The 71,567-nt window shown below is 38.1% G+C and overlaps 6 protein-coding genes and 1 long non-coding RNA gene across 8 annotated transcripts; 5 read left to right on the plus strand and 2 right to left on the minus strand.

The window, feature by feature from the left end:
* Positions 1-1,647: 1,647 nt before the first annotated feature.
* LOC137031319 (low choriolytic enzyme-like) lies at positions 1,648-3,941 on the plus strand. Its single transcript, XM_067402237.1, has 9 exons — positions 1,648-1,761; positions 1,881-1,911; positions 1,989-2,051; positions 2,195-2,347; positions 2,428-2,545; positions 2,647-2,825; positions 3,223-3,304; positions 3,443-3,564; positions 3,726-3,941. Exons 1-9 carry the CDS (start codon positions 1,693-1,695, stop codon positions 3,728-3,730), a joined length of 822 nt encoding a protein of 273 aa, XP_067258338.1. The 5' UTR covers positions 1,648-1,692; the 3' UTR covers positions 3,731-3,941.
* Positions 3,942-27,743: 23,802 nt separating this feature from the next.
* On the plus strand, positions 27,744-30,235 carry LOC137031321 (low choriolytic enzyme-like). The gene is made up of 9 exons (XM_067402240.1): positions 27,744-27,892; positions 28,012-28,042; positions 28,120-28,182; positions 28,326-28,478; positions 28,559-28,676; positions 28,778-28,956; positions 29,340-29,421; positions 29,596-29,717; positions 29,851-30,235. Exons 1-9 carry the CDS (start codon positions 27,824-27,826, stop codon positions 29,853-29,855), a joined length of 822 nt encoding a protein of 273 aa, XP_067258341.1. The 5' UTR covers positions 27,744-27,823; the 3' UTR covers positions 29,856-30,235.
* Positions 28,842-32,690, minus strand: LOC137031323 (uncharacterized). Its single transcript, XR_010896520.1, has 3 exons — positions 32,638-32,690; positions 30,840-30,927; positions 28,842-28,974 (listed from the first exon to the last, which is right to left on the minus strand). It is a non-coding gene; the product is annotated as an uncharacterized lncRNA (long non-coding RNA).
* A 1,437-nt stretch (positions 32,691-34,127) lies between these two features.
* On the plus strand, positions 34,128-36,106 carry LOC137031322 (high choriolytic enzyme 1-like). The gene is made up of 7 exons (XM_067402241.1): positions 34,128-34,229; positions 34,531-34,599; positions 34,690-34,833; positions 35,225-35,342; positions 35,525-35,703; positions 35,812-35,893; positions 35,974-36,106. The coding sequence occupies exons 1-7, from the start codon at positions 34,163-34,165 to the stop codon at positions 36,104-36,106; spliced, it is 792 nt and encodes a 263-aa protein (XP_067258342.1). The 5' UTR covers positions 34,128-34,162.
* An 8,970-nt stretch (positions 36,107-45,076) lies between these two features.
* Positions 45,077-46,954, plus strand: LOC137030392 (low choriolytic enzyme-like). Of its 2 annotated transcripts, XM_067400685.1 has the most exons (7): positions 45,077-45,231; positions 45,322-45,465; positions 45,626-45,743; positions 45,942-46,120; positions 46,248-46,329; positions 46,410-46,534; positions 46,787-46,954. In XM_067400685.1, coding segments are annotated over exons 2-7 (624 nt in total). In that variant the 5' UTR covers positions 45,077-45,231; positions 45,322-45,347; the 3' UTR covers positions 46,789-46,954. The 2 variants fall into 2 exon arrangements, with proteins under 2 accessions (XP_067256786.1, XP_067256785.1); XM_067400684.1 differs by lacking the exon at positions 46,787-46,954 and having other exon boundaries at positions 46,410-46,542.
* Positions 46,955-56,675: 9,721 nt separating this feature from the next.
* On the plus strand, positions 56,676-63,397 carry c1qtnf4 (C1q and TNF related 4). Its single transcript, XM_067401421.1, has 2 exons — positions 56,676-56,727; positions 62,247-63,397. The coding sequence occupies exon 2, from the start codon at positions 62,252-62,254 to the stop codon at positions 63,395-63,397; it is 1,146 nt and encodes a 381-aa protein (XP_067257522.1). The 5' UTR covers positions 56,676-56,727; positions 62,247-62,251.
* A 3,476-nt stretch (positions 63,398-66,873) lies between these two features.
* Positions 66,874-69,825, minus strand: ndufs3 (NADH:ubiquinone oxidoreductase core subunit S3). The gene is made up of 7 exons (XM_067400686.1): positions 69,737-69,825; positions 69,281-69,337; positions 68,824-68,921; positions 68,560-68,709; positions 68,195-68,320; positions 67,781-67,900; positions 66,874-67,127 (listed from the first exon to the last, which is right to left on the minus strand). The coding sequence occupies exons 1-7, from the start codon at positions 69,789-69,791 to the stop codon at positions 66,966-66,968; spliced, it is 768 nt and encodes a 255-aa protein (XP_067256787.1). The 5' UTR covers positions 69,792-69,825; the 3' UTR covers positions 66,874-66,965.
* Between the last annotated feature and the right edge of the window lie 1,742 nt (positions 69,826-71,567).

Below are 71,567 nucleotides of genomic sequence, written 5' to 3' on the forward strand. Positions count from 1 at the left end.
TTCACATTATTTCCCTTATCTTACCAGAAAACATCTATTATTACATGAATAAATAAAATAACTAAATTAACCACAAGATGTCATGTTTAGTCACGTCAAAGCCAAAATGTGTGCTTCTGCAAATGTTGCAATGTCCTGGAGTAACTTTGGGCCCGTTATTACCAATTTAAATACCACAGCTACCTGAATATTGTTGCTGACCATGTCCATCCCTTTATGACCACAGTGTCTTCAGATGGCTACTTCCAGCAGGATAACACACTGTCACAAAGCTCAAATCATCTCAAACTGGTTTCTTGAACATGACAGTGAGTTTACCACTGTAAAAAAAAAAAAAAAAAATCCTAATTTTACAGAAAATAACAGATTTTTTTTTTTTTTATGGTGAAATGTGAAATTAACAACTAACATTAAACAATTTAATCAAAGACCACATCCGGTATAAGTGAATCAGACCACTTCATGATGACTATATCATCATCCTCACATCCTCACTGGCTCACAAGAAAGCCCGCAAACAGACTGCTGTAGACAACCTGTCCAAGAGCATGAATTACTGGAACCATGTCCTGTGGTATGATGAGACTAAGATAAACTTGTTTGGCTCAGATGGTGTCCAGCATGTGTGGCGATGCCCTGGTTAGGAGTACCAAGAAAATTTTGTCTTGCCTACAGTCAAGCATGGTGGTGGCAGCATCATGGCCTGGGGCTGCATGAGTGCTGTTGGTACTGGGGAACTCTGCTTCATTGAGGGAAACATGGATTCCAACATGTACTGTGACATTCTGAAGAAGAACATGATGCCCTCCCTTCAGAAACTGGGCCAAACGACAACACACTGGCAAGATGACAACTGCCTTGTTGAGGAAGCTGAAGGTGAAGGTGATGGAGTGGCCAAGTATGTCTCCAGACCTGAACCCTATTGAGCACCTGTGGGGCATCCTCAAGCGGAAGGTGGAGAAGCACCATGTTTCTAACATCCAGCAGCTCCGTGGTGTCATTATGGAGAAGTGGAAGAGGATTCCAGCAACAACCTGTGCAGCTCTGGTGAATTCCATGCCCAGGAGGATTAAGGCAGTGCTAGATAACAATGGTGCTCACACAAAATATTAACACTTTGGACACAGTTTTGACATGTTCACTTAGGGTGTACTCACTTTTGGTGCCAGTTATTTTGACAATAATGGCTGTATGTTGAGTTATTTTTAGAGGACAGTAAATCTGTACTGCTATACAAGCTGCACATTGCCTATACTCTAAAGTATATCCAATTCTCATTTCTATTGTCCCTTGAGAACATAATGAAATACTTGGTGAAATGTGAGGGGTGTACTCACTTTTGTGAGATACTGTATATATACATATAGTCTTCTAAATTGTCAAGAAGGCTATTCAGCATTTTAGGAGCCATGTAGGAAAAAGCTCTATCTCTTCTTGTGGACTGGCAGACATTGACCTTAAAAGAATGATTTACAAAATTACAGCACAAATAAAAATCATTAATTCAAAACTGAATTACTAATTTAAGCACTTGCACAAACACAAGCACATTTCTGCTTTTAAACCATGTGGTATTTTAGCGCTGAATTCATGAAGGCCGGGCTACTGCACAGAAAAGGAAGTTAAGGCTTTCAGAAGAGTATATAACTGTCAGCTCTGTTTGATCCAGAGGTTTCTCAGAAAGCTCTCATCATGTACTTGTTGGTGGTGGTCATCTCTCTACTGCTGAGCTCTGTTCCTGCGCAGAGTCGCACTATTCAGGTGAGAACAGTCAACAATATCCAACATGGAAAACAATAGCATCAGCATCTTCCTAATTGAAGCGGCTTTTGATTTTTAATCTTTGGTTTCTAATATACGTGTTTAAAATTCTTGAACAGGATATAATTGAAAATATCTCCGGGGAGACAGGTAACATGCACAGAAAGAAAAAACTAAAATGTAAATTTTGCAGTGTTTTATTAATAATTTACTGATTCATATATCAGGTGACATCACTGAGAAAGATGATATACCAGTGTCAACTATAATTGAAAACACCAAAAATGCAGGTACGAGTTTGAAGACTATAAGTTGATGGTGTAGGCACATCTTTTGTGTAGCAGCTCATGGCAAATTCCTCAACTCTCTTTATCATTTAAAACAATTATATCACCAGAATCAACATACTGAATTATTGTGCATTATACTGCAGAACTGGAACAGGACAGGCCTTTGATCAAGTTTGGAGACATCGCCGTAGCAAGCGGGCTTGAGAATGCAGATCCATGTACTGCTCGTGGGTGCAAATGGGATAGAAGCAGAGATGGAAATGTCTATGTGCCCTACGTCATCTCCAACCAGTACTGTAAGTGCCGATGTTCACCAAATTTGATATCATCTCATCAGTGTCACAATGTTCTGTTCAACAGTCTATTTCTTCCACAGCTCCTGCTGAAATAGCAGTGATTAAAAGAGGTATGCAGTCTTTTGCGGAAGTTTCCTGCATTCGATTCGTACCTCATCAAGGGCAGAGGAATTATCTCCGCATACAGTCTCATTCTGGGTAAACCTATCAAGGATCCTTTCTATCCCATTTCTGTGTATATGGTAAATGTGCTTTCTCTTTACACAAATGTATAACCTGATGTGTTATGTGGTCGACAGATGCTATTCATATTTGGGCCGCCAAAGTGAAGGACAGGTTGTTTCTCTCCAGCATCCTGGTTGTGTCTATCACTATATTGTTCAGCACGAACTCCTTCATGCTCTCGGCTTTCATCATGAACAGAACCGCAGTGACCGTGACAAACACATCCGAATCCTTTATGAGAACATTGATCCTGGTATTTTTGTTAAGAATTCTTAAGAGAAACTGGAAAAAATATATATTTTTTGTTTGAAATTAGGCTTACATTTTTACCTTTTTAAAATGGTTTACAAACATGTAAATATGTATTTAAAATATATAATATACATATGAATATAAATAGTATATTGTATAAATATATAGAGTGAAAAGTAAAAAGTTTGAATATAAAGAAGCGATTAAGAAGATAAAGTTGAAAAGATAAAGTTGAAAAAAATGATAAAATAGAGCAAACAATAATAAAACAATATGCATGAAACAGGGCATATAATATTTAATCACAATTGCATTTCCTGTAGTCTAGATTAAACTTCACTGTGTTTTTACCAGATTTACAGTTACAGTCCTTAATACTTTCTTGTGCACTGTAACAGCAATGCAGTACAATTTCAACAAAGCAGACACCAACAATCTGGGTACCCCCTATGACTACAACTCTGTGATGCACTATTCAAGGTAAACATGCTTGTAGTGGTCTGTAGTTCAATGGGGATATATATATATATAATATATATATATATTGGATTTTTCATTCAATTTCAAGTCTCCACAATGACAATGTTTACTCTTGTTTTTTTATGTGTGTGGTTTTAGGAACGCTTTCTCCCGGAATAATCAGCCAACCATGATTCCCATTCCTGACAGTAACGTTGTGATTGGTGAAGCTAAACAAATGAGCCGCAATGACATCCTACGCATTAACAGACTCTACTGCAGTACGTTCAGCCTTTCCTGTCATTTGAATAAAAAACAGCATTTGTGATTCTGAAAACTCCACCTTAAACCACTAGGCTAAGCATGTCAAGCAGGCTTGTGGTCTTTATAATTATTGTCTTTCATTTCATGTTCTTTCCTTCTTTTTCTTTTCTTTTCTCAGGTTAAGAAAAGTGCTGATGGGCCGTATGAAGAACGTATTTGTTCATCCTTTTTTTCCATAGCATTCTTTTTATAGCTTTCCTTTTTGCACATCACAGTGTCAAGTGATTTTACTTATTCTATTATTATGCATCCATAAAAAAAAAATTATAACAGCTTGTCTTTTTTCCTTTGTTGGCAATATTTTTCAGTAGTAAAGCTGGTGAATACAATAAACTGTGTTGTTGTCTTAATATTAACATCAAAAAATGATTTCTGAAGGATCATGTGACTGAAGAGTAATGGCTGCTGAAAATTCAGCTTTGCATCACAGGAATAAATTACATTTCACAATATGTTAGAGAAGAAAACAGTTATTTTAAATTGTAATAATAGATCACAATATTACTGTTTTTACTGTATTTTTGATCAATAATAAATAAATGAAATGCTGCCTTGGTGAACATAAGAGACTTTCCAAAAAATATTCCAGACTTGTACAGTGTACATCAGTTAAATTACTGATACAGTACAATAACCATAATAACTGTAATGTTCTCAATACACAGAGCAATATCACACTTTACAGAAAATAGCAGCAGCATCTTTATATGACATAAATCTAAAATCTACATCAAAGAAAACTTTCAACAAAACAGCTACATGATTCTGTAATTATCTGAGAAATGCACACACACTTCTACATAAGCATTCACATTATTTCCCTTATCTGACCAGAAAACATCTATTATTACATGAATAAATAAAATAACTCAATTAACCACAAGATGTCATGTTTAGTCACGTCAAAGCCAAAATGTGTGCTTCTGCAAATGTTGCAATGTCCTGGAGTAACTTTGGGCCCGTTATTACCAATTTAAATACCACAGCTACCTGAATATTGTTGCTGACCATGTCCATCCCTTTATGACCACAGTGTCTTCAGATGGCTACTTCCAGCAGGATAACACACTGTCACAAAGCTCAAATCATCTCAAACTGGTTTCTTGAACATGACAGTGAGTTTACCACTGTAAAAAAAAAAAAAAAAAAAAAAAAAAAAATCCTAATTTTACAGAAAATAACAGATTTTTTTTTTTTATGGTGAAATGTGAAATTAACAACTAACATTAAACAATTTAATCAAAGACCACATCCGGTATAAGTGAATCAGACCACTTCATGATGACTATATCATCATCCTAACATCCTCACTGGCTCACAAGAAAGTCCGCAAACAGACTGCTGTAGACAACCTGTCCAAGAGCATGAAGAGCATCTCCAACCAGTACTGTAAGTGCCGATATTCACCAAATTTGATATCATCTCATCAGTGTCACAATGTTCTGTTCAACAGTCTATTTCTTCCACAGCTCCTGCTGAAATAGGAGTGAATAAAAGAGGTATGCAGTCTTTTGCGGAAGTTTCCTGCATTCGATTTGTACCTCATCAAGGGCAGAGGAACTTTCTCCGAATACAGTCTAAGGCTACGTCCACACGAAGCCGGAGCTTACCCTAAACCGATATTTTTTTTCCTCATCTCAAAAAATATCTGCGTCCACACGAAACCACTGAAACGACTCAAAATGATATAGTATACATGCCAGGCCATTATGTGGCACTGTAATTCTGCCGCAGAAATGCACTTAAAGCAGTGAAGAAGACTTGGAGCATGCGCATAAACCTTGCGTGCTGAATACAAACTTTAGCAAAGCTTAGAAATAACACTTTATTTTGGTTCAGTAGCTTCTGCAGCACGAACACAAGCATGTAGAGTCGGCTATTGCTGTTGTTGGTGGTGTTTTGTGGTGTTAGCGCGTCTGACGAGGGTCGACACGTGGGGTGATGACATCATCATTTCAGAAATTATTCGGATTGCCCAGTCCACACGACAACGCCAAGCCCGCGTTTTCAAATTTTTCCACTTTGGAACCCGGTTTCAAAAAATACCGGTTTCACCTTTCGAAAGCGCCGGATCCGTGTGGATGAAACGCCTATCCGATAAAAAAATTGTGCGGTTTCACTGAAACGCGTCTCCGTGTGGACGGGGCCTAAATCTGGGTAAACCCAGGCCCGGTTCTAGGATTGGGTGACTGGGGGGGCATTTCGAAAACTTGGTGGGGCAGCATAATATGATTTATGATTCATAGGTTTATGATCCCCAACCACTTTTAACTACTAAACAGTTTCCTCCATTTTTTAGAGTTTTTTTCAGATTAATAACAGCTTCAAATTTAATATTGATCACAAAAGTACTTTCTGTGATTCTGAAATTGAAACAACAGTACATTTGTTTTTTGACTGTTTAGTTAGTACAACTGTTTAATTAGACTGTTTAGAGACTTTTGGTCTAACATATACGAATGGCTTAAAATTACAATTAATTTGATTTCTTCATTTTCTAAAGATGATTTTGGTATAATAATGGAAACATTCAATTTCTACTGAACAATATTTCATTTAGGGAAAATGTTATATTTATGTTATATTCATTTACTGTATGTTTCTTAAAACAAAACCATTGTTTTCTGTTTTTCAGAAAGAATTTTGGATTTACTCTAAATCTTTAACAATGGTAAAATTTAAAAGTGGAAGACGACAACTTGGTTCATTGAAGAAATTTAAACCATTAGAAGACCTGGTTGCATGATTCTTTCCTTTTTTGTGTTTTTCTCGCCTATATTTTTGGTTCATTTCTGTAGAGTTGTGCTCAGTTATTTTGGCTATATAAAAATGAAAACCACAAGATATAATAATAACTGAATTTACACAAAAGATCCAGTTCAAAAGTTTTTATGCTTGATTCTTAATAGTGTGTGTTCTTACCTAGATGATCAAAAGCTGCAAACATGTACTGATGCCCAAGACAACACAACACAATAAGAGAGCCAGTGGGTTGTAAACCTATGAACAGGATGTCTGAAAATTCTGACTGGAATAAGACTGGAAGTTCTTATTTTATTTAAAGATCTACTTTTTTTAGTTCTATCCTACAAAAGCTTCATAAAACATTTTCTAGAAGACAAAATAAAAACAATTTACCCTCCAGTCATCCTGTGCAAATGTTTATACTCCCTGAATTTTAATGCATTGTTTCCTCCTGGAGTATCAGTAAAAGTTTTCACCATTTGTAACAGTTGGGTATGAGAAGAGTCCCAAACATGGGACTTATCATAAAGAAAATCATAAAAACAGTCGTAAATTAATGACACACATGAGAATAAGTTAAGTGTATGTAAATGTTTGAACTGCTTAATTTGTGTAAAGGCAGATATTATATATTGTGGACTATATGTGTCACAGACACGTCAGGTTCCACCTCCTTCCATTACCACGCACTCAATCACCGGAATACTAATCACCTGCACATCATCAGCACTGCTATCACCACCACCTCAAAAACCCCACACTTACACACAGTCACTGTCTGGTCTCGTTTGTACCTAAGCTCCATGTTTACTTACCTCAAGGACTCCAATCTACTACTTACCTGCTTCCAACATCTCCAACGTCTCCAGTGTCTCCAGTCTTCCCCGCGTGCTTATCCTACTGTGTGTGAGTGCTCCCAGTCTCCAGTCTCCAACGTGCTTCTCCGTACTCCATCTGCAATCATCAAAAGGACAGTATCACTGCTTCTATCTACATACCATACTTCTACATCTATCTACATTACCATATACTCACCGTATTTCTCTGCTGATATCAATAAACAGCTGTACTTGCTTTTACATCTGCCTCCGTGCCGTCTCTGTTGTAACAGAAGACCGGACCATACCAACAGGATATCAGCATGAGCTCCCAAGACCCATTTCAAGAGCTCGTTGACGCTTTGCGCTGAGCACTCACCCCACAACCACCGTCACCATCACCATCACCTGCTGCCGCTTCCGCCTCCACTTCTTCCACTCAATCACCGTTGATGCACGCCAGTCCCATGGCCCGACCGGCGCCCTACTCAGGATCGGCGGAAGATTGCAGCGGATTCCTCCTCAATCTCTACCCCACCGACACGGCTAAAATAGCATTCATAATCTCCCAACTGTAAGGCAGGGCGCTCCAGTGGGCCGACTCACTCTGGACTCAAAAAGGTTCCGTGGTGAAATCATATTCTTCATTCGTCACCCACTTCCGTGAAGTCTTTGGAATCCCCTCGGCTGACTCCTCTATTGGTGAGAAACTCTATAATTTGAAACCAGGATCAAATTCAGTGACTGATTATGCCTTGCAGTTCCGGACGCTAGCCGCCAGTAGCGGATGGAACGAACAAGTCCTCATCACTTCCTTTCGTCAGGGGTTGGAACCCAGAGTACGGTTGCAACTCGCTGCATACGAGGATTCCATCGGCCTCGAACGCTTCATCCAGCTCGCCATCCGCGTAGGCACTCGTATGCAGTCGTGTCTCGATGAGCACCAGGGCCAGCCACTCTCCACCATCTTTTCCCACCGATCCGAACCCGTCAGCTCCCCAGAACCAGCCAACGAACCCATGCAAATAGATAATTCCCGTCTATCTCCCTCAGAACGCCAAAGAAGGCTGACCCTGAACTTATGTTTATACTGTGGATCTCCGGGGCATGCAATCTCCGCATGCCCAATTCGTCCTCCTCGACCATTGGTAAGTGCCATCATTCCCTCCATTAAGATGAAACCACTCACTACTATTGTACGTCAGTACGTCACCCGGACACGTCGCACTCCACTGGTACACTCTGCTCACTCATCACTTGGCACTGGTCACCCGAGGGGCAATGAGACCCTCTCGCTGCTAAAGGAGCGCTTCTGGTGGCCCAGCATGGCCAGGGATGTCAGAAGGTACGTGCAGGGCTGCAGGGAGTGCACCATCGCCAAGAGCCCTCGTCACCTGCCAGCCGGCAAGCTCTCTCCGCTGCCCGTTCCTGAGCGACCTTGGTCACACCTGGGGGTTGACTTCATCACGGATCTCCCGGCATCGGATGGTCACACCTGTGTGCTAGTAGTAGTAGACTGATTCTCCAAGGCCTACTGTCTTATCCCCCTGAGAGGTCTACCTACCGCCTTAACTACAGCCGAGCTCATGTTTAACCACGTCTTCCGATATTATGGAATCCCCAAAGACATCGTATCAGACCGAGGGCCCCAATTCATCTCCCGTGTCTGGAAGGCCTTCCTGTCGCTCCTGGGTGTGACCGTCAGTCTGTCATCTGGCTACCATCCTCAGACGAACGGGCAGACAGAACGGAAGATCCAGGAGATTGGCTGCTTCTTGCGTACCTTTTGTCATGGCCACCAGAACTCCTGGGCTGAGTACGCCCAGAACTCTCTCCGCCAACCTTCCACCGGTCTAACATCCTTCCAATGCGTACTCGGTTTCCAACCCCTGCTGTTCCCCTGGGACGGGGAACCTTCCAATGTCCCCGCAGTCAACTACTGGTTCCGGGAGAGTGAGAGGGTATGGGACTCAGCCCACCATCAACTGCAGAGAGCCCTGCGCAGACGCAGGATGACAGCAGACCTTCGGCGCTCCAATGCCCCGTCCTACCAACCAGGGCAGAAGGTCTGGCTGTCAACCAGGGACATCAGATTGCGTCTGCCCTGCAAGAAGCTGAGTCCTCGCTTCATTGGCCCATTCACCATCACCAGACAGATCAACCCCGTCACATATCGTTTACAACTTCCACCTCCGTACAAAATTCATCCTACCTTCCATGTCTCTCTATTAAAGCCTCACCACCCTTCTGTTTCTCCCTCCACAGAACCTGACGTGGCAGCCGCCGAACCCCCCCTTCCACTCATCCTGGACGACAGTGCTGCTTACGAGGTTCACGAGATACTGGACTCCCGGCGCCGTGGTGGTCTACTGGAATACCTTGTCAACTGGGAGGGCTACGGCCCCGAGGAGCGCTCATGGGTGCCTAGAAACGATATCCTCAATCCCAATCTTCTACAAGCATTCCACGCCAGCCACCCTGACAGACCTGCCCCACGCACAAGAGGACGACCACCGCGACTTCGGGGTCCTCGGCCCTCAGGAGCGGGCCGTGGGAGGGGGGGGTACTGTCACAGACACGTCAGGTTCCACCTCCTTCCATTACCCATGCACCCAATCACCAGAATACTAATCACTGCCACCTGCACATCATCAGCACTGCTATCACCACCACCTCAAAAACCCCACACTCACACACAGTCACTGTCCGGTCTCGTTTGTACCAAAGCTCCATGTGTACTTACCTCAAGGACTCCAATCTACTACTTACCTGCTTCCAACGTCTCCAGTGTCTCCAGTCTTCCCCGTGTGCTTATCCTACTGTGTGTGAGTGTTCCCAGTCTCCAGTCTCCAACGTGCTTCTCCGTACTCCATCTGCAATCATCAAAAGGACAGTATCACTGCTTCTATCTACATACCAAACTTCTATTACCATATACTCACCGTATTTCTCTGCTGATATCAATAAACAATTGTACTTGCTTTTACATCTGCCTCCGTGCCGTCTCTGTTGTAACAATATGTAAACATTCTCATAATAATACATTTTTGTTGCAGTGCTAAATAATAAAAAAAAAAAAATATTTTTTTGATCTCACTTTTTTTTTTAAATGATTATTTTGTAGATTCTGAAAGGTGCATGTAACTTATCACATCAAATAATAGGCTACTCTTCAACAAATATATTATCTATCAATAATGCTGATAGAATATTTTAGAGCTGAACATAACTGGGCAAAACTATTTTATCTTTTACTAGAACAGTTACATTTTTTTTTTTTAAAGTTTTTAATTATTTCATTTTCAAGATTTTTCATGACTTGGAAATTACAATTTTAAAACTCAAGCTAAATTTCCAAGTATTTCATGATCGTGTATCAATGAATTAATGGTGTGTGCGCGTTTAAATAGAGACTAGAGCGCATTTATAAAGGAGCTGCATGTCATCTGCTCATTTGATTGTCAATGGCTGTCTTGAGAAGTGATCAGAAGGTGTGCAAAAGTCTTGGAAAACTGCTTAGAAAAAGGATGTTGATGAGGACATGAATGCTTTTTACAAGTTGAAATCTTGTAGTTATAGCAATTCTAGCATGGTGTGAGCACCTTAAGTGCTGAGCATGTCTGTGAGGGAGAACTGTAAAAGGATGCGCCGCAGCAGAAAAATACAACCGCACAATGTCGCTAGTAATTCGCGAATGTAACTAATTTAGTGTTGATATATTTTTTACATTTTGTGTGCGATCACAAAAAAACAAGTATCCTGGGGATCCTGGGCAATGCCCCCCCAGAGAAATTCCCTTACACTCACGCAATTGTTTTATACTCCACAGATTTCTACAAAATAATTAGTTCACATATAGAGACCATGGTCTTCTTTAGTATTCACTCAGTTTATCACAAGAGAAGTCAACAGCAACTATTTTCAAGTATCTATATATATTTAGAATAAATGACTGCACCAAGGAGAGGGACATAGTTTCATTAATAATTTGTTTAAATCAATAAATCGTTTTAATTTTTTTGGTGTTATTGGAATACTTCTTTCATGAAGTGGACAATTTTAAGATTTTGGTTCATTTTTGATGCCATGCCTTTTACTCTAATGGAAAGAAAACTCAACCCTAACCCTACACATTTAAATGGAGTTTGTTTTAAGCTTACTACCCTCTGTCTGTTTGCATCTGTAGATTTCTTCTAAATTAACCAGTACAAGCTAATTTACATATTTAAACATCAATAATTTGTTTTCCTGAACTGTTAATGCTTAATGCATTATATATTATAACTATATATATTATATATATGCCTACAGAGGGCGCCAAAAGCCTGCTGATTTTTGTTGTTACACAGCACAGCACGATCAAAGCCAACCACCATGATTAAAAATATATTATTAGTTAAATAATAATATTCGGCCACTTCTTTGTGATAGAAATGCTACAGCCACTGTAATTTCTTCAAGAATATATGGACATCAAACATGCAAAGACAGAGCGAGGGTTTAAACTTTTATGTATTCTCCTGTGTAAGTGTAGATTTAAGAATATCATTATATAGCTAATGCTGTATTATGATTTTTAAATAGTTTTAACAAATCATGCATCCTTAGAAAACTGTGTAATGATGCGGTTCATGGAATGATCCTCTTCTGGTATTGGCAGCCCAACTGATATCTTCACCATAGTTCAAAACGCAATGCAAAGCACAGTATAATAATTGAAATTATAATATAACATAAATTAATATCAAATCAGACAGATGCGTTGATTGTGGTCAAACTATTAATGCAGCGTTACATGTATGAATTACCCTTAAATAGCCAAAAGTTTCAGGTTTGTGAACAGGCTAGCCTATCTGAAAGAAATGCATGGGATGGATCCATCTAGGGCTTTTTTCGTTTTCGCTACTCATCGCCAGACAGCAGTTGCATTTTCGCGGGAATAGTTTTCACAAGTTTTCAGCCAACAGCAAACTCGAGGTGAGGTGAGGTGAGGTGAGGTGGGGTGGGGTGGGGCCGGGCGCGCGAGCGTGCGTGCTATGGCGGGCCGGAAGGTCCAAAAATATGGCTACCGACTTGTCGCGGGAATTCACTATACAATTGCCAGTAGCCAATGAATTTACCACTGATAGGCCGGCGGTGCTAGCCTGGTAATACCAGACTCTGCTACTTCACTTTGCTTCGTAGAGTCTGGAATGGCATAATAGAGAAGTGTTTTCTCTCTCGCTAGGGGGCGCTTGTCTGAAGTTTAAAATCATTGGTTACCCGTAAGCCAATCAGATACGTTTAGTTATGACGTATGTTATGCGCCTGTACAGCCGCATCGAAGCACAGACATTATGCATCGAACTCAAATCTATGATTGAACTTTCACTGTAAACCTGTTGTAAACACGATGATGCGAGCGAAATACCGGAGTGAAAAAGAGTTGAATGTTCTCCATAACAGAGCGAATTGCATCCCATTTCCACAGTCGTTTCGGTTTTCGATTTCTCTAACCTACAATGTAAAACTCGGCGCTTAGCATCTACGTCACGACTCTCAGCCCGCCCTCTGTTCGTTGATTGGCCCGGCTGTTTCCAGACCGGTGGAAAACAGAAAGCTCTGAAGCTGTATCAGACTGAGTACAGAAGCGAAATGAAATTGAGCGGAAGTAGGAAGTCTGACGTAGTCAGGCTACGGCGGTGCATCTGTATACACACTCTCCTCACGCAGCCGGCGACTCACTTTCCTCACGCAGCGAACGACTCACTTTCCTCACACAGCTGACCACTGACTCTCCTCAGCTGGCGACTCACTTTCCTCACACAGTGAACGACTCACTTTCCTCACACAGTGAACGACTCACTTTCCTCACGCAGCGAACGACTCACTCTCCTCACGCAGCGAACGACTCACTTTCCTCACGCAGCCGGCGACTCACTTTCCTCACGCAGCCGGCGACTCACTTTCCTCACACAGTGAACGACTCACTTTCCTCACACAGTGAACGACTCACTTTCCTCACGCAGTGAACGACTCACTTTCCTCACGCAGTGAACGACTCACTTTCCTCACGCAGCCGGCGACTCACTTTCCTCACACAGTGAACGACTCACTTTCCTCACGCAGCGAACAACTCACTTTCCTCACACAGTGAACGACTCACTTTCCTCACGCAGCGAACGACTCACTTTCCTCACACAGCCGGCGACTCACTTTCCGCAGCCAATTGACTCTCCTCACGTTTCTTTTCAAATACTGTGATGGTGCAATAAATATTTTGTAACATTTCAAATGTCTTCACTCACTTTTCATCACTTTAATGTATGATGAATTAAAGTATTCATTTTTTACAAATAAAAGTTTATCATTTTTTGTGTTGTAATTGTAATTTATTCTGAAGCAATATTCCCATCAGTGTTCTGTAAACTGTTAGGCTACTGTTAAGATGTAAACTGTAAATCATCAGATTTGTATACGCTCCCTTAAAGGGATAGGTCAATCAAAAATAAAAAAGTCTAGTCTAGTTGTTCCGAACCTGTATGAGTTTCTTTCTTCTGTTCAACTAAAAATATATTTTGAATGTCAGTAAACAGACAGCTGACTGTAGCGAGTGACTTTCATAGTAGGAAAAAAATACTAAGTCACTGGTTAACATCAACTGTCTGGTTACTGACATTCTTCAAAATATTATCATTTTTAGTTCAACAGAAGAAAGAAACTCATATAGGTTTGGAACAAGTTAAGTCAATCATGACAGAATTATAGGTTTAACTATCCCTTGAAATTGATTGTCATTTGTTTTTTTTTTGTTTTTTTTATACCTTTATAAAAAAGGTAATTTTCCCCTAACCTTGGCTATCAATTTCATGTTAGGCTAATTAGAATAACTCACTGTAGGGCTTTTACCATTATTTTTTCCACGGCAGAGGAAATATGCATCAGAAGTGGCATTTAGATGCATGTATAAAATTTAATATGAATGTGCAAAACAAGCATGAATAACACTGTTTAACAATTTTACAATAAATATCTAAAAAGCTTTTGTGGATTTTACAAATTATCTTTAATATACAATATTCTGAAAAAGTGACATTTCCCTTTTTGCAAAGTTCAAATGTTGATAAAATATATAACTTTAATTAAAGATACATTAAACTAATGTGTTACAAAAACAATGCAATTGTGAAATGTCAAAAAATCTGCAGAACCAGTGTTTAAGCCTGACAACTGCAAATCAAAAATGTATCTTGTATCTAAAAATAATAGTAAAAGCCCTACAGTGAGCCCTAATTAACATGAGATTGATAGCCAAGGTTAGGGGAAATTACCTTTTTTATAAAGGTAAAAAAAAAAAAAATGCCACGACAATCAATTTCAAGGGATAGTTAAACCTAAATGATAATTCTGTCATCATTGACTTGCACTCTAGTTGTTCCAAACCTATGAGTTTCTTTCTTCTGTTGAACTAAAAAAGGATATTTTGAAGATCGTTGACGCTACAGTCAGCTGTCTGTTTACTGACATTCAAAATATATTTTTAGTTCAACAGAAGAAAGAAACTCAGGTTTGGAACAACTAGAAGGTAAGGCAAGGATGACAGAATTTTTATTTTTGATTGACCTATCCCTTTAAGGGGGCATATACAAATCTGATGATTAACAGTTTACATCTTAACAACAGTTTACAGAACACTGATGGGAATATTGCTTCAGAATAAATTACAATTACAACACAAAAAATTATAAACTTTACTAGATGTAGTTAGTTATTATTGCACCATCACAGTATTTGAAAAGAAACGTGAGGAGAGTCAATTGCTGCATGAGGAAAGTGAGTCACCGGCTGCGTAAAGTGAGTCGCCGGCTGCGGAAAGTGACTCGCCGGCTGCGGAAAGTGACTCGCCAGCTGCGTGAGGAAAGTGAGTCACTGGCTGCGGAAAGTGACTCGCCGGCTGCGTGAGGAAAGTGAGTCGCCAGCTAAGGAGAGTCAGTGGTCAGCTGCGTGAGGAAAGTGAGTCGTTCGCTGCGTGAGGAGAGTGTGTATACAGATGCACCGCCGGCCTATCAGTGGTAAATTCAGTGGCTACTGGCAATTGAATAGTGAATTCCCGCGACAAGTCGGTAGCCATATTTTTGGACCTTCCGGCCCGCCATAGCGTGCAGCCATAATGGCGCGTCGCGGAGTGAGGGCATCTGAACTCAACAAAGCCGACCTAGTATTTTTTTATTTGTTTTATTCAGTAAATATATTTGTTTGACAGGGAAGCTGTGCGCAAACAGGAATATATATTAATTAAATAAAAAAAGAAAGAAAGAAAAAAGCACCCCAGAAAAAAGGGCACTTTCTCTCGAAGAAGAAAAAGGGCAGGCGCTCAAGCCCCTTTTTTGTCTATATATGTGCACGTGCCTGCACACAAACATAATAAAACATATAATAATATCCAGGCCTGGTCCTCCTTTTATGCTCCCGGAGCTCCTCCGTGAGAAACAAGGCCGGTGCGCCTCAGGTGATGCTCGAGTCGTTATCACTTGCGTCACCGGCCTCGTGCCGTTCCCTCATGGCTCTCTCCCGCCCTGGTCGCCACAAATAGTATATTGTATAAATATATGAAATATATGAATGAAAAGTAATAGATCCTTTTACAGCCCACGTGATCAAATAGTTACGCGCGCATTTTGGCAACGGAAGTGGTGTTGTTGCCTATAGAGGGTATGCACGTGACGTCACCGTCGACCGTTAGGACTGCGGTCACGCACACTGAGTGGCAAAAGACTGAGCTGCAGCATTGGTTTTCAGCGTGAATGTCGCGAGACAAAACGTACTCGGTTACTAACGTAACCTCGGTTCCCTGAGATACGGAACGAGTACTGCGTATGGGGAAAGGTCTCCCTTTTTCCCCGCTGCTGAAGCCTTTTTCAATAACGCAGTGTAACTGCACCTTCATTGGTTCACTCATAGACAAGTTGTTGAACCAATAGCTGCGCGGCCTATGGCGACAAAGCGCGCGAATGTTCCCGCCGAAATGGGCGGGGTTAAGGGCTATATAAGCGGGCGTTTCGCCATAGGACTTCAGTGTCAATCGACTGAAGCGACGACCCTGAGCCGCAGCCTCGTGGCACGGCAAGTGACGCAGTACTCGTTCCGTATCTCAGGGAACCGAGGTTACGTTAGTAACCGAGTACGTTCCCTTTCGATACTTTACTCGTACTGCGTATGGGGAACGAATTCAACCACGCCGTGCCACGGCTGGGAACGATATAGCTTGCATTTGGCCAACCAAGAGGGGGCCAAGAAGACAAGCAAGAAGGCAAAGCCTAACCGAACCCATGGTTACACTTAAGGAAGATACTTCCTGGGATGGAGTGAAGCGGAACTCGTCAGAGGCCGCTAATCACACCGAGAGAACCCGAGCTTGTAAGGTCGGGACATCGAGATGATAGAACCTGACAAAGGTGGACGGCGAAGACCAACCGGCCGCCTCACAGATGTCTTGGATGGAAACTCCGTTGGACCAAGCCCACGAGGAAGCCATTCCTCTAGTGGAGTGGGCCCTGACTCCTATGGGGCAGTTAGTACCCAGTGAGGAGTAGCACAGGTTAATAGCATCCACTATCCGACGGGAGATGCGCTGTTTCGAGACCGGAGACCCTTTGGTGCGGCCGCCAAAACAAACAAAGAGCTGATCCGACTGCCTAAAGGACCGCGATCGCTCTATGTAGGTCCTCAATGCCCTGACTGGGCAGAGTAGCTCCAGCTCCAGTTCGTCCGCCGAGGGAGGAAGAGCAGAGAGCGAAATGACCTGAGCTCTAAACGGAGTTGAGAGCACCTTAGGAACGTAGCCATGCCCAGGTTTCAGAACGACCTTAGAGTCACCAGGCCCGAATTCGAGGCATGCAGGGTTCACAGAGAGAGCCTGCAAATCGCCGAGACGCTTAACCGATGCTAGTGCTAGTAGCAGAGCGGTTTTTAGCGTTAGGGGCCTGAGGTCGGCTGAACCCATTGGTTCAAATGGGGCTCCCTTTAAGGCCCTGAGGACCAACGAGAGGTCCCAGGGGGGAACAGTGAGAGGGCGGGGAGGATTCAATCGCCTAGCACCCCTCAAAAAACGGATCACAAGCCCATTTCGTCCCACTGATTGGCCAGCAATAGGAGCGTGGAACGCTGCAATGGCTGCTACGTAAACCTTAAGCGTGGAAGGGGTGCGCCCCATTCCCAAGCGCTCTTGGAGGAAAGACAGTATGGAAGATACGTCACTCTCCACAGGGTCTATGTTGCGTGCCGAACACCAATCAACAAAGACTGACCACTTCTGGTCGTAGAGGCGTCTCGTGGACGGGGCTCTAGCCTGAGAAATGGTATTTAGGACATCCCCGGGGAGGCTAGTCGGCTCCCATCGAGGGACCAGAGGTGCAGAGCCCAGAGCTCTGGCTGTGGGTGCCAGATTGTTCTGTTTGCCTGAGAGAGGAGGTCCCGTCTCAGGGGAATCGGCCACGGGGCTCCCAGGGAGAGCCTGAATAGCTCTGAGGACCAAACCTGGTTCCTCCAGAGCGGGGCCACCAGAAGGACTCTGTGCTGGTCTTCTCTGATGCGCCTGATGACCTGGGGGATCAGTGCGATCGGAGGGAAAGCGTAAAGGAGCGTGCTGGGCCATGTGTGGGCCAGAGCATCTACTTCCTTCGAGAAAAATATTGGGCAATGAGAGTTATCTTCTGAGGCGAAGAGGTCTATCTCTGCCTTCCCGAAGAACTCCCAGATCTTGAGGACCACTTGGGGGTGGAGCATCCACTCGTCGGAGGGGATGTTGCTCTGTGACAACATGTCCGCACTCAGATTGTTCCTGCCAGGAACATGAGTCGCTCTGAGCGACTGAAGCCTCGGAAGAGCCCATTCCAGAAGACGTTTCGCCAGAGCGCATAAGCGGCTGGACGAGAGACCACCTTGGTGGTTCAAGTATGACACCACAGTCATACTGTCTGACCGAACTAGGACATGACGTCCCGTCAAGTAAGCCTGAAAGAACTGAAGGGCCTTCATCACTGCTAGCATCTCTAGACAGTTGATGTGTAGACGGCTTTCGTCGTGGCTCCACGAGCCGAAGGCCGGTCTGCCCTCGCACACAGCGCCCCAGCCCAAGTTGGAGGCGTCTGTTGTGAGCACCGTCCTTCGTGAGACCGCCTGTAAGGGGACTCCGCGCTCGAACCATACTGGATCCATCCAAGGTTTCAGGGCTAGAAGACAGGCCTGATTGACCTTGAGACATAAGCGGCCGTGCCGCCAGGCGCTGGGAAGAACCCGGAACTTCAACCAGTACTGAAGAGGCCGCATCCGAAGAAGGCCGAGCTGCAGCACCGGGGAGGCGGAAGCCATCAGCCCTAGCAGCCTCTGGAAAAACTTCAGAGGGAGATAGGCTTTGTTCGTGACAAATGCTGTGAGCTGCTGAATTGCCAGGGCGCGCTCTGGCGAGACTACTGCCGTCATACGGACCGAGTCGAAAACTGCTCCCAGAAACGAGATTCGTTGAGTGGGGCATAGCGAGCTCTTGGCTAAGTTGACCCTGAGACCCAGACATTGTAGATGGCTGAGGAGCACGGATCTGTGGTGTTCCAGCTCGTCTCGCGAACGGGCTAAGATGAGCCAGTCGTCGAGATAATTCAGAACCCGGATTCCCATCTGCCTCAGAGGGGAAAGAGCCGCGTCCATGCACTTGGTGAAAGTGCGAGGAGCCAGAGACAGCCCGAAGGGCAGGACCGTATATTGGTACGCCACCCCCTCGTATGCGAATCTCAAGAATCGTCTGTGACGGGGGGCTATCTGGATGTGAAAATACGCATCCTTCAGGTCCAGCGGGCAGAACCAGTCCTCGGGGCAGATGTGCGCGAGGATCTGCTTCAGCGTCAGCATTTTGAACTTCCGTCTCATGAGGGAGTGATTCAAAAGTCTGAGGTCTAGGATGGGTCCGAGACCGCCATCCTTTTTGGGGACCAGAAAGTAGCAGCTGTAAAAGCCTGTCTCGCTCTCTGATGGGGGAACTGTTTCCACAGCTCCCTTTTCCAGCAATGACATAACTTCGGCCCGGAGGACATGAGCGTCGTCCGGATTGACCGATGTTTGAAGCACCCCGGCGAAGCGAGGGGGCCGTCGTGCAAACTGGAGCGAGTAGCCCTGGTTTACGATCCCCATAACCCATTCTGACACATCGGGGATGGCCTGCCAGGCCTCGGCCCGAGTGGCAAGGGGTTGAATGCCTCATAGCCTGAGACGATTTCTGCGCGGCAGTAAAGCGCTCAGTGAAGCCTTCCACTGCAGGCCCGAAGAGACCAGAAGGAGAGACCGGGGCGTCTAAGAAGGCCGTCTTGTCTAGATCCTTGATCTCTGTAAGGTTGAGCCACAGGTGGCGCTCCAACACGACCAGGCTGGCCATGGAACAACCAATGGCCTGGGCCATAGCTTTCGTGGCTCGCAGGGCAAGATCAGTGGCGCTGCGTAGATCCTTGAAAGCCGGCGTGTCGATTCCAGACTCGTCAAAAGGGGACGCACAGGAAGCGGCCGGGAGCGGGAAGCGGGAGGCGGCGACTCGGCGACGGCGCTGGAAGCTGCAGTCTGCGAGGGCGCCGGCGCTGTCCTCAACCGGCGAGTCCAGGCGAGTCCGCTGCGGGAGCCTCTTCAGACGGCGGCGAGAGCAGGAAGGCGGCGAGCTTCTTCGGCTTCAGGCGGAGATCAGCGAAGAGAAGTAGAGGTCGTCGCTGAAGGAGAAAACACTGAAGTCCTATGGCGAAACGCTCGCTTATATAGCCCTTAACCCCGCCCATTTCGGCGGGAACATTCGCGCGCTTTGTCGCCATAGGCCGTGCAGCTATGCCGCGCCGCCATTGGTTCAACAACTTGTCTATGAGTGAACCAATGACGATGCAGTTACACTGCGTTATTGAAAAAGGCTTCAGCAGCGGGGAAAAAGGGAGACCTTTCCCCATACGAAGTACGAGTGAAGTATCGAAAGGGAACGGGAGCTTTGCGGCTGACTGTACGGATTTGACACAAACCCTGAGGTATTTAAAAACTAGAGAAAGCAACAGAAAAAAGAAGCAAATGGATCACTGCAATTCACAGAAACAGCTAGACTCCAGCAGAGAAACATGGATTTGCAGTTATCATTTTGTGTCGAATTGTTGGATTTTGAGGTAAAATCATACTGTATTGTTATATATTATGTTGACGACTCATCAATTCAATATTTTCCATCTTATATTATGCATAATTGGGTGTTTTTAAATAAACAACACTGTCAAAAACTATACTATAAAAGTTTTAGGGCTGGACAATATGACGATATAACATTGATATTATAAGTGATTAAGCAGATTTAAACCTACCGATATTGTAGTTATAAAAAATACAGGCAGATTTGCTTTATGTATTTCCCCGGCATCAAATCAGGCACAAATGTCAGGAAACACGACTCCTGGCTGCATGTCAATATCCATGGATTAGGTTTATTTGACAAGTAAGAAACACTTTCGAGTCCAACCTTTAGAGTAATTCGTTAGTTTTACTCGCGTTTTCGCCGTTTCTCCTATTAATCCAGTCATGCAGCAGGTTCTTTTGCCGCTCAGTCTAGCTGAGGGAGCGCATTTTCGGCGGGAAAGTGACGTTGATGCATAGCCTACCCTCTATCAAATGTGACCTGATCCAGCAAAATGAGTCACAGTGACCCAAATTTCAAAATTGAGATTTTGGTATCAATGGTGAGACAATAAGCTTTAAAATGATATCCTAGTCAAAGTCATACCTTGAATGGTTTTAAAGATATACCCATTTTAATTATGGTCGTCTGCCCTCTTTTTCAAATTGAAAACCTGAGAAAATCGCTTTTAAAGTTTTTTGCCCATTTTTTTGTTGATATCTTTCAAAATCCATTGCATTTAAAGGGATAAACTATTTATTTTACAGCTTAATTTGACCAAAGACATTTATATATATATATATATATATATATATATATATATATATATATATATATATATATATATATATATATATATATATAAATGCTATTAAACCAGGCTGAAGCTCAAATTATTTTAAAGTATTTATTTGAATTAACCCTTTAAGACCTGAAGGCTTTTTTAGAGTTTTTTTTTTTTTTTCCTGAGCGACACACACAAAAGTAGACTATAACTCCAAAACTCTAGCAAGGAGAGTCAAAAGGTAGGTATCATTTGTTAGAAAACATTTTAAATTTTAAGAAAATATATTACATTAGGACATTTTCTTGCTGAGAAACAGCTGATAAAAGACAAAAAATATAATTTTTTTAAAGATAATTTTTCTTTTTTATTTGACATGGAATAACTCAGGAACACAATAAGATCGCTAAAAAATTCTTTTTTGGTGATGCTCTCCTATGTGAGCTGCATCTGGTTCAAATTTCGCGGTGATATTATAAAGAATAGTTTGAAAAATTGTTGTTCATTTTTTCCGCAGCCAGGTGGCGCCAACGGGCGGTAAACTCCGGTTTAGAGGTGCTTCTCAGCAGCACTCGTTAGGAGTTTTTCAAAATGGTTAAGTGCATTAAAAAGATGAGATTCTAAGCTTTAAAATTATATCTATTTTGTGTTATTCCACGTTGGAAAACGAACATGGATGGGTCCGGGAACATTGGATACACACTGCATCCCGGAGAGATGAGAGACATGTTTTTAGCCAAGTATGTTAAATCATTTCGTGAGTAATATCTTGGGATCAACGCAATATATTATATTGATTTCGGATTCATTTTAATCTTGAGAATCTGCTTTAAATATTGATGTGCGATTTTTATGATCTGTGCATTTTTCATGAAGTTATGAGCACGTGACTTGTATTCAGTTAGCTGCTGTGCTATTTTTGTTGTAAACGCATATTACTCAGACTCATTAGAGGGTGAAAACAACACAACAGAAGCATGTTGGAGGCTTGATATGAAAGCTTAAAGTCTTTGGTTTTGTATGCAAAAAGAATTTCTGTGCTACCTATATGGATTCAATTTTTATTGACTTTTAAAGAGAGACACGCAAATGGGAGTTTTATTTTATAAGGCGCGCTAGTCTGACAGAGGATGGCTCGACCGATCGCGTGCCTGTCAGTCGAAACGGGGCTTCCCATTGTTAAAAATCAGCGTTTAGGTCAGTGTGTTTACATTTCTAAGCTTTTTGATTGGTTCTATAGACCACTTTGGAGCAGACGTCACAATGACGTCACTTGCAGCTGCGCGCGCATAGTGGTTGCAGAAAAATAGCGGTAGCAATTGGAGGAAAATGTGCAAAATCCACAGAATAAGAGAAAAATGTTTTGATGTGCCTCTGGATGTTGGAATCGGAATGCAAAAAATATAGTCTTCATTTTTAAAGAAAACCATCGTTGAAAACGTCCTTTGAAGCTAAACGGAGACGTTTCACAGACTGGACTGATGACACCTGCAAGGATTAGTCTACTATTAAAGCAGGAATTTGATGTAAACAGTAAGTCTACATAATATTCACATGCAGTTCAGAGGACATACATACATAGCAGTTACAGCATTGAAATAATATTTAAACCTATAACATTTCACATAGATAACTTAAACAGTCTATACAATTTTAATTTCACAATTCTGACTTTTTTCTTGCATTTGCGTGTTTATTACTCCCAGTTCGGACTTTATTACTCGCAATTGTGAGTTTATTTCACAATTCTGGGGGGAAAAAAGTCAGAATTGCGGGATAAATTGCAATTCAGAAAAGACAGAAACGAGTATATCTCACAATTGTTTTTCTTTTTTTTTTAAGAAATGTGAGATATAAACTCAGATTTGCGAGAAATAAAAGTCAGAATTGTGAGATATAAACTCGAAATTAACTTTTTATTCTTTTAATTCGTGACAAACAAAACAAAAAACAAAGTTGTACGCGTCAAGAGACTTATACGCTTTTAGCTTCTCCTGAGTATACACTTGAGGTGTCAATCAGGTAAATATACCCAGCTAACACACGACGTAACAGTTACGTAATGTATTCGTACTTTTTGGTAATTTCATGACTTACTAACTGACAACGTAACTATGACGTTGCATGCCAGTAATTTCATTACCTTCAGATTACCATCTCACAACGTCGTCAGTACGACCCCCTAACGTTATAAGATTACCAAGGACGTTCCAGATACGTACTCTATACGTAATATGTTGGTAATTCCATGACTTACTAGTAACGTAACTACAACGTTGTATGCCCATAATATTATTACCATCAAATTACCATATCACAACGTCGTCAGTACGATCTCCCAACGTTATAAGAAAACCAAGGACGTTCCAGATACGTACTCTATACGTAATATATTGGTAATTCCATGACTTACTAGTAACGTAACTACAACGTTGTATGCCCATAATATTATTACCATCAAATTACCATATCACAACGTCGTCGGTACGATCTCCCAACGTTATAAGAAAACCAAGGACGTTCCATATACGTCCTCTATTCGTAATATAATGGTCATTCCATGACTTACTGGCAACGTTATAGCAACGTCATGTGCTAGTAATTTCATTACCATCATTTACACATTCTTTATATGTTATTATTATCAGAATTTGCCATTTAAAATGTGTAATTAAACGTCAGACACAAGACTGAAATGTCCCTTAAGAAAAAAAATGTTTCTTTTCACCAAGTCAGAATATGGATAACTGCTTTTTATATATAGTGACGTGACATACAGCGCGCACAGTATGTTGACAAGAGAGTAAAGTTAATTTTTCTGAGAGAAGAATTTATTTTTCCGAGGTGACAACGAATAAATGGCTTTTATAAAAATGTATAAAGTTAACTTTGGAAAGACGCAAAACCTTTTTTTATTGTTTTATATGTTTACGTTAGTGCTGGTGGCCGTTAGAGTTGCCATGGCAACCGGGAAAACATTCAAGCTGCTGGAAAGGACAGCGTCGGCGTTTCTCCGTGTTTCTCGTCAGTTTTATAGCAATAAAGTTCAACAACTGCGTCAGATTGGTTAAGTAACATTACCCACAGTCTACTTTAAGTACTTTTGTTAATATTTTTACCTCTGTGATTGAAAATTCTTCAAAAAGAACACAAAGATTGGCCTTCTCAGTTGCCATAGTTGCAACGCTTGCGTCATCACAACAGGGTGTTCAACGCGCCACCGTTTCCGTTTAAAAAACGTTTTGTCGGGGCTGAACGCAGCCCTGGTTTATGTATCTGGCCACTGTTGGGCATCTGTTAACGTCTTCTATCCACTCAACTACACGGATCTGATAGCCGGATACCATTTGATAAAGTAAACTTTTTAAAATAACTTTATCTGTCTGTGTTGCTAAATCCGCTCGCGAAGCTGATATATATACTTTCGGAGTTGCTAAAGCCGAGTTCAGACTGCACGATTTTCAAAGTAGTCGGGTCACTGTTCTTTTCACACTGCATGACTATCTTGGCCAGCATTCAGTCGCTGCTGTGTTCAAACTGCACGATGGATCGGCGACAGAAGGTTTCACACTGCATGACTTTACAATAGGAAGAATCGCGGACAACTCTGTCTGGCACGCAAACTACGTTTCACAACCAAACACACGCGAGACGTGACAAGGAAACAACGCGATATCACGCGTTCAAGACCGGAGTTCTCATGTGAGGCTGGCCCTGCGTTTCAATCAGCTCCCTAGCTCCCTAGGTAGTGAATCAGCATATAATGAAAGTGAATGTGGCTGATATCCTCATCAGTGCCCTGACTACTGAACTAGGGAGCTGATTGAGACACACGGTGGGATTATTATTAAAAATAGTAGCCCGCAAGAAGCTTGAAATATGAATTGCCTGTGCGCTGATTTGCAGCGAAAAATACATAAATAAAAGAAGAATACGGAGGAGGAAATGTTTGGAGAGACTGTGGATTGTGTGTTCTGCAAAGACGAGTTGGAACTAAATAGATAACTTTTCAATGTGCTGCTGTTTCGGATGGTCAAGCAAATGTTTGTGCTTTGTTTCTGTTTGATATAATTGTAATGTTTATCTGAAACGAAGACATGCTTGCTGATATTGTGGTCTGTAACTCCTCTCCGAACTCCCCGCTGCTCTGTATCTTGCTCTCTCATTGGCTGTCGGTCATCGCCGATGTAGTTTTCAGTCAGAACACTTTTCACACTGCAGGATTTTGAATCGCCGACAGGTCCAGATATTTAGCATGCCAAATCTCACGGGTGTCGGCGACTCGTCGGTGATTCTCTCAGATCGCGTCTTTGCTCATTCACACTGCGTGATTGTCACTCGCGTGAACGAGCTCCGATTTGCCTGTGATTTCGGGCATTTGTCGGCGATTTCTCAAAACCTGTCGGCAAGCCAAAATCGGGGCTAAAATCGTGCAGTCTGAACTCGGCTTAACAGAACCTATGGGGAACAACACCACTTCCGTTGCCAAAATGCGCGCGCATACGTTGCTACGTCATCATTGTGTACAAACAGTAAAAGGGTCTATAAGTATGAATAATTTTTTTTTAAAAAAGTATGAATATTAGGAAGTGATTAAGAAGACTGCAAAAGATTATGTTGAAAAAGATGATAAAATAGAACAAAAAATAAGAAAACAATATGCATAAAACAGGGCATATAATATTTAGTCACAATTGCATGTCCTGTAGTCTAGATTAAACTTCACTGTGTTTTTACCAGATTTACAGTTACAGTCCTTAATACTTTCTTGTGCACTGTAACAGCAATGCAGTACAATTTCAATAGAGCAGACACCAACAATCTGGGTACCCCCTATGACTACAACTCTGTGATGCACTATTCAAGGTAAACATTCTTGTAGTGGTCTGTAGTTCAATGGGGATATATATATATATATATATATATATATATATATATATATATATATATATATATATATATATATATATATATACCTAGTAAACTGTTTTGTGTTATGTGTGTGGTTTTAGGTAGGCTATGCTTTCTCCTGGAATAATGAGCCAACCATGATTCCCCATGGCTTTTTTTTTCCCTTAGGTTAAGAAAAGTGCTGATGGGCTGTATGAAGGTGTTTGATGTCTAAGTTCATCCCTTTTTTCCTAGCATTCTTTTTAAGCTTTCCTTTTTGCACATCACAGTATCAAACGATTTTACTTATTCTATTATTATGCATCCTAAAATCAGATACTTCTCAGTACATAAAAGATAATAAGATAATGATATTAATGATAATAAAAGATAATAGTGTTCCAGTATCAGATGCTTGTGATAAATCAACGAAAGGAACAAATAATGTGAACTCAAAATGTTCTTTAAAACGAGAAGTTGCTTTAAAAAAAAAAAAAGAAAAAAAAGAAGCTTGTCTTTTTTTCCTTTTTTTGGCAATCTTATTTCAGTAGTAAAGCTGGTGAATACAATAAACTGTGTTGTTGTCTTGATATTAACATCAAAAGAATGATTTCCAAAGGATCATTTGACTGAAGAGTAATGGCTGCTGAAAATTCAGCTTTGCATCACAGGAATAAATTACATTTCACATTAGAAGAGAAAACAGTTATTTTAAATTGTAATAATAGATCACAATATTACTGTTTTTACAGTATTTTTGATCAATAATAAATAAATGAAATGTTGCCTTGGTGAACATAAGTGACTTTCCAAAAAATATTCCAGACTTGTACAGTGTACATCAGTTAAATTACTGATACAGTACAATAACCATAATAACTGTAATGTTCTCAATACACAGAGCAATATCACACTTTACAGAAAATAGCAGCAGCATCTTTACATGACATAAATCTAAAATCTACATCAAAGAAAACTTTTAACAAAACAGCTACATGATTCTGTAATTATCTGAGAAATGCACACACACTTCTACATAAGCATTCACATTATTTCCCTTATCTTACCAGAAAACATCTATTATTACATCAATAAATAAAATAACTCAATTAACCACAAGATGTCATGTTTAGTCATGTCAAAGCCAAAATGTTTGGCTTCATGCAAAGATGCCAATGACACAAATATTGTATATCGTTTATAGTTTTTGAAAGGCACATTGTGAATCACACAGTGCACAAAACCAGATTCACCTCTTCCTAAATGTCATAAAAGAACTCGTCATCAGATGGTCCTTCCATTGCACACATTTGACTGGTTGGAAGCATTGCTCAGCCCACCCTGTGATTTTGAGGAAGACGGATCATGTAGGCGAGTCAGAAATAACAGAACAATGTTGAGAAATTAAACTGATGCATACAAGAAACTGGGTAACGGTACAAATACAGTTTTAACCACAAGAGTGACTAAAAAGGACATAACCTTTTGGAAACAGGTGTGACCACCTCATTCTAGTGGTTAAGTGTGAGTAAATTAAGAGTCAAACCTAGGATGTCTCTCTCAAACATATGAGCCCCTTTTAATGTAACAAGATGAAAATGAGAAGAAAGCACAGGTATCAGTTACTGCTATCGACATAACTCCTCATTTAAGCAGTTGCACAAACACAAGCACATTTCTGCTTTTAAACCATGTGGTATTTTAGCGCTGAATTCATGAAGGCCGGGCTACTGCACAGAAAAGGAAGTTAAGGCTTTCAGAAGAGTGTATAACTGTCAGCTCTGTTTGATCCAGAGGTTTCTCAGAAAGCTCTCATCATGTACTTGTTGGTGGTGGTCATCTCTCTACTGCTGAGCTCTGTTCCTGCTCAGAGTCGCACTATTCAGGTGAGAACAGTCAACAATATCCGACTTGGAAAACAATAGCATCAGCATCTTCCTAATTGAAGCGGCTTTTCATTTTTAATCTTTGGTTTCTAATATACGTGTTTAAAATTCTTGAACAGGATATAATTGAAAATATCTCCGGGGAGACAGGTAACATGCACAGAAAGAAAAAACTAAAATGTAAATTTTGCAGTGTTTTATTAATAATTTACTGATTCATATATCAGGTGACATCACTGAGAAAGATGATATACCAGTGTCAACTATAATTGAAAACACCAAAAATGCAGGTATGAGTTTGAAGACTATAAGTTGATGGTGTAGGCACATCTTTTGTGTAGCAGCTCATGGCAAATTCCTCAACTCTCTTTATCATTTAAAACAATTATATCACCAGAATCAACATACTGAATTATTGTGCATTATACTGCAGAACTGGAACAGGACAGGCCTTTGATCAAGTTTGGAGACATCGCCGTAGCAAGCGGGCTTGAGAATGCAGATCCATGTACTGCTCGTGGGTGCAAATGGGATAGAAGCAGAGATGGAAATGTCTATGTGCCCTACGTCATCTCCAACCAGTACTGTAAGTGCCGATGTTCACCAAATTTGATATCATCTCATCAGTGTCACAATGTTCTGTTCAACAGTCTATTTCTTCCACAGCTCCTGCTGAAATAGCAGTGATTAAAAGAGGTATGCAGTCTTTTGCGGAAGTTTCCTGCATTCGATTCGTACCTCATCAAGGGCAGAGGAACTTTCTCCGCATACAGTCTCAATCTGGGTAAACCTATCAAGGATCCTTTCTATCCCATTTCTGTGTATATGGTAAATGTGCTTTCTCTTTACACAAATGTATAACCTGATGTGTTATGTGGTCGACAGATGCTATTCATATTTGGGCCGCCAAAGTCAGGGACAGGTTGTTTCTCTCCAGCGTCCTGGTTGTGTCTATCACTATATTGTTCAGCACGAACTCCTTCATGCTCTCGGCTTTCATCATGAACAGAACCGCAGTGACCGTGACAAACACATCCGAATCCTTTATGAGAACATCTATCCTGGTATTTTTGTTAAGAATTCTTAAGAGAAACGGGAAAAAATATTTATTTTTTGTTTGAAATTAGGCTTACATTTTTACCTTTTTAAAATGGTTTACAAACATGTAAATATGTATTTAAAATATATAATATACATATGAATATAAATAGTATATCGTTTAAATATATAGAATGAAAAGTAAAAACTATGAATATAAAGAAGCAATTAAGAAGATAAAGTTGAAAAAAATGATAAAATAGAGCAAACAATAATAAAACAATATGCATAAAACAGGGCATATAATATTTAGTCACAATTGCATTTCCTGTAGTCTAGATTAAACTTCACTGTGTTTTTACCAGATTTACAGTTACAGTCCTTAATACTTTCTTGTGCACTGTAACAGCAATGCAGCACAATTTCAAAAGAAGAAAAACTAACAATCTGGGTACCCCCTATGACTACAACTCTGTGATGCACTATTCAAGGTAAACATGCTTGTAGTGGTTTGTAGTTCAATGGGGGGGGGGGGGTGTATATATATATATATATATATATATATATATATATATATATATATATATATATATATATATATATTGGATGTGCTAAAAATGCAGTAAACAATGTTTACTGTTGTTTCTTTATGTGTGTGGTTTTAGGAACGCTTTCTCCCGGAATAATCAGCCAACCATGATTCCCATTCCTGACAGTAACGTTGTGATTGGTGAAGCTAAACAAATGAGCCGCAATGACATCCTACGCATTAACAGACTCTACTGCAGTACGTTCAGCCTTTCCTGTCATTTGAATAAAAAACAGCATTTATAATTAAATAGCATTTATAATTATTGCAACTCTTATTACAACTAATTTGTGTCTTTCATTTCATATTCATGGCTTTTTTTTCCCCTTAGGTTAAGAAAAGTGCTGATGGGCTGTATGAAGGTGTTTGATGTCTAAGTTCATCCCTTTTTTCCTAGCATTCTTTTTAAGCTTTCCTTTTTGCACATCACAGTATCAAACGATTTTACTTATTCTATTATTATGCATCCTAAAATCAGATACTTCTCAGTACATAAAAGATAATAAGATAATGATATTAATGATAATAAACGATAATAATGTTCCTGTATCAGATGCTTGTCAACTCAAAATGTTTTTTAAAAAAAATTATAACAGCTTGTCTTTTTTCCTTTTTTTGGCAATCTTATTTCAGTAGTAAAGCTGGTGAATACAATAAACTGTGTTGTTGTCTTGATATTAACATCAAAAAATGATTTCTGAAGGATCATGTGACTGAAGAGTAATGGCTGCTGAAAATTCAGCTTTGCATCACAGGAATAAATTACATTTCAAAATATGTTAGAAGAGAAAACAGTTATTTTAAATTGTAATAATAGATCACAATATTACTGTTTTTACTGTATTTTTGATCAATAATAAATAAATGAAATGTTGCCTTGGTGAACATAAGAGACTTTCCAAAAAATATTCCAGACTTGTACAGTGTACATCAGTTAAATTACTGATACAGTACAATAACCATAATAACTGTAATGTTCTCAATACACAGAGCAATATCACACTTTACAGAAAATAGCAGCAGCATTTTTACATGACATAAATCTAAAATCTACATCAAAGAAAACTTTCAACAAAACAGCTACATGATTCTGTAATTATCTGAGAAATGCACACACACTTCTACATAAGCATTCACATTATTTCCCTTATCTTACCAGAAAACATCTATTATTACATCAATAAATAAAATAACTCAATTAACCACAAGATGTCATGTTTAGTCATGTCAAAGCCAAAATGTTTGGCTTCATGCAAAGATGCCAATGACACAAATATTGTATATCGTTGTGAATCACACAGTGCACAAAACCAGATTCACCTCTTCCTAAATGTCATAAAAGAACTCGTCATCAGATGGTCCTTCCATTGCACACATTTGACTGGTTGGAAGCATTGCTCAGCCCACCCTGTGATTTTGAGGAAGACGGATCATGTAGGCGAGTCAGAAATAACAGAACAATGTTGAGAAATTAAACTGATGCATACAAGAAACTGGGAACGGTACAAATACAGTTTTAACCACAAGAGTGACTAAAAAGGACATAACCTTTTGGAAACAGGTGTGACCACCTCATTCTAGTGGTTAAGTGTGAGTAAATTAAGAGTCAAACCTAGGATGTCTCTCTCAAACATATGAGCCCCTTTTAATGTAACAAGAAACAGGTGCAAATGCAAAAGGTACATTGTCATGACTTTCAGACATGCATTTACAAAAGCAATTACCATGCAACACTCTCTAACATTATCAACATTACATTTATGCATGCAGACACTTTTAATCCAAGGCGATTTACAAGGAGTACATTTTTATCCGTTCATATATTCCCTGGGAATCAAACCCATGATTTTGGCTACTGTTTCAGTTACAGGAAAGCTATGAAAATCTAAGCAATGAATGTTAAATTGATTGTCTTCTGAATATGTTAGATTATTAGGCATTGAAGGCATTATTATAATGATATATTACTGTCATAGAACCCTCAGCACAACAACAGCACTACATGTTAACTGTAACAGATTAGGAATTATTAACAAACAAATGTCAATGTATTATTGACAGTTAATTAAAATTATTTTAAATCATACCAAAGCTGACACTGGGGTGGTGCCCTTTCAAAGAGTACATCTTTGTACCTTATCTACCCCTAAACTGTACATATTAGTATACATGGTACATAGTACTAAAAAACATATTTAGCCTGTTTTTTGTTTTTGTTTTTTAAGATTTACACATTTCAATTAACAGTAAAATTCCATCAGATTGAATAGAATAATCCTTACATATTATTCATATTATGAATTAAGAATTTTAAATGAGTAAAAAAAATAGAGCCTAATAGAACATTTTGTATAAATATTAACGGAACAAGTGAGTAGACCATTTAGTTTATGTGATTCATATTCATAAATTTAAAAAAATGAATATGTTTAAATTTATTAATATGAATTATTACTATTATTACAAACTAAATGGTTCATTCCCTTCATTCACTCCATTAAGATTTATACATAATGTTCTATTAAGCTCGTTTCCTAATTCTCATTTCATATGTAAGGATTATTCAGTTCAGTGGGGTGGGATTTTACTATTAATTGAAATGCGTAAATCTTTGAAAAAGGCTTTTTTTAGAGTGTAGTATCTTTTAAAAGGGCCACCCCAGTGACAGCTTTTGTACTTTTTATAATAAAATTTGTATATACTTTCTGCTGAATTCAAACATTTTATATTACTTCAACATAACATTATCCATAAGTAATTAAAGGACATTTTAGAAATGAGTAATGATAAAACACTTATGTTCATGTGTGGACATGTTGAAGTCATTGTAAGGTAGCACTTATTACTCCTATAAAGTATAAAAGTGGAACAGTATAGTAAACCCTTTCCCCACCATTTAAATATTAATATTAATATGAAAATAGCACTAATTTGGCTCTTTCCTAGTAACACATCTCTTAGACACGCAGGGGTTAAAATGTAACAAAGTACACAATATGATTTTCTGGATAACTGAACTACAACATAAGCATGGATGATTACATTCAAGAAAGAAAATTAATAGGAAAGTTAATACAAGTAAGGATGACTGGATACTCAATGAAGTAAAAACTCTTACTGTTTCTAGTTTGTCTGCATGTGATGGCACCATACTGAGACAGGGAAATTCACACCTGTTCTTCAGTCAAGATTGAAGGTTACACAAGACTGAACTCACTGAGTAATGAAAAAAAAAAAAAAAAAGCACTTGCATGTTTATCGGTTTTTGTTGAACATTTCAAAGATAATGTTTCTATCCAGACCAGCAAGTACTGTTTTGAGCATTTCCCAACTCTGAAAATGTGACTGAAGATATGAATGCAGGACTCATAAATTGCTGTGGTCACAATTTTCAAACTCTTTTATATTATTGTATTTGCATACAATATGACTCAGATTTGAGATGATAACTACAGATTTAAGTAAAAAAAAAAAAATGTTAGCTGGCAACGGCCAAAATCTAAAAAAAAAAGTAGTTAACTGCAGTTGGTTAAGGCCTGTTCACACCAAGAACAGTAACTACATGTATAACTATAATGACAACTATTTTAGTGTCCACACCAACGCAAAATAATCTGTTTATTATAAGCACACACTGCTGCTCTGTCGTCTGCCGCTATAAATGCTTGAGTTCGAGGTTATAGAGTAGGTATTATACAAGGTGATATATACTGTAAGAATATATATTATATATACAGCAAAATCCCCAGAGTTAAATCAACTCTGCTCAGAGAACATATGGTCCCTCTAGAGTTAAAATAACACTGAAGCAGAGTTAAAGTTAATGAGATAATAATGCTGTTTGTAGAGCTATTTATTCAGATCTTGAGAGATTTAATGTCTTTTCTCTTCAGTTGATTTCATCTAAGGCTGTGGCTGGAAGTCATTTGTAGTTATTGTGTTTCAGTGATTCTGCTTGTTAACAGCAGGTGTTTATCATTAATGCTTAATCATAACTTAATCACTTAATTATCTAATTAACTTTAACTCTGCTTCAGTTTTAATTTAACACTATATAGAGGTGGACCATATGTAATCTGAGCAGAGTTGATTTAACTGTGTAAGGTGATCAACTTGTAAAATAAAAAAATGCAATATATGAAAAGATATTGTTTTAAGAAGGGAACAAATACAGTTACCTATTAGTTTCATTGACACATGCTCCTATGAAGGGAATTTCACACCTGTTCTTTTTCCAACAAGGTTAAACAAATCTTATCTCTTTTGCCCATATTTGTAAAGATCAGTTTGATACGGACTCAAACCAGGGTATAAAACGTGTCACTCTATGAATCTTGAGGGATTGAGGTGAGAACAGTGGTATGTTTGAGGTCTCTGTTCAAACAGATTCCCATTTATGACTTTGCTAGATTGTTTGAGCAGAATAGGAAATGAGGAAGGCAATGTGTATTTATTATAAGCTTAAATAGGTTGTGTACTATTTGATAACGATATGGTGATAATACTTATCATGGCTTTGTATTCCATTTGAGATTTAACATGACAAATAGTGTACTTACCTGTAAATTCTGTCTCACCAAACTTCTGTGCCCTGGGTCTTTCTGCAGGTCTTTTTTCTTACTCATTATAGGTCTTTGGCTGTCATGTTTGTGACCAAGATTACTTTTAGCCTGTTGGCCCTGCTGCTGGTCTTCTCAGCTGAGGGGAAGGTAAAACACATATTTATACATGCACACACATATAGTAGTCTGAAATGTTGCATACAATTTCTTTATATACTAACTCATGTAATATTAAAAAAATGTAATATGATTTCATTTGACTTCACTTAATTTCCAAATATTTTTCTCCATGTCCATGTGTGTGGTGTTATGCATTTCCTCACATTCAGCCTGGTAAGTCAAATACTCCAGCATATGAAATAGTAAAAAAAGCTTTAAGATTAAACATTAAATGATTCGGCAAAGACACAACTGACTGAAGTAATGGAGAATGTTTTGATGTGTTTTTATAATAGTTGAGGACAAGTCTGCTGAGCTGTCTGTGTCTGAACTGCTGGACAGAGCCAACAGAGGCATTGGTACGTACTCTCCACTTACTCACCAAGAGACATCAATATGTTGAAATTGTGCTTCATTAAAAAGTCCCAAATGAACTGTTTATGTGTTAGTTCCTGAACCTGATGAGCCCAAGCTAATGGATGACATTGCTGTGAATGAGAGAAATGCTGATCCCTGCACCTCTACTGGCTGTCTCTGGCCCAAATACAGCGACGGCAAGATTTATGTACCTTACGTCATCGCCAACCACTACTGTAAGTCACGGTAACACTTTATTTTACAGTGCCGTAGTTACATTGTAATTACTCAAATAAGTACTGAGTACTATTAATTAACTACTTGTACTTACTACAGAGTTACAGTTAGGGTTTGGTTTAGTTACTTGTAATTATGCATAATTTAATGTTATTACTATAGTAAATACATGTAGTAATGTGTAAGTACAGCACTGTAAAATAAAGTGTTACCCAAGTCACTAATATTTTGATTTATGTTTTTATAAATCAAATGTTTTTTATGTTTTTATGTTCTCATTACATAAAGAAAAAAAATTAGGCCAAATTCTTGCTGAAGTCATGAAGCTGAGACATAATGAAAAGTCGTACCTGTTTATAGTAGCAAGCTCTGACCTCTTTGCCCTTTCAGCTTCCCGTGAGCTGGAGATCATCCAGCGCGGTCTGGACTCTTTCTCCTACAGCACTTGTATCCGCTTCTTCCGCCGCAGCAATGAGAGAGACTATATCAGCATTGAGTCTCGCAGTGGGTACATATCTGACAACAACTAAAACTAACATCAGAAAAAACAACACAGAAATAGTTTCATGACAAATCAACCAAAGTGAAAATGTATTTTGTGATGAAAAGTAGATCAAGGTGATGAAGGGATGAAGATAATATCTGAGATATGTCAAAAATGTACAATTTGTGGATCTCTGTCTCGCACAGATGCTACTCGTACGTGGGTCGTCAGGGTTATGCCCAGACTGTGTCTCTGGCCCGTAATGGCTGCCTTTACCACAACACTGTGCAGCATGAGCTGCTCCACGCTCTTGGCTTCAACCATGAACAGACCCGCAGTGACCGTGACAATCACATCCGAGTCATCTGGGAGAACATCATGGATGGTACTGTTTTTGTTGAAAGAAGAATGCATGTATATCATGTTGTTAGGTCAGCTTATTTAGTCTAGCAGATTTCTAGGACCACCAGTAAATGTTTTGTTTGCTCATCAGACATGAAGTACAACTTCAACAAAATCAACACTCTGAACCAGGGAACTCCCTATGACTACAACTCTGTGATGCAGTACCACAGGTGAGAGGAGATGAGGTTTCTCTCTGTGTAAAGTGTAACAGATTATAATCTAACCACATCTTTGCCACTTGCTCTATTAGAACTGCTTTCTCCAAGAATGGCCTTCCCACTATGATTCCCATTCCTAACAATAATGTCGCGCTGGGCACATCTACTGAGATGAGCCAGAATGACATCATCAGAATCAACAGGCTCTACCAGTGCTGTGAGTGACACGACACACACATTATTTCTCTTCTTCTCATTCTGGAACTCATAACATGCTTACAAAAGAACTAAAAAAAAGTACACATTACATTTGGTGGAAGATTGTTTGATTGAATAGATCTTCAAAACAAAACCAAAAGGTCTTTAACTCACATTTAAATGTTCAGTTTTTTTATTTACAAATTTAAATGTAAGGCTTGATTAAATGAACTGTGTAATTGAATTGTTTTTTAACCTTGATGGTTTTCTCATTCATATATAGGAGCAACAGAACTTGCCTTCAGCACCCAGATTTGCAGCCCAAACTACAACAACAAAAGTTCACTCAAGTATCATGTTGACATCTGTGCTTACTTGAATCACCAATAAATTGTCCAGTAGAGAACATCAATCCCTTTGTCAGTTAATTTTTCAAAACTCTGGCCTGACTGACTGTGTGAAATTTTGTTTTGAGAATTATTATATTATTATAAATCAGTGTGAATAATCAATTTTTCTGATGTCATCCATCTTACAATAGTTTGATATTTTAAAGATGACTGTAAAGAAAACTATTTATAGTAATAACTATATGTTATTTAAATGACATGGGAACATTTTACAAACAGTTTCCAAAGGTTTAGTAGGCTTACCATATTCCTAAATTAGTGAATGAAATTTTGAAGCTGCTGGGTCATATTTGGCAGAAAAGTTCATGCTTATGTAATGTCCATAAATACACTACACCCATGGTCAAAATAAAGAAATAAATCTTGCTTTTCATATCCATACCAACAGCCTAATTGCGAGTGTGGTTTTGTACAACATGCAGATCAATGAACAAGAAATTAATATTGAAAAACATATTCCCAGCGGCCTTTACAACCACTTTTAAAAACATTAAAAATGGTTGTGACCATAGATGTGGAATCTGGACTTATAAATTGTACTTGCAATGTGGTGTAACAATTTTGAGAAATCCTACTTTTGTATTTTTTCCACCCAAATTACCAGACATTTAACTAAAAATGTTTGTTGGCAACAGCCAGAAATCTATCACAGTCATGGTATTTTATCTAATTATGTTTAAAAAACAAATACAGTATTTGTACAGTACAGTATTCGTTGGTTTATCACGAGGGATGTACATTGCTTTGTTTTGTTGTTGTTTTTTTTTGATTGTTGTAGTTTAATATAAACATAACAAAAACATGATCAACATGATAATTCAGTTTTAAGATTCATAAGCCATAAGCCAGTTGCATAAACTGCTAAGTCTAGTCTTACAAGTTAGTCATTGATGCAAAAACGTGGGAAAATGAGATCCAGGCAGTAGATAAAGTTGATGAAAAATGATTTATTCATTACAATTAAATTTAGCCTCACACGCAAACTTTAATCTATAATGAAAATACTTAATAAAACCAAAAGGTAAAATAACCATCATAAAGGAGTAGTCAATAGTTAATAATAAATTTAGAGTATTGTAAAATCCAGAGTATTGTATCTAATAGATTAAGATCAAACAGAATTAAAACATTATACATTTGTAGATAAGAGAGAGAAGTAGAAACCAAGAGAAGCAAAGGAGGGAAAAAGCTTTATTATCAACAACTCAGTCCATATTATACCATAAGCGTACAGGGAGATTCCCAACCCACTCAAACTGATGTTTTTGTTAAAATGAAAAAAGGTTAATTTCACCCATTACGTTGTCCACTGGTCCAGTGTCAAAAATAGTTGTTTTAACCCTTAGGGAATTTTGCAAATCTTGCACTATTAAATGTCAGCAAACACTGATTCTGAAAAAAAAAAAAAAAAAATCACATCTGCAGTACTTGGCAGGAGTCCAGTACCTAACCACAACGTGTCAGTGTGACCTGGCTGTCACACTGGAACACTTGAACAATTGAACATAACAAGCATACTCTCTTAATGATAAAATAAGAATAACCAAAAGGGTACAATAATAAGTAAATACTTGAAAATATGATAAGAATTAATATATATAAAGTAGAAGTACATGAATATAGGAAATCAAAAGTGAAACTGATAAATCATAAGCCATAAATGATTAACATAAATATTAATAAAAATGCATGAATATGAATATTGACCATTTTGGATCCACCAGTCATCTAATTGTTTTCTTTAAGACTGTTCATAACTTTTTTAAATCAGTTACTTAAAAACTTAGATTGGTCTAATTTAATACCAAAAAGTAAGACTGATTACCCCTAACTGTTAGTTAGTCACAGGTGTAAAGAGTACCAGAAAACCATACTTGAGTAAAAGTACTGATACCTTACATCGAAAATTACTCCACTACAAGTTACAAGTAATTCCAATATAACTTGAGTAAAAGTCTTAAAGTATCTGATTTTAACAGTACTTAAGTATTTTACTCATGCTGAATGTAGGCTCAGAGAAGCACACTGAAAATAAGAAACAAGTGATTTGTAAGATGAGAAATCATGTTTATTTTCTAAGATCAAAATAAATCTGAACACCTCAGTATTGCAATAAATCAATGTCGACACAACCTTTTAAATGTCTACAAACTCTCAAGTCTCAGTTAAGCTCAAGTGCACAAAAAGGTCATAAGTAAACCAATATCCTTCAAAAAAGGTCAATATAGCGGATAAATAAAACAATGTTAAGTAAAAATTAAATAGTAAAAGTCTACTGTACGTGCTGGTTTGAGCCTCACCACCAGCTGCAGTCATTTCCTCATCTAATAAATCAAACACCTGCGATCAGCAGTAAAGTAGCCTTGTTGAAAAGTTTTGGGTGAGTAAAGGCAAAACACAAGATATAGTACCTGCCCTTAGATGGTGATATCGCTTCTATATATCAGAAATAAACTGCTGCAGAAAAAGTTAGTTGCCATGAAAAATTTAATTCGCAATTGCATTACTCATCACAAATGTGAGTAAAAAGTACATTTACTTGCTCAAAAATGTAGTCAAGTAGAGAGTAAAAGTTGCCAATATCTTTGACAACTACAAAGTAGCCAAAAAGATACTTAAGTACAGTAACTAATTACATTTACTCAAGTACTTTACACCTCTGGTTAGTCATACTAGTTCTTAAGACACAGTCTTAACATAATGGCTATGTTATGCAACTGGTCCCAGGAGTCCAACGTGCTGGTAGTTGAATGATGTTGATCACAACAAACTCAGACATGAGTCAAGTCTTGAGATCTGACTCTTCTTTAAAGTCTAAAGGCAGAAATCCCTGAGAATACAGACACACTACAGTATGTCAATGATGCAGGTTCTCATTCAGAGCTCACAACAAATATAAGGCCAAACTCTGCTCTCTAGCTTGAGAGAGGACAGAACCTTATGTTTGCAGCTAAGATTTGTCCAATGATGCCACATGGAGAGTCTGAGCATATAAAAGGGTGCATGCATTACACACCATTAGATTTGAATTGTCTAAGGGAAGATTGCACAGTCATGCCTGAAGCATGGCAAGGAACCGGGGAAACACACATTCCCTTAAAATGTTCCCTTTCGAGGGAACTTGATGCTGCATCAGTTTCTGACACTATGGGATGTTAATACTCACTACTCCATGCTGATCAATGCCTGCCTGTGTGCAGTGAAGGTCACCAAACACAATCTTGTCCGGCTTAAGAAATGAAGGACTCGATGGGCCTTGAGCCTTACATGCATCAGCAGCTAATTAGGACACATCATGTGACACCACAGCCTTGCTCCATAGAAAGCTAAGTGTTAGACTCTCTTGTGCACCTCACTGGGACACAAATATTAAGGATCCAAACACAGGGGCAATCCACAAATGAAGTCAAAAACAGGCAAATGGTCAAACACAGAGTGAGCAGTCCAAACAATGATATCCAGAGCACAGGCAATAACAAACAAACAAGGGAAAACACAACAAATCCAAGAAACCAGAGAACAGGAACAACCTCAGGTGATAATCACAGGCACTCTAGCTTGTGACTGTGACAAAGGTGATAGGAAAAAAAGCCTCGAAGCTTCCATGCTCAACCATTTCTAAAATGAGGACTCCTGCATTAGAAGAGTCCAAGCCACAACTAGAGGACAGCCCAGAGCCCCTACAAGCAGAGCTATCAGAGGAGACGATAGACCTAGCCTCAGCTAAGTTACAAAATAATTTATTCAGCAAAATAATTCAAATGAATGAATTCAAACTTAATTCTGTCCCAAGTGTTTCAGTAAATAACAAATGATTTATTGTACAGATTAATTCTCGTGTTCAATAGCCAAAATAGCCGATTCTGTGTTCCAAAGTCATGAAAGTACCTTGTGCCTGCTGCTGAGTGTCACATCACTTATAGTGCCTCGTAAAAAAAAAAAAAAATTACAGTGTTTGAGCAACATATCAAAAGTTCCACATTAATCCAGGATCCTGGTTTATAAATCCACTTAAATAACACTTAAATATAAATGTTGAATCTGAATGTTAACCCTTACTCTGTGTGTAAAACTTTTGATGTTCCCGGTCAAAAATAACTGGTCTTTAAGAAATAGCTTATAAATCTCTTGTTATGCTATATTATCATCAAATATTTGATTCAATCTTTTTGTCAACTTGTTTTCTTTCAATTAGGACAGGTTTTGTATTTCTTTTTGGAACTGATTGTAGGCCTCATTGATCTGAGCTTATGCATCTCATTTTTTGAGTGGAAAAACAGCATTATTTGTGGATAATTTTGTCAATATTCAACAAAAGATGAAACAAATTTGCATTGTTTATCAGACTAGTGAGTTTTATTGCTTAACCAGGAAGTTTGTTTTTAAATGCTTTTGTTTTGTACAAAATGGTATGTCACACTTGTAGATTTCCTGCTCAAAAATGACAGGCCTACAAAAATAGCTTATAAATATCCTGTTGAGCTATATTATCACCAAATATTGGATTCAATCTTTTTGTTAATTTGTTTTCTTTCAATTAGGACAGGTTTTATTTATTTTTGAGACGGATTGCCTACACTCATTGATCTGAGGATAAAATTAGTCTCTCTGAAAAAGAAAGCCTATAATAGTTTGTGTACATGAACGTATGAGTGTGCATGTATCCAGTACATATATACATGTACATATATGTGAACATGAACACAATGAACATATTCCTAAACAACAAATGTTTCTCTCAGATCAAGGAGGCCTTTAATCAGTCAGTTTCAAAAATAAATACAAAAGCTGTCCTAACTGAGAGAAAACAAGCTGACAAAAAGACCAATATTTGGTGATAATATAGCATAACCACAGATTCTTGACTGGGAACATCACAAGTGTGACATTGCACCATTTTGACAAAAAGATAAAAGCATTTCAAAGCAATCTTTCTGGTTAAACATTAAAGCACACTAGTGTGATAAACAGTGCACATTTTTTCAGATTTGATTGAATATTAACTAAATTATCTACAAGTAATGCTTTTTTCATTCTAAAACTGAGGTGCATAAGTTTGAATCAATGAGGCCTGTATGAGTTCCAAATTAAACACAAAACCTGTCTTAATTGAAAGAAAACAAGTTGACAGTAGGTGATAATATAGTGATTATATAGCACAACGAGAGATTTCTAAGCTCTATTTTGTAGGCTGGTCATTTTTGACCGGGAGCACCACAAGTATAACAAGTTGAAAAAAAAATCCAAAAGTACAAAAATAATCCCAAACATTTGGGGAAGTAGTTATACCTTTTGCAAGTTTTAGTCCAATACAATAACATTAACATTTTCAGAAAATACTCTCTGTGTCTACGTGACCTGAACACAACATAATGGTTAAAAAGCATCCATTATAATGGGAGAAGGAACTTAAGGTTGTGATATCTGACGAGAATTGGGCTGAAATACATGCACATAGAATGACATGTAGTAGAATCTGGACAGAATATAATTGAATGGTGATTTTGGTTATTTTCAAATGCCCCAAATTTAAATTAAGTCAGTCCAGTGCCTGTTGGAGGGAGTGTGGAGAACAAATAGCCATGCATACACACATCTTTTGGGACTGTCCTATTCTAGTTCCTTACTGCACAAATGTTTCATTAACCTGAAAAATTTTATTCATTTGCCCAGAGACCCATTTAATAGCTATTTTGTGAGTTAAACCAGATTTTTAAACATTAATCCACTTTCAAATAAAATTTTCCAGATAATTTACTCACCCCCATGTCATCCAAGATGTTCATGTCCTTCTTTCTTCAGTCGAAAAGAAATTAAGAAATCTTTGATGAAAACATTCCAGGATTATTTTCCTTATAGTGGACTTCAATGGCCTTCAACCTTAAACAAAATTATAGTTTCAGCGCAGCTTCAAAGGGCTTTAAATGATACCAGACAAGGAATAAGGGTCTTATCTAACGAAACAATCTGTCATTTTCGAAAAAAAAATGTAAATGTATTATGCTTTAATATGCTTTATATAAACAAATGATCACCTTCCAAGTGCTTCCACCAAAACCACACTTTCGTATTCTTCAAAAAGCTTACGTTGTATGTCATACACCTTCCCTATTCTACTTATGGAACGAAGGCGGCACCAGTTCCATTTTTTCCGTAAGTAGAATAGGGAAGGCGTAGGACAATGAAGAATACGAAAGTGTGGTTTTGGCGGAAGAACATCCAAGCCGATCATGTGTGTTTATAAAGCATTTACAGTTGTATTTTTTTTTTTTGAAAATGACCAATCGTTTCACTAGATAAGACCCTTATTCCTCGTCTGGTATCGTTTAAAGCCCTTTGAAGCTGCAATGAAACTGTAATTTTGACCTTCAACCATCTGGAGGCCATTGAAGTCCATTATAATGAGAATAATTCTCGAACGTTTTCATCAAAAACCTTAATTTCTTTTCAACTGAAGAAAGAAAGACATGAACATCTTGGATGACATGTGGGTGAGTAAATTATTAGGAAATTTTTTTATTTTTATTTTATTTTAGATTGGCTGGTTAACTTTTTGTCATTTTTGAATATTTTGATCCCATGTAAGGTTGTTGTTCTGTGTTTACTGGTTTTGTGTTTGTGGTGTATTGTTACTATTTTTTAAATTATTATTATTATTATTATTATTATTATTTAATTTCTTTTCTTCTCTTCATTCATCTTGTCGTGCTTTAAAAAACACAGTAATACTACAAAAGTTTATGTATAAAACAAAACATTATGTATCTTTGCACTTTGTACATGTTTTGCAAGATGCTGGTTAATAAAAAAGAAATTGTATTGTACTTGCAATGTGGTGTAACAATTTTGAGAATTTCTACTTTTATATTTTTTTCCCACACAAATTAAATTTCAGTTGATTACTAGACATTTAACTAAAAATGTTTGTTGGCAACAGCCAGAAATCTATCACAGTTATGGTATTTTATCAAATGATGTTTAAAAAACAAAGTATTTGTACAGTATTCCTAAGTTTATTATGAGGGATGTACATTGCTTTGTTTTTGGTTTTTTATTTTGATTGTTGTAGTTTAATAAAGAAGTTAAAAAAATCATGCATTATTTCTTGATTACTGTAATAAGATTTAATAAGAAAGGTAATACATCAGCTCTGATAGTTCATCAGGTTTATGTCTAACATGTGTTCCTGAACAAGAAATTAACATCGAATAACTTATTCCCAGCTGCCTTTACAACCATTAAAACATTAAAAATGGTTGTGACCAGAGATGTGGAATCTGGACTTATAAATTGTACTTGCAATGTGGTGTAACAATTTCAAGAATTTCTATTTTTATATTTTCCACCCAAATTAGATTTCAGTTGATTACTAGACAAAAAATAAATATATTATTTGTCCAGTACAGTATTTGTTAGTTTATCATGAGGGATGTACATTGCTTTGTTTGTTTTAGTTTTTTTTTTTTTTTTGATTGTTGTAGTTTTATAAAGAAGTAAAAAAAAAAGCATGCATTATTTCTTGATTACTGTCATAAGATTTAATAAGAAAGGTAATCCATCAGCTCTGATAGTTCATCAGGTTTATGTCTAACGTGTGTTCCTATGAAGCAACAAATGAGGGAATTTCACACCTGTTTTCTTTTTTAAACAATGTGTCAGCATGTTCACTGTACTACTGGTCATATCTGTAAAGTTTGTATTGATAATGTCTAGGTATATAAAGCCCACTTATGGCCATAGTATTGCAGCGGCTTTGGAAATCTAAGGTAAGAGAACTGGTATGGTTCCCCTCTCTACTCAAAGTCTTTTATATTTTACCAAATTGTCACATTTTTTGAGCACCAGATGGGAAAAGGCACAGGTTTATAATGATCATACATGTATGTGATTATAATCATACATGTATGTAATTATAATTTAGATTAAAAATGTGTTCCATTTTATCAGATATTCACATTGCATCTTCCTTGTGGGTCTAAAGTATTACAGTAACACAAAGAATTAATGTTAAAGAATTAAGTTATGTTGAATATCAGTGTTATGCTGTTACTTTTTTTACATACAGTGTTTGCATGTCCTGTTTAATCAAGTTTAAAAGCCAAAGTAAAACTTTTGCAATGATATATTATAATGTGAGCCCTGTGATGGACTGGCCACCTGTCCAGGGTGATTCTCTGCTTTTGCCCAGTGACTCTATATAGGATAAGCAGGTATAAAAAAAATGGATAGAAATTATATGTTTATAAATATTAGTAAACGAACTGAACTGACCTTCATTTGAGGCATTCTGCCTAAACAGCTGTGCCATGGTTCTTTCCATAGGTCTTTCGGCGCAATGTTTGTGGAAAAGGTTACTTTTGGCCTGTTGGCCCTGCTCCTCGTCTTCTCTGCTAGAGCTGAGGAGATGGTAAGACTCAAGACACACACACTTGCATTATGCACCTCTCTGATACTAATTATTGTTATAATGAAGAATGTAAAATGGTGAGTTTTGTTTCTTTTCCATGTTTGTGTTGTGTGTGGTGCTATGGCTTAACTCACATTCAGCTTGGTAAGTCAAATACTCCAGAAAACTGTACTTATGACATATAAAGTATTTTAAAATGAAACAATTCTGCAAATATTGTCTGATTTAAGTAATGCTTAAGTAGTGAACATGTTGATGTGTTTTTATAATAGTTGAGGACAAGTCTGCTGAGCTGTCTGTGTCTGAACTGCTGGACAGAGCCAACAGAGGCATTGGTACGTACTCTCCACTTACTCACCAAGAGACATCAATATGTTGAAATTGTGCTTCATTAAAAAGTCCCAAATGAACTGTTTATGTGTTAGTTCCTGAACCTGATGAGCCCAAGCTAATGGATGACATTGCTGTGGATGAGAGAAATGCTGATCCCTGCACCTCTACTGGCTGTCTCTGGCCCAAATACAGCGACGGCAAGATTTATGTACCTTACGTCATCGCCAACCATTACTGTAAGTCACTAATATTTTGATTTATGTTTTTCATTCAGAGCCCAAACAGAACCTGTACTGTGGCTAGACTTTAGTGAACAACCTAATGCTTTAGTCTTATAATCAATGCAAAACCATGCAAGTGTGAAGAAAGGCACATATTTGACCTTTGCCATTTCAGCCTCCCGTGAGCTGGAGATCATCAAACGTGGTCTGGACTCTTTTTCTTCTGTCTCCTGTATCCGCTTCTTCCGCCGCAACAATGAGAGAGACTATATCAGCATTGAGTCTCGCAGTGGGTATGTAACAGAGATAAAATCAGAATTAGAAAAACATCATAGACTAGACAATAGATTATAGTGGAAGTCAGAATGAACATTTCATGATCATCAGCATTATCAAGCCTTAGAATGAGAATTACATTTGAGATCTAGGATGATGAGGATAAAGGATCCTTCTCTAATATCAAGAGATTCATTTTATTATTTGTCTCACAGATGCTACTCATACGTGGGTCGCCGGGGTAACGCCCAGACTGTGTCTCTGGCCCGTAATGGCTGCCTTTACCACAAAACTGTGCAGCATGAGCTGCTCCACGCTCTTGGCTTCAACCATGAACAGACCCGCAGTGACCGTGACAATCACATCCGAATCCTCTGGGAGAACATCACTAATGGTACATGTTAAATAACAGAATCCTTTTTGAAGTATGCAATTATAGTGATTAGTTCAGTGCTATAGTGCGCATGTACTAGTCTAGCAGATTTCTAGGACCACCAGTAAATGTTTTGTTTGCTCATCAGATATGAAGCACAACTTCAACAAAATCAACACTCTGAACCAGGGAACTCCCTATGACTACAACTCTGTGATGCAGTACCACAGGTGAGAGGAGATGAGGTTTCTCTCTGTGTAAAGTGTAACAGATTATTATCTAACCGCATCTTTGCCACTTGCTCTATTAGAACTGCTTTCTCCAAGAACGGATACCCCACCATGGTTCCCATTCCCAATAGCAATGCTGAGCTGGGCAAGGCTACTCAGATGAGCCAGAATGACATCATCAGGCTCAATAAGCTCTACAAGTGCTGTGAGTGACACGTTTCTCTCAAAAGAAGAGACACCTACTATTTAGTTTTGGATGTGTAAATGAGTGATGGCAAAGATTGCATATATTATCATTATCAATAGCATTGTCTAGCAAATATTGAAAATATTACACTAAAAACATTTTCCTAATGTACACGTTACCTTAGTGAGTATTTATGTGTACTTTATGTTTAGCACAAAAATAAGAAAGGGGAACTTTAAACTGACCCTTGGTGATCTACCCGTCTTTTAGGAGCAGTGGAAGTGCATTCAGCACCCAGACATGCAGCACAGAGAAAACAATTCACTGAAGATCCTCTCACGGATGGTGTTGACTAATGTGCTGAACTTGCATCATTCTATCAGATGTATTAAGTTAAATGATACACCAATATAAATCAAATAAAAAGAATTTCTGCGAGTTTCTGTGAAGACATGCACTCACTGTTTTTTTTAAATAAAGTATATTATTTATACATTTAATTTAAATGTAATTTAATAATAAAGTATAATAAATTACATTATCTATTATTCTATAGTGTATATACATATTAGTAAGAAAACTCAAGCATAATTCTTAATTCTTCAAAATTGTTCTGAAGAGGCTGATTGATACTGACCTAAGGTCAGTAATTAGGTGATGTGGTATTTGCTTACATGGTTTCCAGCTCAGACAGTTTCAAGAAGCTATTTAAAAAAAAAAGAAATCGAGAGGCAGATTTATCTCACTGTATCATAAGTCTATTTTTTTTAAAAAGAGGCCCTTTCTATTACTAATTTTTGGTAGTCGATATAATGAACTATTGACATCCTTGGTATGAAATATTTTTATGGCCATAAATAAAGACAGCAGTGAAACAGTGAAATAGAACAAATGCTATTTTTAAAAAATAGCCTATACATTTCACTTGCAACTCATTGCAGTAAAAGATTGAACAACAGATAAGTAAATTATCAGTTAGGTTAAATCATTCAAAAGAAAACAAGATAAAAAAAAACATTTAGTTTAAAATTTAGGTAGGCCTACTTAATAAAAAAAATAAAAATAAAAAAAGTGGAAAAAAAAACTCCCAGTAATTTTCTGGCACCAGGGGCACCAGAAAATGTCTGTTTAAAAACAGAAAAAAAAAGGCCTACTGTCAGAAAAAAAAAATAGATAAACTGTAAAACAAAAACAACAACAAAAAAACTGTCATTTTTATCCAATAATTACTGTAATTCTACACAAAATCTCCTTATAATCCCATAAAATAACATATATTAATTGTTAGAATACAGCCATACACCTCTAAAACACAGGTGTATGACTGTATTCAACTGGAGAGTGTAACCTCACAACTTTACTGTAAATTGCTGTGTGCTGTGAAATTTAAAAGTGGATCAGGATTTTCTCAGGATTACATTAAAAATCTTATTGACACTGATGGCTGTCCTCTTGATGGCTGTCCTCCTGACTGTTTCTTAATACTCAAACTGATGCTTCCTCGTTTCCTCGCTCCTACATCCTCCAGCCCATGACCTGGAAACCGATCGATCTCAGAGATCTTGAAGGACATCTCAATTCTCTAACTGCACCATGAGGAGGTGAGGAACGAGGAGTGAAGAAGCTTCCCAAGGAGTTATGAGTGAGGCTACGTTCCAGTTAGTTTTTTTATGCCCTTCCCTCGCTACCTTCCCTCAGTCTGACTCCTAGTAAAGTATCAAAGTCCTCTTGGGTTCTATAGGCTACTCTTTGGTTCAAATCCAACCCTGATAAAATCTCACCTGCCTGTAGCTTCCTAACCCTTCAGACCTTGATTAGCTTGTTCAGGTGTGTTTGATTAAGGTTGAAGCAAAACTCTGCAGGACTGTGGCTCTCCAGGTCCAGCGTTCACCACCCCTGGTATAGACACCAACATTGATGAAGACAGACAAACAATGACAGAAAATTCTGAACTGAAAAAGGCAGATCAAACAAAGGGAGCTAATGAGATTATTAAAGAATGACTAATGACTAATTAAACTGACTGAAGAAAACAAAAAATGGTCACAGGGCAGAACCAATGAAACACAGCATACATGTTACAAGGTCACTTAAGGGTCACCATGGCCTACTGAATAAGGTGCCTCATGTCTTGAGCAGAACCACTTTATGAATAGATTACATAAATTATGTCTTCCAAAAGGATCATTTTTAAATTTTGTTTTTTAATTATTTTTTGATCCATACATTTTTATTCTCTTTGAGTATCTATAGTGATTTTTGTTGTTTTGAATTTCAGAAAATGACATCCTAGTATTAGAATGCATGTAATTCAGAGAATGTTTCTTTGTGAGAACTGAATGGTATGATTCGTCTGTAAGATGAGATGTGTTGTGTGAAAGGAAGGTAAAGTTCCCTCTCCTGGCAGAGGGTGTGAAACAAACGCATGCGGAGGATGCATGAGGTGGTATGTGGCAGACTGCTGGTCTCTTAGCAACAGCACACGTACAGGAGCTATGAGAGATGAATTCTCTCTTCAAAGTGATATATCTTACATTTACCGATGGGATGATATCATCTTTTAAAGGATATATAATGTTGGTAGTAAAAGAGGGATTTCCTTCTCTAAACACATCCCTCACAATGCTAAACTGCCAACCTAACCTAAGCCCAATATTATGAACAGCATCTGGGCAATTTTAAACAAAGACAAAAGATCCTCCAGGTTTGAGTGATCCCTTGAGTAATGATGTTGTGAAAGAGAGTAGTACACATAAAAATGACATTTACTCACCTTCATGTCATTGCAAACCTGTATGACTTTCTTTCATCTGTGGAACATAAAAGAGGATATTTTGAAGAAAACCGTGCAGTTTTGGTTACCATTGACTTCTACTGTATGGACATAAAAACAATTTTGAGACATTTCTCAAAATATCATCTTTTATGTTCCACAAAAGAAAGAAATTCATACAGATTTGGAACGCCAGTAAATGATAACAGGATTTGAATGTTTGGGTGAAGTTTTTAATGAGTGCACCTGTGAAAAGGACTCTTTGCTATGCATTATCCACTAGGCTGAATTATTGTACAAGTCATTTTATAATGATGGAATAATTATTCTTCCTATTAATAAGTAGGATAATGTAGTTTTGATTTAATGTTTTGATTTGCAGATGTTTTAGAATAATGAACAAATTACTGACAAAAATAGGTCAGACGATTAAATGTGCACACACAAAATTTCATGACCTATTTACTCTGATCTTCCAGAAAATGAATGAACACACACACCACACATTTTTATATACAAAGAGCACATTCTTTTTCATTAGCTTCTCCTTAAATAGAGCAAATATCACAGAATATCATCCATGGTTCTCAATTATCCGCTGCAGTGTTTTCAGCAGCTCCCCCTAGACAACAGTGTGTTCCAGTTCATTCAATACTGTCCCTCTTCCACCCCCATCTGCTCCTCAGGAGGTGAAAATGGGTTTGAGAAGTCCCCCTGGGGACTGGATAAGCTACCTCCCTCTCTCTCTGATCTTTTGTGCTCGCTCTGCCTCAGTCTCTCACTTTGTGGCAGATGGCGGTTTATCAGTGAGAGCACCAGATCAAGACTCAAACAAATGCTCTTATTTTTTTTTGGAGGGGATCTTTTTTAGTACTCCCCATGAACAAATCACATAAGATTTCCTGGCCTAATGGGAGGTGTGTCTTTGCTCTGATCTATCTTCGGATTGGGAGATGTGAAGACACACATTTCTGTTAACAATCCAAATCATATTAAACATGTGAGTGCTCAGGACTGTAATATGCTATCGATAATATTCTCAATTATTGATTGCACTTTGATCCATATTGACTGGACCTTAGAAATATAACCTTAGACTACTCTAAAATCATGGTCTTTTTTATGACTTGGCTATGTAAACAAGTGTGGTAGGATTTAGAGATTGTGCCTTTACAAAATTAACTCTAATTCTGGTGCTCTATAACAGGGCTTTTTTTTTTTTTTTTTAACAAAGTTAACTTCTGAATTTAAGGTATTAAATATGCTTAACAGTAATTAAGCAATTTATATATTCCTTGTTTACTTAATTTTATAATGTTATATTCTGCTTTCTAAACTTGTCTTAAACCATGACATCAATTACAATTATTTTATTCTATTGACAGCCCTATATTTTATGAAGGAGGTCCTTCACTCACAAGTTGATCATCATACTTTGGAGCATCAAAAAACTTTGAAAAATGTTCTCCCCCCAACCTCAGGGGCTTGTTCTTTGTACGTCGTTAACTCTGTCAGCTGGATTTGATTGATGACGATTTGGCATGATCTTGGATTGTTCGGTTCTTCAACACTCATCCTGGACTTGCTGCCATAGCAACAGGTCCGTCAGCTTAAACCTGCTCGTGAGCATGCTTATTTCATGTAAACAGGACTAGATTGCATCTTTTTAAGTGGAATTGTTACTTAAAATCTGTCCCAGCCACTGCTAATATATTTCAAGAGTAATTATCCAGGGACAATAATTAAAAATGATAATAATTTACAAATTAATTTGAAAATAATATCATAAATGTTGTGTAGTCTATAATACTATAGGCACAGCCAGTTTTACTCATTGAAAGATTTATTTGTGATGGAATAATTGCTTTACAATTGTATTGGAGTCTTACACACATGCTGTACAGTTATTCTGAGCCGTGCATTAATTTGAATGGTAACGCTATTATGGGAGTGGCTTGATGCAGCGCAGGAGATGCAGATAACTTGATCTTGACTTTAATTCATTTTTAATTAAAACTTTAATTAATGCTGTCACGTAACAAATCTGATAAAAAAAAGATAAAATTAAATGAAAGCGAATTCCAACATTGAAATAGAAATGTACACTGTACAAATGCTTGTGAATCTAAATAATAAATAAACAAAAAAAAACAGTGCACATTTCATTTATCTGTTATAACATTTATGTCGTAATGTCATTTTGTTCGCATGGCTGTTTCATTATAAAGGTCCAGAAGTTTTTCATCAGGTGTCTTTACTACACTGAACAAAATTATAAATGCAACCCTTTTTTTGTCTTTTTGCCCCCATTTTTCATGAGCTGAACTCAAAGATCTAAGACTTTTTCCATGTACACAAAAGGCCTACTTCTCTCAAACATTGTTCACAAATCTGTCTAAATCTGTGTTAGTGAGCACTTCTCCTTTGCAGAGATAATGCATTCACCTCACAGGTGTGGCATATCAAGATGCTGATTATTGCACAGGTGTGCCTTAGGTTGGCCACAATAAAAGGCCACTCTAAAATGTGCAGTTTTAACACACAGCACAATGCCACGGATGTTGCAAGTTTTGAGGGAGTGTGTAATTGTTATGCTGACTGCAGGAATGTCCACCAGAGCTGTTACCCGTGAACTGAATGTTCATTTCTCTACCATAAGCCGTCTCTAAAGGCGTTTCAGAGAATTTGGCAGTACATCCAACCGGCCTCACAACCGCAGACCACGTGTAACCACACCAGCCCAGGACCTCCACATCCAGCATCTTCACCTCCAAGATCGTCTGAGACCAGCCACCCAGCCAGCTGCTGCAACAATCGGTTTGCATTTAGACAGATTTGTGAAAAATATTTGAGAGAAATAGGCCTTTTGTGTACATGGAAAAAGTCTTAGATAGTTGAGTTAAGCTCATGAAAAATGGGGGCAAAAACAAAAGTGTTGCGTTTATATTTTTGTTCAGTGTAATTATATGATGTCATTATGTTGCTGTCTTGCCGCCAGCCAATCACTGCATTGCTGATCGTGGTTTAGAGTATCGATACATCTGCCCTTTTCAAGGAACACGAGAACGCGCAGTAATCTCAGACAACTTAATCATGATATTTTAATCCATTCCACAAATTTGTTTGAAGAACCAAATTAGCCAGAGATCAGTTATCATTAGAAGATCTAGCATCTGTCAAATCATCTCAGATGTTTTAAGCGAGGTACGAGGAACGGACCCCAGTTCTGAATCCTGCAAAGTTTGTTCACAATCCCTTTAAAGATATGAACAGCCATAAATGACTAAAAACATATCAATCAGAAAAAGAACATTCCCCATGACAGACAAGGAAAATTCCACACAGCTTAACAGAAACCATCCGACAAGGCACAAAACACTCAATAAGACACACAGTCACCCTTCTTGAAGTGATAAACTGATGAGGTGAGAAAGAAGGGGGGGGGTAGAGATTGGGTGAGGTGAGAGATTTGGTAGCCTGTAGATTATGCTTGAGAACATGCATCTGTTTATTTTGTTTCTTTCTTGCTCGCTATCTCTGTCATTCCCTCTCTCTTTGAAGGAGTTATTCTAAGGAGATTGAGAAAAATGAGCAGTGTCGGAGAGAGGATGGTGGGAAACTGGAGCTCAGGAAATTTGTTCCATCTAATCCCCATAACTGGAGAGATCTGTCAAGGAAAATTCCCTCTCTGTCACTCACTCCCTCCACGATACACACACAAATGCACAGACACGTTTTTTGTCACGGATTGCTGCCATGAGGCATGAGGTTTGGCACCTCTCGTTCCAGAGCAGCTTGTCATGGTCTTAGCGTGAAATTGAAGGGATGTATTACTGATTTCATGTTGCTCAGTTAACTTCCCCTGGCTGCCATGCTCATGTAGCGCTGCTAGCAATGCTAATAAGCTAAACAACAGTTTGTGTTTGCCTCTTGACTAAACAGATTACAACTTGCTCCACAAGTCACTTTGTGAACCAAAATGTGGTACATAGCTTCTCATTACATTTTGTGTTTTGTAAGGTGTTTTTTTCCAGTGAGAAGTATGAAGTCTATTCACTCTTAAAAAAAATAAATGTTGGGTTGTTTTAACCCATATTTGGATCAAGTATGGACAAACCCAACCATTAAATTTAAAAGTTTAAAGGCAGGATAGGACATTTGTTGCAGAAACATTTATGTTATACTGGTTAAAAGTCTAATCCTGATAGCAATCCTCCTGAACCAAAACAACAGCCTGTGCTGCATCCATTCCATTAACTACTGTAATTTGGAAGAGATGGAAACCCGTGACGTTATACACGGAGTTTCACACGAATTTTTGCGTTCACACAGCAGCAGAATACGGAAGTGACAACCGCATTAACCGAACTCACACCAGTACATTTTCATGATTCACAACCACATTCTCGGAAAACCCGCGCTGTACGGAACCGGACTGGACAACTAGTTGTCTGTCATGTCATACTCTGCGAGACAGCCGCTATGCTAAGGGGTTTCTTGTGTGTGGTTTAATTTTCGACAACTTACAGCGAGGGAGATATATGAGCTGTGTGTCATCTGATGGTTTTAGATCCAGTCACTGTTCTCCACCGGAGCAACTCCCGTCAGTTTTGTGTTCTATGCGCGACTCAACTGCCGGGTCATGCGCGTGCACGAGACACTGCAAAGGACCTGGGACGCCAGTAGCCTACAACGGTTCAATGTGTTCGGCTGGCGAGTGTTTTACATCGGAGCTTATGTCATGATTTACTTGGCGAAGAATACAGGCTTGACTCTGGTTGCACATTCATACAGACAGTATAAGTTGCTTTGGGATCGGGACATTTCGAGACTCACACCTGTAAGTAAATGCAGTTGTCAATCCCAAAAACTGACAGTGTGAATGTAGCCTATGTCAACACTATCAATGCTGAAATGAATCTGCAGCAGTCAGGTGGTACAGGTCAGTGCTCTTTAAGTTGTTAATGTTTCTAAATATTGTAATGTTATGTGCTTTGAGACATGAGTTTTAGTTTAGTTTTGTTTGCTCCTTGTTGTACTTGTTCATGTGTTTTTGAGGAGGAGTGGGTGGCTTTGGAGAGCGCTCTGAAATGAGGGTGGGATCTTATGCTTTCAAAGCTAGCTCGCTATTGCTATCTTCTTCGAAAATTACCCTACCTTTAAACCATTTTTAGTGTTTATTTTTGTACTTTTTCAGCTTTAGCACATTTATATGGATATCAGAATGTAAGTTTCAATGTAACATAAAAAAAATACTGCAATACTGCATAATAATAATAACATATAATTTGACAGTTATGTTCAATAATACATTTTGTGTTTGATTTATTCGGTTTATGTATTATTCTTGTAAGTCCTGTGATGAGCCATTATTTTGCTACTCTGTATTCCTATTCTTAAAGGGACACTTCACCTTAAATGAACACAAACAAAGATTTTTAGAAAAATTATCTGTCTGTAATGCAAGTGGATAGTTACCCAAAGGTTGATGCTTCAGAAACCACAAAGAGATCACAATGGTAATCTGTACGACCCCAAGCAACATCCTCTAATGGAAATGATAGGTGTGTTTGAGAAAAATTATATATTTTAAACTTTTGAAACCATTACATTAGAGTAATGCTTACCTCACTCAACAAATCTTCTGCACCCTTGTACCACCCAAATCCACCTTAATTTTTTAACTTTAAGTAGTCCAGGGGGGAACTTAGTCAAGACTCGACTTGAGTCTTGTGCTTGAGCCCTTCAAGCCAAATATGTTTACTCTTACCAATCTCTTTACCTGTTTTAAGCCCTGTATTCCAAAATGTGAGTTTGTGTTTAGAGGGAGTGTTCGATCTAAAAATAACTACCATCCTCAAAGCAGGGCATCAAAGACATCAGGCACTCAAAACGTCTCATTGAGTATTGAAGAGCTTTGCTTGGATTTGACCAACAGATATTATTTAATTAAAAAAGATATGAATCATTGTGACAATTTGCATTATTGTCAGTGTAGCTCACAGATCAAACTGGATCAGGGTGAATGAACTCTGAATTCGGCAGCTAGAATGATATCACTGTATAAACACCTGTTGCAGCGAAATAGGTCAATTAAGAGCTCAGCCCGGGCAGCCATGATGTGGCTGAAGAGCTTTAAAGTGGCTGTGACTGAATTTTGGAAGGAGTCTTTCATCATAATAGCATTTCAGTTTAGTTTTCACGGCTGAGTCCGCTTGAGGAGGGGTTTGTGCAACCTGTTTTCTTCAGATGCTCATTTCAAGCAGCACTGAGTCACAGGAGGAGAGACAGAGAGAAAGCTCACCATATGACCCATGTGAAAGTCATAGAAATCCTCCAGACTTGAGCAGCCTTTGCACATTACAAAGGGACGGTTCAATTTCACTGCTGAATGAACACCTTCAAATCAATTACGCAAGAAGACACTACTGTATAATAACTAAATATAGCTATTATTGTCTCAAATGCTCATCTTCCAGAGACTACATACAAGCATTCATCAAGGCAAACAATGAGAGAGGGCCAGAGTGAATGTTATGGAAACAGATTAAACCGCTCAGTGCCAGAACGATCAGGAGGGGGAGGGGGGGAGGGGTGCTGGGCACAGTAACATAGACCCAGTCCATATGGTGCCTGCATAGAGAGAGAAAGGAAGCAAGATAGAGAGAGATAAACAGACACTGAGACCAAAACAGATTGGTCATTTGTGTTTAAAGTATAAAAACAAATATATTGAAAACAATTTTAAAAAATTTGGAATAGCTAACAAAATCTCAACAAAAGTCTCTCACTCCGTGTAAAATGTCTCTCCTCAGGGACTCTGAGTAATGACTATTATTATGTGTAGAGGTGTGAAATTACCACAATTGTTGTGGCAAAACTAAAGCCTGTGTGTATTACTGCTTGCCATTGCACTTGGGTCTTGTGAGAAAACACACATATGTAGGATTATTGAATCCATCCGTTTTCATATTGAGTGAGTGCATGTAAACTCATGCATATTCACAAAATTAGATCATAAGAGATCATCATGTCCAGTTTGGCTTGTTCTTAAACAGATGTTTGCTCATGTACACAGAGACAACACCCCCTGGAGTCTCCCTATTGATAATCCTTCCAGAATGGCGTTTCGTTTGTCTGCTCCAGAGCCCCCAGTCAGCTTGCAGCACCCCGATTGCTCTTAAATCCTCCAATGACTGTATTGGAGAGTGTGTGTGTGTGTGTGTGTGTGTGTGAGAGAGAGAGAGAGAGAGTGCGCACATGAATGTGTGGGTGTGTGCTGCACCAGACATCAGCAGCAGGTTGAGAGCCGACACACAGAGGAAGCAAGAGAGAAAAAAATAATAAAGGGAGAGAAGGAAAAAGAGAAAAAAAACACTCTTTCATTCAGTCCACCGAGAGAACTTCAAGACCGCTTCCTGCAGATCCGAGTGCACAGGTAAGCACAATTGCATGAGGATGTGGTCTCTCTTTATCCGTCTCTATCTTGTGATGCAGTGGCTATCGCACCCTGCCGTTTTGTATTCGTCTTTTATCTGATCGACGCAAACACTCTATCAGAGGTGCAAACTTATACGATCCGTCTTGGACCTCTCTGCGCTGCAGTTGTCCTGGTTTGTCACTGTCATTTTATGCCAATATGAGATGAGGGGAATTGATCTACTTCTGTGATGATGCTCTCTGGTTCTATCTGATGCTGACATTGCTATTATTGAACATAGCAGAGAGCAGAGCTGCAACAGAGGGAAACCTTTGGCTGAACGCTTTGAAAACAGCACACGTGGGGTTGATACTAACAAAGCCAGGTCATACGCTCTCTGCGCTCATATCCACATCACCTCGGGACATCGTGACCGAGGGACAGACAGAGAGAGGCTCTTTGTTGCTGATAGTGATCTGATACGGATCTGCACTGCCAGGGAGATTTCCCCGAAGACACTAAAAGCCCATTCAGCTTGCGCATATGTGTGTGTGCGGAATCAGAAACTGCCCGCTGCCTGTCAAAGTGAATATTTACACAGACAAACTCATTAAAATTGTATGAAATGACTATCCGACTTCCCAATAAATGTCATTTTACCTATTTATAGATCTTAGCATGTAGGTTAAGATAGAGGAAGGGTATTGCACGTTTCCATGGCAGAATTTAAAAAGGAGCACAAGCGCTTGTATTCACACCTTCAGTCAATTCTGTTTTATTGTGTGAGAATCACTGGAAATGGAAAAAAAACAAAACATATAACATATTTTAAGACTAAGCTTTATAAAATGACTATAAATATTTTGTTCAGGTATGTTGTATTCATTTTAAGGTGGTGTTAAGAAGAGTACATTTTTTTGCTTATGGCATTGAGATGAATAACAAGATGATAGTCTGAGTGAGAGTCATTATTATTTATATGTATTTTAACGATAGGCTGTGTGTGACGTATTTCATCATAGTCTAACAGAAGAGGTGTTGTGTTTGGCAGCAGGTTGTTCATACGCTGGGTCATTAGGCTACCCATGTCATAGATGACAGATTACACACACACACACACACACACACATAGGGCAGCAGGCGAGCCGCACCGTTAACTAACTTTATTTAACTTGACTGCTACAGATTACACAGTGAAATACTGAAGCATGAAAAATATTCAAATTGATAGTAGTTCAATTTACAACCACTTATTAGTCTAATGGAATGCTATAAATGTGGAGAATGACTGATTATGTCTGTCGCTGGGAGTTTCGGGAGGCGCCAGCTGTCGGGTTCAAGCCCTCATTACGCTCACAGAGTTGTGACTGTCATCGTTCCAGTATATAAATGGTTCCTCACTTTGTCTTTTATCTCTCTCCTGTTCTGCTTCTGTCATTGAAACGGTATCCTTTTCTTATCCCCTGCACCTATATCCAACAAGACTGCTGTATTTTGTCTGTGTGTGTTTGAGATTTAGAGTGTGCTGTCAGAATAGAGGGTGTGTGTGGCTTTGGCTGAATGGTTCAGTGAAAGTAGCAGTATCAGAGTGTAGAACCAAAGGCTGTTAGGGAAAGGGAGAGAGAAAGAGAGAAGAGATAACTGGGCCCTGGAGCACACGCTCACAGGCACTGTGCTCTTCACTGTATGCCGATACTCCACAGACCTTCATTAAACACCACAGTCGTGTCACACACACTGCCCTTCACTTGCTGAGTGGAGTTTCACAGGCAAACTGGGGCCAAGTGTGGGGCCACTCCTCTTTACCTGCAATCATGTTTAGCTTTAAATCACTTTAGTGCTCCTGTTGATGGATGTTAGTGTTTGCTTGAAAAAAGTAATTGTATCCACTGGCTGGAATATCAATAATGTATCGCCTCTCTCAGCAAAAGCTTTGTGAATGCTACAGGCCATAGTATCAGTCCATGGAGAAAAATCCATTGGTGTCTGTGTATATTTACAAATTAATGCTATAGCACAATCTCTGTGATGTATTTACACTTGGTCACTGCATGTTTTAAGTTAGCATGAAACAGCATCTATCTTCTCTATTGTGGTGTATTTCTGAGTAAAATGGATTCTTGAATTAAATAACGTAGGCCTAGGGTAGGAATTGATTTTTTCCATCAGTAATTGATTGGATTGTTGGATCATCGTCATTTGCTAATTGCTGCAATCTCATATGGCTGACGGGTTGCTGGAGGGGAGGTTTTTTTTTTTTTACGTCAGTGCTCACGTCATCAGGGGAAAGAAGATGTCTTTGTGAGGGGAAAGTAAATGTTTTTGATTAAAGATTACAAAGACACATGACTTTTAAAAAAATGATGTGCATGTATAAATCTTTTATAATAAACATGGTCAGTTTTAATTTCATGGTGACTTCAAAACAGCTAAAGATAGCTGTCTGATCATGAAAAGACCAAGCATAGAAAAAAAGCATTGAGCCTATATACAAAATGCAAGTCAGCTAACTGTAAATGCATCTTGTTTTTCAGGCTATGTATATAAAGTTTACTCCTCCTGCACGACTGACGTCAACATTGACCAGGCCTGTTCACACCAACACAAATGTTTGGCATGAAAATTCAGTTCGATTTGTCCATGCGATATGTCTGTTCAGACCAATAAATTAAAAAACTGCAGATGGTCTAAATGAAAATGCAAAATTACACTTTCACAATTAGGTGGCACACTCAGAAAAGCAAAAATACCCTGGTTACCACGGTACACAAAATCTTCCTCTGCTTTTTACAGTCTTCTATCCAATTCATAGATTTATGTAGCAGAAGCATGTCTGGGAACACGACCAAAAGTGCAAATCTTATTGGATGACCAGTTTTCTTCACAACATCAGACCATTAGAACATACCGAATATTCATCTAGGTGTGAACAGGCCTTAAGAGAGTCACTATGAATAAGACAAAAAAACTCATACACTAAATAACATTGACCCCCTATGTTAATTAGTCTTTGAGTTTTGTGTCTTAAATTTAAGACTGTGTGCTATTGGCATCATCACAGAAGTGGGTTATATTTCCATATTGCAGAACAATAAATCAGATTTATGTTCATTTTGTGGAGACACATTGAGACCATTGTTGGCATTACTATAATATAATTACTTTTCCCTTGCAAAAGTAAAATAAGAGATTACTCTTAATTTTTCTGTAATGTAATTACAGTTACTTCTTATGTAATTGCATTAAATATAGATTATAGAACAATTCTATAAAAAAAAATAGCAGATTTAACATCAAATAACGTTAAAATGTAAAATTTATGTTTTAGACCAGTTTCATGTCTATTCTTGTATTGTTCAACTGGTTGAGGTTGATATGGGATTTAGAAGGTAATTAGTAATAAGTAATGCAATACCTTTTTTTAGAGAGTGTAATTAGTACAGTAATATAATTACACTGTTGAAGATGTAATTAGTAGATAGTAATTAATTACTTTTTTAAAGTAACTTACCCAACACTGATTGAGACCAAGTGTAACTTAAATCAAGACCCAAGACTAGTTGTTAATTACTAAGCCTGTAAGCAGTTGACCTGCATAGGTTGTTTTACATTATAAGTACATTTTAAACACAAGTTAACAAAGCCTATAACCAGCTGAAAATGGTTTTGGACCTGGAAGTGGTGAATGTTTCAAAGGAGCCAAACAAAACCATACAAATATTATTTGTATAAGAAAACATAAGGGAATCTTTAAATGCATTAAAATGCATTTTATGGATTTTTGATCTCTTTTGAGCTGTTGCATATAGACACTGTTTTTGCTTCACTGAGCTGAAGGGTTTACTCCATGTATTCTCAGAGGATGTTGCAGTTCAGCATTCGGTGAAGAAAAAGGTGTAGCTGAAAACACAAGAAAGGCATTGACAAATATTGATGTCTCCCTCCCCTGTGTTGAAATTGTTAGGGCATGAAAGCATCACTCAGCTAAAAATAGAGATCAAACAACAGGAGGAAAACAATATTTTGTTGTTACTTTATCTGCAGGTACATTTTAATATCCTGTAACAAACATTAAATGTTAAACAAGTATGGAATTAGTAGTAAATATTGCGAGAATATTTCATAAATTATTTACACGATACAAAGCCATTTAGTTTGAAACAGATAAAGGATACACATCACGATCATACAAAAATAAAATTTTTCTTAAACATCCTTCTTAATATAATTGCTTTTAGGGCAGTTAAGACAATACAATTGTTGGAAAATCTTAACCACCTACAAATGCAGATTTACTTGTGTGTTTCACATGAATATTCTTAAACTATTCTAATACCAAACAGAAAGCAGGACACTATTTTTAGCATGGCTTAGCTCACTGCTCCACCCGTGAAACAGAAGTCCAACTTCTCTGGCATCTCAGGAGATCTCATTAAAAGCAAAAACCTTTTTGCATTTTTATTCATATTTCAATGTGGCAGAGAGATGATGAGATGATCCATCCATCTTTAAATCAAACGCTGCTTTAAGGTTTCATGTCTTAATTCATGCAGGAGGCACCGTCAACAGTATAATCTGTGTCTTGTGGCTGTTAAAGTCTATTAAATAGAATAAAATTTGGAAATATAGCATTGTAGATTGTGGGGGATGGTTGTTCCAGTAAAACAGGGAAAGCGGCAGTCCAGCTGTGTTGCTCTGTAATGGATCTCTGGGACACTGAATTTGTTGAACTGGTTTCACAGAGGAGAAATGTTATGAAGGTTTTTTAACTGTAGTGTATAGACACAGTAGTCGCAGGTGTCATGCAGTATCCCATATACACAGCTCTCCCCCCAGGCACACGCTCCAATGGGGCGTAGTTCAGCGAATGGAGGGCTGGAGGTATCTGCGTCACAATATGAGGTGCTTTTTTTTCTTGCTTTTTTTTTGCAGTCTATGTGCATATCTATAACAATCACTATCCAACCCTTCATAGCATTTAATATGAATCATTTGATGAATCACAACAAATGGGGTCATTTCACAGCAGCTCTCCTGATTTAAATAAAAATGCTTCAGAAGTGCATTTTAATACCCACATGTTCTTGTAGTCCTCTTGTTTTGTTCGCCATGATATTAGATGCACTATAAGATGGGTATTTGGGGATGAGACCCCCGAAAGCTATGCAGAAATGATCTGAAAATTTCAGTCACAGTGTTCTGTCACCTCCAGTGTTCTGCTGATCCAGTGTGTATCCTATTACTGCTTATCTCAGGGGAAAAGAGAGAGGGTCTGATAATAAAGCTCTCATCCCACTGTATCTACTAAAGGCACTGATCTGTTCTGTTTTGATCCCACCTCCCACTGGCACTTGTATGCATAATGATTGCTCTTTTTTTCCAAGCTCATGTGTTGGTAACAAACAGCAGCTATCATTTGCAAGCTTAACTGAAAGTGATCATTTAAATAAGAGTGTTCAACAGTTTTTGTTTATGTTAACGGCTTCGGTTGATGATACTTAACAGAGCTGTTTTATTATTCTTTGTTCCCTTTGCAGTTACAATGCTGCCTGGTACCAGGCCTCTGCTACTGTGTGTGCTGTGTCATGTGACCACCACATGGGCATTCGCCCGCATGTCTGATGCGGTGGAGCTGCGGTCCGCGTTCTCTGTGGCACGTACCAGCAGCATGGAGGGAGGGCCGAAGATGGTCATCACCTTTGACAAGGTGTACGTCAACATTGGTGGCGATTTCGATCCAAAGGCAGGCTTATTCCGCTGCAGGATTCCAGGCGCATACTATTTTTCTTTCACAGTGGGGAAGTTCCCACGCCGAGACCTGTCGGTCATGCTGATGAAGAACCGCAATGAGGTTCAGGCGATCGTGTACGACGAGAACGCCGGAGAAGAGCGGAAAGTGCAGAGCCAGAGCGCCATGCTGCAGCTTGATTTCGGAGACACCGTCTGGCTTCGTCTTCATGGAGACCCTCGCTATGCTATCTACAGCAACACTGGTCATTACACCACCTTCAACGGTTACCTGATATACCCTGATCTGTATGGCTACCAAGAGCCTACACACAAAGTTCATGGCAGTGATCATCAACCACCGAAAATCAGCGATCACTTACTGTCTGAGCGTGAAAATACGATTACCAAAGACACTGTTGTGGGTATGAAAGAAGAGAGAAGGGATGAAGAGATAAAAGAGGAGGACGGGAGAAATGAAGAGGAGGAAGACGACGACCAGAGGTCAGCATTCTCAGTGGGCCGCACTCAGAGTATTGTGGGAGTGGATCAAGGTTACCCTGAGCACCAGCCCATCATCTTTGACACTGAGTTTGTCAACATCGGCAACAACTTCAACTTAAGCTCTGGTATATTCAAATGCAGTGTACCAGGAGCCTATTACTTCTCCTTCAATGCTGGCAAGCTGCCCCATAAGACCCTGTCAGTGAAGCTGATGAAGAACCATTTGGAGGTACAGACCATGATCTACGATGACAGCGACACTGAGAAGGCCCTGCAGAGCCAGAGTCTGATGTTGTCACTGCAGGATGGAGATACTGTCTGGCTCTACAGCCACCAGAGGGATGGATTTGGTGCTTACAGTAATCACGCCAAGTATATCACTTTCACTGGCTTCCTGGTGTATCCTGAGCTCCACCAAAGCCCTCCGCAGCAGCAGAAACAGGATAAGACATTGTAGGCCAGTCAAGGAGCCAGTCTGTTTGTGGGTCTTTAGGAAGTGTAAGGTTTTGGAGGAGCGTTTGTGTGGAAAAGTGTGAGTTCCCTACACACAATCTTCTACACTCTAGAGACTGTATGCCATAACTCTTGTGGTTTGCTTCTTCAGATTCCTTATTACAAAATCTCTGAAGCTTTTGTTTTTATTCTGTTTATCTGCTTTAGGAAGAAATGACTGAGTCAAGCAAGCAGCACCTATAACACATTGGTTAAACAAGGCCTACTCAGCATCCCTAAAGTTGCTATGAAATGGAATTTGTGATGTTTTTCTTCCCTGTTGTCCATCTGGAATTGATTTATAATAAAGACTGCAACATTCCATACAATAAGAATTGTCAATTATGATTTCATGGTGACTTTAAGACCTCGGATGCTGAGTTTTCACGACAATATGATTAAAAATACAAACATGACACTTTAAATTAATATAAATCATTTGTAAAGATATTAATACAAAATAAAATAATCTGAAATTTTTAGCACTAAGAATTAATCTCTTAGCACTAAGCACCTATCTCTGCAGAGGCAATTCATTAGATAACTCAAAACTGTGTTTCATAATCTCTCAAACTGAATAAAATTATTAAATGCATGCATATTTCAAATAAGAAACTGTGTTGTCTTTTAAGCTTTTGCACGAGAACTCCATCTTCTGCTTTTTCATTCATTATTTTCAGTGTAAAATCAGTGTTCATGGCACGTGCATGCACACACACAAAAACAATGATGACAGCATTGGCCTTCCAATAAACCATAATTCATATAGTTAGTCAATAATCAGTCTGGCTTTGGAACAGCACTACACATTTAAACTGAGGATCACTTCTGTAAATTCACTATATGGCCAGAAACTGCTGAATGCAGGCTGACAGCTTCTAAAGGAACAATGATTTTTTTCACTGCCAAATACATGTACTGTACACCAACTGATGCTAATGGTTTTGAAAAATTGTACAACAAATATTGATGTTTATATTTTGGGGAAAAATAATATCAAAGATATTAATCAGTTTATATAATTCTTCTGATTTATGCTGTTGTGTGCATATGGCCATACAGATTTATTTAAGTGACAAAGCATATGAAGTGCACAATTCCAAAATGTAAATACTTTTGTGTTTTTTATCCATTTCTATATAAGTGAATGTTTGCATTTCTAATTTTTTGCCTGGTCTTATGTACTTTTCTGTAAGTGTAGTATGATCTACTTTGTTAAGTAACGTAAAGGTGGTTTCAGTGTGTGCTGGATTCTTATTTTGGAAGAAGCCAGTCCTCAGAAGAAAGCCAAATAAAAGCTCTGAATGTAAACTGTTTCTTTTGTCTTGTATTTTCTTTATTAGTGTCAATATTTAACGACAGTGTTGTCACTCCTAACAATTATAACTTATCCTGTACAATGATTCTTGAAATAAAGTATTCAAATATCTTTAGAATCAGTCAAATCTGACTCAAGTAATTGTTTAAAAATCATTTCTAAAAAACATATATTTCAACAACTTAAATCTGCAGAGGTACTTAATTATCTTAAGCGATAACAGTGTGTTCTTTTTGAATCCAGATGAGCTTGATTTCTCTATGAATGTCACAGTCAAATAGCCGATCAGATTATTGTTCTGTTATGAGGATAAAGAAGATGCCTGGGGAACTTTAAGGTGTTTTTTTTTTTTTATTAAAGTTATAAAAAGCCTGAAAGTGAATCACTGTTTGGTGCAAACCATAAACAGAAAAACCCAGATAATTACATTTTGTATCGACATGGTGTTGGAATAACATACAGCAAAAACTATGAAGGAATGGCTTGGGAGAAAAGAGGGTTTCTATTCTAGAATGACCTTGTCAGTGACCAGACTTGAGTCTGACTGAAAAACTGACATTTTCCCCTCTAATTTGGGAAAACTTTTCAATTCAAATATGACCAAATGATATTTTGAAATTTCTAAGTGTACAATGCTTCAAAAAGAACACTAGACTATAATTTCTACTAACAGGCAAAATTTGGAAGATGGGAAATAAGTTTTTCAACCATGAATGAATGTTCTTAAATAAGAAATACTTTCATAAATGTTGAAATTGTCTTCTTGGAACATGGAAAAAATTAGGCAAAAACTTGAGAGCAATATATTTATAAAGACTAATGTTTTAAAAAACAAAATTTGTAGGTTAAAGTGTGAAGTAATAACTGTTAGGACCAAATGGCCTGTGTGTGTGTGTGTATGTGTATATATATATATATATATATATATACATATATACATATATACATACACACACACACACACACACACACACACACACAATAAAGCAAACATAAATGCCAGAGATGATGACTGCAGCACACTGCAAAAATACTGTTCTTAGAATTTTTGTTTTTTCCAGTCCAAATATCTAAAAATTCTTAGATCAAGAAGCATTTTCTTGACAAGTAAAAATATTTTCTTGTTTTTAAGAAAAATAAGTCAAAATTAAGTGAGTTTTTCCTTAAAACAAGCAAAATAATCTGCCAATGGGGTAAGCAAAATAATCTTAATCCAAACTGAAAACAAGATTATATATCTTATTTTTGATTTGAAATAAGATTATTTTTCTTACCAAATTGGCAGATTTAGCTTCTTTCAAGGAAAAACTATTGGCTTATTTTTCCTGAAAACAAGAAAAAAAAATTGTCAAGACAATGCTTCTTGATTCTTGAACTTTTAAGATATTTTGACAAAAAGCATTTTTTGAAGTGCAGAACCCCACTCATGGGGGAATGGGAGAACACACAAGCAGCAGACAGCTGACTTACCACAAATTATAATGAGATTGATAAATGGAAAAGCCACAGTTAATTAAGACATTTTTATACCTATAACTTTGCTCTGAGCAACATTACTGAATGGCAGTTAAACAATTTTGTGGCTAAAACTCTTAATTTTGCAGATAAAGATCTTTTTGGAAATATGCCATCAATATGACTGTATCTCAATATTATCTTTTGTAGAGGTAACTGAGGTATCTAAAACCTTTTGGCATTTGGCTATATGCACATTTAACTGCTGAATTACAAAAATAAGAAACGAGAAAACAGTTATCAGACATCAGTGAACTTAAGACTTTAATTTGTGCATTATTTATACACGCACTAAAATACCTTTTCCTTAGAATGCCTGAAATGTATCAGTGTTATACATTTACTGTGTTATTTTTGCCAGTCTTTTTCAATTAAACAACCAAAGAGTGTTATCACAAAACATTTACTTCACACACACACACCTCTTACAATTGTAGTATAAAAACATAATCCTGAAAATTCAGAGTTTTAAAAAGAGCTTATTTTTATATGTGCGAGTCTGTTTTGTATACAGATACAACTATCAAAACTAAAAGTTTTAACCTGTGTTATTACAAAAAAAGAAGACATTTATAAATAAGAAATGAGATGCAGAAACAGGAGTCGTTTCATTGTTTTATTCAGTTGTAGCACAGGGTCTTATTTACATAAATATGTTCTGATGATTACAGCTCTGAAGGGTCACAGCACAGAGGGAGGGTTACTTTGCTGGTTTGTCCCCAGACTCCAGCTTGGGTGCATCTTTGGGCTCCCTGTATGCTGGGAATGCTTCCCATGGACTGTTCAAGTCAAACTTACGGAACTCCTGAGAGAGCTCGACAGGTTCAGCCACAACCCGCTTCACTTCATCATCATAACGCACCTGAGAAAAGAGAAGAAGAAAATAACTCAACAAAATTGAATCCACACCCCTTTAAAGGAATGTTTAAAATTGTGTAATTGCTCTGTGCCTTTAAACATGGACTGTCATTTAAAAGTTTGAGGTTACTTTTTATTTTATTTTACTGAGACTCTTATGATTACCACAGTAAAAACGGTAATATTGTGAAATATGACCATTTAAAAAGTGTTTCCTTTTAATGTTTTCTTTTTTCCTGTGATGGAAAAGCTGAATTTTCAGCATCATTAATCCAGTCTTCAGTGTCACATGATCCTTCAGAAATAATTCTAATATGCTGATTTGATGCCTAATGAACATTTCTTAATATTTTCAATAATATTGAATGCTTAATATTTTTGTGGAAATCATGATAAATAATTATTTGGTGAATATAAAGTTCAAAAGAACAGTGTTTATTTGAAACAGAACTCATTTGTCACATTATAAATGTCTTTACTGTCACTTTTGATCAATTTAATGTATCCTTGCTGAATAAAAGTATTAATTTCTTTGAAAAAAAAATCTTACTGACACCAACTTTTAAATGGTTGTGTAACTATGAAAAACATTTCTGAGGAGGAGAGGTGGCAATCACTAGAGAGTAACAGACTTGACTTCATATTTAGTGCATTTACCTCCACATATCCAGACAAAGGAAAGTCTTTCCTGAATGGATGACCTTCGAATCCATAATCTGTTAAGATGCGTCTCAGATCTGGATGGTTTGCGAAGAAAACTCCATACATGTCCCAAATCTGTAATGAAACATTCATTTCAGAGTGAAACAACACGGTCTCTAAAATTTGACAAAACAAACTTAATATCTGGATGCAACCACAGCTATGATACATGATCTCATGGACCATTGACAACCCACAAGGCTCCCTCATTCACAGTCATAGCAGGTGGGAAGTAGCTCAGAGGCTTTACTGCATGAGCACTGCAGCTTGTTGTGCCTGAGCATATGCTAGACCAAACAGACATCCATTTTGCAGTCTGAAATATACAATTGTCAAAACTTGTTCATGAAACCTCAGTGAGATGCATACCTCTCTCTCATACCAGTTAGCTGCCTGGTGCACAGACACAGAGGAGTCAAGGGGAGACAGCTCATCAGTGTAGGTCTTCACTCGGATACGAGAGTTATAGCGCAGAGACAGCAGATTATACACAATCTGAAAAGGAAAAATTGGATCATCAATCCTTTGTGCTGATTCTGATCGATGTGTATTTCCAATGCCAATAACTTTCACCATGCAGGCTACCAAAGTACGGTATGCATATTATGTGCAGTACTTTTATTTATTTTTTAAAATTATTTCAGTTAATTCTATTAAAATAAACTAACTTGTTTAAAACACAAAATCAATATAATATTTTATGGACATTTCATAGTTGAGTTGAGCATGCTCACCTCAAAGCGATAATGCCTTGTAGGGACGTCCACAGCTGTCAGGTCAGTCATGTTGTTGAACTGAGCGTTTGTGTGATCTTTCAAGAAGGTGAGAACAGGTACAATTCCTTCTGGGTGGATCATTACCTCCAGCTCATTAAAGCAGGTGACCTAGGATTCAAACAAAAGGCTGTAAATAGAGCCATTTTGAGGAATTGCAGAGTGCAACTTTAATATACAATACTGATCTGTCATCTGAAAAAGATAAACATGTGAATAACTGACCTGAACTTGTTGCACATATTTGGGGAGAATCTCTGCAATGTATTCACCAAACTCTGAAAGCTGAGTGTGGGTGACTGGATCCTTGGGCCTTACAGTAGCTAATGCAAAAAAGACATTTAGTCCCACACTTTATACTTAAATGGCTTTAACTACTACTAACATTTAAAATAATCATTATATACAATGCACTTATTGTGTACATGCATGTTAAATTTGAAAATTACTAGCTGTAATTTTTTTTCTGTAATTACATATACATTTACACAGTTTAGACTTTAACCCACACCACTACACGTGTCCCCAACCATAACTGTATCTCACCAATACAAGATGAACATCATAACATTGTACCTAACAATTTTTTTATGCAAATACTAGGTAGTTAAAGACACTTAATATACAGCAACACGCACCGCTAACAACAATGACAGACTTCTACACATCTAACGTTACTCACGTCTGGTTTCAGTTGTCGTTGTTCTTGTCTGGACAATCGCGGCGCTCTGTCTAGCCACTATGAGAAAAATGAATGCATTATATTGTGTCATTACGTCAAGTTCAGATCAAGACATCAAATGAACCAAATTGGTTGCTTGTGTCCAATGAAATTCAAACCACAGATTACAGATTTCCAAATAATGCAAAAAAAAAAAAAAAAAAAAAAAAATTGAAGCGTGATGTCTTAATTTCGCGAATAAGAGAAACTGTATTTGCCTAATTGAGATTATAACAATCAGTCGAGACTGTCATTAGCGTTCTATGTGTTTGTACTGTCTGCTACTGGAAAGGTCAACAGCGAAGAAAAGCCTAAAACACAGAGGAGCTTGTTTGGGTCCTGCACGGTGACAATAATTGTTAAATTAGTAAATAGTTCATCTTGAACATGTCTGTGCTGTTCTTGTTTATTTCTTACCGTTTAGACTTCTTCCAAAACCGCAGCGGACAAATCTAACCAAGGAGGCCGCCATCTTTTCTCCCTCACCGCGTCCTTTCTCGCGCGATTTGCTGATGCTGAAGTTACAGGTGCATTTGGCAGTGCGCTGCTGCCATCTTCAGGCGCAACATTAGAGGCCATTAACCCTGTAAGCCTGACATGCGACGTAATAGTCGAATCGAACAATTTATTGAACCCTTAGACAAAATATAAATTTGTATGTTTTTTTTAAAATCATATTTCATACATCAGGCTTTTATGGCCCATAGCTCACGAGGAAGAAAGAAACATCTTTTTTCAGAGGCTAAACCTGAACACAAATAGGCCTATGTAATTTAGTGCAGTTGTTTGGCTAAAATGTATGATGAAATTCTGATGGTTTGTAATGTAAACCATTGAGATTTTTAGCACAACAGTATAACAGACTTAGATAAAACACATATAAATACCAGTTGCAACTCCCAAAAATAAGTATTTTGATCAAAGCGTTGTAAAATGCAATGCAATGCAATAAACGTTCCTCAAAAGCTTGTTGTATCATATTTGATGATACATACACTTTAACATTATTTTTCTAAAAAATGATGTATGGATAATCAGGTAAACTTAAGTTGCTTCAGTCCAGTAAATGTTCATCTTAAAGGATTAGTTTACTTTCAAATAAAATGTTCCTGATAATTTACTCACCCCCATGTCATCCAAGATGTTCATGTCCTTCTTTCTTCAGTCGAAAAGAAATTAAGGTTTTTGATGAAAACATTCCAGGATTATTCTCCTTATAATGGACTTCAATGGCCTCCAAATTGTTGAAGGTCAAAATTACAGTTTCAGCGCAGCTTCAAAGGGCTTTAAATGATACCAGACGAGGAATAAAGGTCTTATCTAGCGAAACAATCAGTCATTTTCGAAAAAAATACAACTGTATATGCTTTATAAACACAAATGATCACCTTCCAAGTGGTTCTGCCAAAACCGCACTTTCGGATACTTCAAAAAGCTTACGCTGTATGTTCTACGCCTTCCATATTCTACTTACAGGAAAAAAATGGAACTGGCGCTGCATAAGTTTCTTCCGTAAGTACAATAACTGCGGTTTTGGCGGAACCACTTGGAAGGTGATCATTTGTGTTTATAAAGCATATACATTTGTATTTTTTTTTTGAAAATGACCGATCGTTTCGCTAGATAAGACCTTTATTCCTCATCTGGTATCGTTTAAAGCCCTTTGAAGCTGCAATGAAACTGTAATTTTGACCTTCAACCGTTTGGTGCCCAGTGAAATCCACTATATGGAGAAAAATCCTGGAATGTTTTCATCAAAAACATAAGACATCTTGGATGACATGGGGGTGAGTAAATTATCAAATTATATTAAATTATTTGAAAGTGAACTAATCCTTTAAACACTAGCAGTTGCACCACCTGAAGGTGGACAATTATAGATTTATACAAAAAGCCCTTTTACTTTAAAAAAGTACGAACTATCAATCAAAGGGCAGAAGGCATAAAATAAACTAACTTACTTATAAAATTGAATGTAGAGAACACCAAGGAGTTGATTATTGATTTTAGAAGAAATTAAGAAGCGGTATTACCTGTGACAATTAAAGGTCTTATAAATTCAGTTCAGTCTTATAAATATATTGGTGTCCATTTGGACAGTAAATTAAACTGGAAGAAGAATAGTGTGTCTGTGTTCAAGAAGGCAAAATCCAGATTATTCTTTTTGAGGAATTTAAGATCCTATGGTATTAGTAAGAAGCTTCTTTATCTCTTTTATCAGGGAATCTGGCCAGTGTTTTGTTTTATG

This window comes from Chanodichthys erythropterus, chromosome 11, assembly GCF_024489055.1.
Source record: "Chanodichthys erythropterus isolate Z2021 chromosome 11, ASM2448905v1, whole genome shotgun sequence".
Taxonomy (NCBI): Eukaryota; Metazoa; Chordata; class Actinopteri; order Cypriniformes; family Xenocyprididae; genus Chanodichthys; species Chanodichthys erythropterus.

Coding starts and splice junctions, on each gene's coding strand:
- LOC137031319 (XM_067402237.1), top strand. CDS start 1,693: ATGTACTTGTTGGTGGTGGTCATCTCTCTACTGCTGAGCTCTGTTCCT. Junction 2,052..2,194: donor TGAAAACACCAAAAATGCAG/GTACGAGTTTGA, acceptor ATTATACTGCAG/AACTGGAACAGGACAGGCCT. Junction 2,826..3,222: donor TTATGAGAACATTGATCCTG/GTATTTTTGTTA, acceptor GCACTGTAACAG/CAATGCAGTACAATTTCAAC.
- LOC137031321 (XM_067402240.1), top strand. CDS start 27,824: ATGTACTTGTTGGTGGTGGTCATCTCTCTACTGCTGAGCTCTGTTCCT. Junction 28,677..28,777: donor CGCATACAGTCTCAATCTGG/GTAAACCTATCA, acceptor TGTGGTCGACAG/ATGCTATTCATATTTGGGCC. Junction 28,957..29,339: donor TTATGAGAACATCTATCCTG/GTATTTTTGTTA, acceptor GCACTGTAACAG/CAATGCAGCACAATTTCAAA.
- LOC137031322 (XM_067402241.1), top strand. CDS start 34,163: ATGTTTGTGACCAAGATTACTTTTAGCCTGTTGGCCCTGCTGCTGGTC. Junction 34,834..35,224: donor CGTCATCGCCAACCACTACT/GTAAGTCACGGT, acceptor TTGCCCTTTCAG/CTTCCCGTGAGCTGGAGATC. Junction 35,894..35,973: donor TCTGTGATGCAGTACCACAG/GTGAGAGGAGAT, acceptor TTGCTCTATTAG/AACTGCTTTCTCCAAGAATG.
- LOC137030392 (XM_067400684.1), top strand. CDS start 45,348: ATGGATGACATTGCTGTGGATGAGAGAAATGCTGATCCCTGCACCTCT. Junction 45,744..45,941: donor AGCATTGAGTCTCGCAGTGG/GTATGTAACAGA, acceptor TTTGTCTCACAG/ATGCTACTCATACGTGGGTC. Junction 46,330..46,409: donor TCTGTGATGCAGTACCACAG/GTGAGAGGAGAT, acceptor TTGCTCTATTAG/AACTGCTTTCTCCAAGAACG.
- c1qtnf4 (XM_067401421.1), top strand. CDS start 62,252: ATGCTGCCTGGTACCAGGCCTCTGCTACTGTGTGTGCTGTGTCATGTG.
- ndufs3 (XM_067400686.1), bottom strand. CDS start 69,791: ATGGCGGCCTCCTTGGTTAGATTTGTCCGCTGCGGTTTTGGAAGAAGT. Junction 68,922..69,280: donor AACGACAACTGAAACCAGAC/GTGAGTAACGTT, acceptor TTTTTGCATTAG/CTACTGTAAGGCCCAAGGAT. Junction 67,901..68,194: donor CTAACTGGTATGAGAGAGAG/GTATGCATCTCA, acceptor GTTTCATTACAG/ATTTGGGACATGTATGGAGT.